Source organism: Salvia miltiorrhiza, chromosome 2, assembly GCF_028751815.1.
Source record: "Salvia miltiorrhiza cultivar Shanhuang (shh) chromosome 2, IMPLAD_Smil_shh, whole genome shotgun sequence".
In the NCBI taxonomy this organism is placed as follows: Eukaryota; Viridiplantae; Streptophyta; class Magnoliopsida; order Lamiales; family Lamiaceae; genus Salvia; species Salvia miltiorrhiza.
In genome coordinates this window covers 28634323-28691005 of record NC_080388.1, presented here as the reverse complement: position 1 = coordinate 28691005, position 56683 = coordinate 28634323, and the positions used below count along the sequence as shown (strand labels likewise).

The 56683-nt window shown below is 36.6% G+C and overlaps 5 protein-coding genes and 1 long non-coding RNA gene across 8 annotated transcripts in view; 3 read left to right on the top strand and 3 right to left on the bottom strand.

Annotated features, from left to right (window-relative positions):
* LOC131011155 (elongation factor 2-like) overlaps nt 1-608 on the top strand; it is a 3498-nt gene extending 2890 nt beyond the window's left edge. The window contains exon 4 of the mRNA XM_057938951.1: nt 1-608. This exon is cut by the window's left edge and continues 1980 nt beyond it. Coding sequence (XP_057794934.1) covers nt 1-461 — 461 coding nt within the window. The 3' untranslated portion in view covers nt 462-608.
* A 4561-nt stretch (nt 609-5169) lies between these two features.
* Nucleotides 5170-8212, bottom strand: LOC131011154 (uncharacterized). Its single transcript, XR_009096769.1, has 3 exons — nt 7847-8212; nt 7573-7644; nt 5170-5971 (listed from the first exon to the last, which is right to left on the bottom strand). It is a non-coding gene; the product is annotated as an uncharacterized LOC131011154 (long non-coding RNA).
* A 603-nt stretch (nt 8213-8815) lies between these two features.
* On the bottom strand, nt 8816-14079 carry LOC131008239 (uncharacterized). The gene is made up of 4 exons (XM_057935131.1): nt 13714-14079; nt 13441-13512; nt 11763-11838; nt 8816-9983 (listed from the first exon to the last, which is right to left on the bottom strand). The coding sequence occupies exon 4, from the start codon at nt 9980-9982 to the stop codon at nt 8816-8818; it is 1167 nt and encodes a 388-aa protein (XP_057791114.1). The 5' UTR covers nt 9983; nt 11763-11838; nt 13441-13512; nt 13714-14079.
* A 4305-nt stretch (nt 14080-18384) lies between these two features.
* Nucleotides 18385-18825, top strand: LOC131011153 (elongation factor 2-like). Its single transcript, XM_057938950.1, has one exon. It carries the CDS (start codon nt 18385-18387, stop codon nt 18823-18825), a length of 441 nt encoding a protein of 146 aa, XP_057794933.1.
* A 5708-nt stretch (nt 18826-24533) lies between these two features.
* Nucleotides 24534-27093, bottom strand: LOC131011152 (uncharacterized). 3 transcript variants are annotated; one of them, XM_057938949.1, is made up of 5 exons: nt 26322-27093; nt 25889-25978; nt 25254-25351; nt 25052-25074; nt 24534-24947 (listed from the first exon to the last, which is right to left on the bottom strand). In XM_057938949.1, exons 1-5 carry the CDS (start codon nt 26334-26336, stop codon nt 24829-24831), a joined length of 345 nt encoding a protein of 114 aa, XP_057794932.1. In that variant the 5' UTR covers nt 26337-27093; the 3' UTR covers nt 24534-24828. The 3 variants fall into 3 exon arrangements, 2 of the variants coding, with proteins under 2 accessions (XP_057794932.1, XP_057794931.1); XM_057938948.1 differs by having other exon boundaries at nt 24534-25074; nt 26322-27090; XR_009096768.1 differs by lacking the exon at nt 25254-25351 and having other exon boundaries at nt 24534-25074; nt 26322-27090.
* A 2203-nt stretch (nt 27094-29296) lies between these two features.
* On the top strand, nt 29297-31896 carry LOC131007824 (myosin-2-like). Its single transcript, XM_057934739.1, has 6 exons — nt 29297-30048; nt 30573-30663; nt 30784-30882; nt 30965-31068; nt 31167-31370; nt 31460-31896. Exons 1-6 carry the CDS (start codon nt 29698-29700, stop codon nt 31733-31735), a joined length of 1125 nt encoding a protein of 374 aa, XP_057790722.1. The 5' UTR covers nt 29297-29697; the 3' UTR covers nt 31736-31896.
* The last annotated feature ends 24787 nt before the right edge of the window (nt 31897-56683 follow it).

Sequence of the window (56683 nt, the reverse complement as noted above, 5' to 3'; positions counted from 1 at the left end):
ATGTGGTTCTCCATGCTGATGCTATTCACAGAGGAGGTGGGCAGGTTATTCCCACTGCTAGGAGGGTCATCTATGCCTCCCAGATCACAGCCAAGCCTCGCCTTTTGGAACCCGTGTATCTTGTGGAGATCCAGGCACCGGAGCAAGCTCTTGGTGGAATTTACAGTGTGCTGAATCAGAAGCGTGGTCATGTGTTTGAGGAAATGCAGAGGCCGGGCACCCCTCTCTACAACATCAAGGCTTACCTTCCTGTTATTGAATCCTTTGGTTTCTCAAGTACTTTGAGAGCTGCCACCTCTGGTCAAGCGTTCCCACAGGCCGTGTTTGATCATTGGGAGATGATGGCTTCCGATCCTCTTGAAGCGGGAACCCAGGCTTCTACCCTCGTTGCTGATATTCGCAAGAGAAAGGGTTTGAAGGAGCAGATGACACCTCTCTCTGAGTTTGAGGACAGGCTGTGAGTTATTTTATTGTTCAGTTTTATGTTTATTGGAACTTTGTGGGCACTTCCCTGTTACCAAAACTAGTGTGTAACCCGTCGAAATTCGAAGGGTACTTACTTTAATTATATTTATAATTATAATAAATAAAATAATATTTATATTAAAGTAATGAATTTGCTATGCAAATGATGATTTTACTATTTGTTCTCATCACAAAAATGTATAGTAACTTATGTTCAATATGCACACATATTTATATTTACAAATATAACTTATGACAATAATTGATTATCCGTCTCATCAGAGACTCGAATATTAAAGAATAAACATCCATATACAAAATTAAGAGATAATTATGTATATAAAAAAATCATGTAAACATGTTAATAAAATGTTTGTACCAGTCAAAAATGTATGTTACTCATACCCAAATAATTTGAATAACAAAATAATTAAAGTATGAAAAAAAATTCCACGAAGGCATGTTGATAAATGTTCTTACCCGTCTAAAATGTATATACTCATACTCGTCCCAATTTTGATTACTTACACAAACTCATTTAATTTTATAAATATAAGTTGTTACAAATTTATATATTTATTCCCGTTTATAATTTAGATACTCATATTAATCTTAAGTTCAATAAAATATATTTTTGTACTCATTCATGTCTCAATCTCTTATAGTAATATCCACCACTTAAATTATATACTCCCTTCGTCCCCCAAATAATTTCCTATCTTTCTTTTTTGGATCGTCCCCCCAAATAACTTCATATCCATTTTGGGACATTACTCCAACACTAATAATACCCTAATTATTCTTATTTTTCATCTTTTCACCAATTTTAATACTAATTATAAGACTATCTTTATCAACAACTCATCTTAACCCAACCTTTTAATAAAGGGTTAAGCTGCAGATAGGCCCCTCAAGTGAAGGCCATTAGAGCATTTCAGTCCTCTTACTAACTGTGTGTGCAGATTGGCCCTCGAACTCAAAAAAATGGTGCAGATCGCCCCCTCTGACTTAACACCGTTATGGGCCGTTAGTCAGAGGGGGCGATCTGCACCGTTTTTTTGGAGTTCAGGGGCTAATCTACACATTTTCCCTTTTTGGAGTTCGGGGGCTAATCTGCACACACCGTTCATTAAAAAAAATCACATCTCATATTCTCCAACCAACTTTTCCGGCGTCAATCGCCGTCAGATGAGGAAAATCACGAAATCAAGTTCCCAAGCCCCAAATCGGGAATTCCAAATCGGCGTCATTGCTCCCGAAAATCACATAATTGAAATGGAAACTCGAATTCTCCCTCGAACGTCACCGCCCCCAATTGCAGAATCACCCCCAACGAATCGAACTTCGCCTCGCCGTAGGCGGTGATCGTGACCCCAATCGAGATCGAGATCATGTTGGCCATGGTCTCTGATTTGAAGGCGTCCTTCAACAGCACGCCGATAGTGTAGATGGCGACGGGCATCGTCGGCCTTTTTCCCCGGATTTCGCCGGATTTGAGAGAAAGAGGCGACTCCTTATCGAGAAAAGCTAGGCGACTCCTCATCGAGAAAAGCCAGGTGGCGGGTTCACCGGATATTGCGGCGGCGATTTTCGACGGAATGGGAGAATTAAGGCTCGTCCTTGACGCTAAGTGTGTGTAGTCGAGCGAGCTCCGAGGTTTAGGGCCCAAGAGAGAAAGAAAGGGGCGACGCCCTCCGCCGGCCTCGCCGGAGCTTGAATCAGCGACAACGACGATCAAATTTTGAGCGAGAGAGATGAATTAATTAAAAAGTTAAAAGGTGCAGATTAGCCCCTGAACTCTGAAAAAACGGTGCAGATCGCCCCCTTTACTAACGGTCCATAACGGTGTTAAGTCAGAGGGGCCGATCTGCACCGTTTTTTTGAGTTCGGGGGCCAATTTGCACACACAGTTAGTAAGGGGCCTGAAACGCTCTAAGGGCCTCCACTTGAGGGGCCTATCTGCACCTTAACCCTTTAATAATAAAATTATTTTATATTATGTTTTATCAATAATCTACTTCAACCTAAAATATATTTTATTATACTATTATTTATTGTTATATATATATTTTATAATTAACATGTCATGATAATAAGCGAGAGAATTGATTGTTTAAGGTTGGTCTGTGCACTATGCACATGACATGTTATTCATTTTATTTTTTTCTGTCTTTTTATTTTTACAATTTTTTTGTCTTTTAGTTGCAACTTTTGACAACCGATTGTAAATAATTGCAGTTTAACAATTTTTCACCACTTCTAATACACTCAACAATTTTGTCTTAAAATCCGTGTCTCTCCCTCTTAGGGCCCGTTTGATTTTCAGTATTGGATTAATCAGGATATAAATTATCCTGATAATTTAGTGTGGATTAGTCATGATTTCTAATCTCAGATGGGTGTTTGATATCATTGGTAATTAATCCCAAAAAGTGTTTGGTATCCATTGAAATAGGTTGGATTAACATATCAAATACCTAAATTAGTAGCCTATGGAGGGGTGGAATAATTAGTGTGGGTTAATCCCATGGGGGAGGTGGGATAATTAGTGTGGGTTAATCCCACAAAATAAGCTAGGGTCTTGGGATAAACCTGGAGTTGACCATATTAGTAACACATAATATCAAACACTACATAAATCCATATTAATTTAACTTATCCTGCTTTTAAACTCATATCAAACAGGCCCTTAGGAAGTTATTTGGGGGGACAAATGGAGTATTAATAACCTCAACATTTATTACGACAGTATTGAAAATGTACTACAATATTATACAAAACAATATCGACTAAACAATATTATTATATATAATTAATACATCGCATATAATATGTATTAATAACATGCAATTATCTAAAATATTTTTATATCCATGTTCAATCTCAACAGTAATATCTGGTATTTAAGTAATATCTTAATAATCTAAACATTTACTACCACCAAAATCAAAAAGGTATTACAGTGTTATATTAATACGAAGTAGTTTATGTAATTTGATGTGTATATTAAGTAATATTTAAATAATTCTAAACATTTACTATCACCAAAATCAAAAAGAGGTACCACCAAAAATTATTTATTTTGAAAACCTTATTTATTTGTCAAACTTAATAAATAGTATAAATCAAAATACATGTGATATTCTAAATTATTTATGATTTACGATTAGAATAAAAAGGCTAGAGTTCAACTACTCAAAATCCATCTAGATTATATATATAAATACATGTACCCGTCATAAATCACTTAAAAGTGATTTTTCTATTAATTCTAATCTCAAACATGTGTATTATACTCACTATTTACTTGAGTCTATTTGAGTTTATAAAAATATATTGTTGCACTAATTGATTATATGTCACAGTAACAAATGACATTACAAAGTAAATATTAATATAAATAAATTAAGATTAAAAAGGCACAAAAAAATATATGTAGTCATATTGATTAATGTTTGAAGTAATTTACAATTTATAAACTCGTAACAATCTCAAATATAATTAAAAAAAAAAGATTTTACAACTCGTTCTCGTCCTGAACACGTATAATATAATGCTTTTCTAATTTAGATTCAAAGTTAAGATTGTGAATATTATTGAAACATAAAAATTGTAACATATGTTTAAAGAAAATTATAATATTAAAAACTATATACTTTTTGAATAGTTATATTGATTTTATTTCACCAAGTCTTATAATTCCATGAAGCAAATATTTCATGTATATATAATATTTTCGATCCCTCTTGGGAGCGAATTGGAGTTTGAGGAGATATAAGGTGGATCTTGGTGAATGGAGAGATAAGGTGTTTCTTGGAGTGGGGAACTAATTACTAACATCTAACATGACTTTGCCCGATCAAAAAAAAATATATATATATATTGTGTAAAAAATGAGTGAGATGAAAGAAAAGTGTATTATTTTAACACTTCTAGTTTGTATAAATTTCTTAGTTTAAATCTATTAATTACGTATTATATGTCAAATTAAAGCTCTTGCCACGATATTTAATTTGATATGTATATTGAATATTTTTCTATTAACTAAAAAATATTTTTGTAGGAAAAAAGCAAGATAAAAATGATAATAAAAAAAGTAAAAAGAAATAAAGAAATTTCTATGTTTAGTTTGAGATTTCCATATTAAAGAGATTTCCATGTTTAAATTTATGTTAAAGGCTCTAGAATTGTAGAGCTTTGAAATAAAACTCTTTCATAGTGCCACGTAGGACCTAGAATTAAGAGAAGCCAAGAATCCCAAACCGTATTATATAATGATGATTTTGGCGTTAGTTGTCCTTTGCCTGCTTATGGATTTTGTTGAGCTTGTGATACTAGTATTTTCTTATGTTTTTTAGAGATAGCTTGATTTAATTCAATGTTATGGTTTATGTTTAAATTAGTTTGGTTTTCGTTGCACTCACTTATTTTGTGTAGTTTTAAGTTCGTCTTGGCGATCCATAGCTGTCACACCCCAATTCTTGAAGGAATAAACTATAATCGAGATGCGACTAAAATCATAGAAATAAACAAGGAAAGAACCTTGTGGGATTCAAATAATAGGATAAAAAGTCGGGGAACGCCCTTTGAGTGAAGAAAGACAAAAATCAAGTGATATTAGTCAATCAACAACATTCTAAGCCTTAGGATCACAAGTTCGGTTTCATGCTTCCGATAACCAACGTTAATAATATAGAGCTAGAAGTTGAGAGTTTAAGCTCGATAAGAAAACATAATTCAGAATTTAACATAAAAGTCTTAAGTTGGAGAAATAAAAGACAAATAAGAGCTAGTGCAACAGCGGAAGACAAAATACGGAGTTGAACCCTAGCCTCAGCTCTGCCCCGTCAGCACCGACCAATCAACCTGAAAACATTTGAAAGAAATTTTGGGCTAAGTACTAATGTACTTAGTGGGCTAGCATTTTTATAAATATTTCATAATCATAAGAGCAGTTTATCCAATTATACTTTACATGACTTAGAAGGTTTTAAAACAAAAATAACTTCTAAGCATGTTAAAACATTTTATTATATTGCGCGCAATTGTCACACTCCCTTTCCGTTACTCGCTGTGATCCCGGACCTTTTAGCCACCGACGGATCCATTACTCCTGCTTTACTTGGACTGAGGGCGTAACCCAGCCAAGCTCCCATTTGGGACCCAATGCTCCGGAACACATCCCGTCGAGCACCCTTATAACGCCTCATACATGATTAGTGCCCGATGGAGATCAACCCACCGAGTCAGCTAATAGGTGTACACAATTCTCAAACAACGTGTTAGGTCATAAGAGAACCTCGATCGATTAACTTATGCGAGCCTTAAACAGAGCAGAGTGCACAAAAATATTTATTGGATAAACAGTTTTCATTTCATTGAAATATTTAAGCTCAATAGCTAAATCATACATTTGGAAAATAAGCCCACCTGAATAGGCAAAGCCTGTCGTTTATTCTTAACTCTGAATTGGTATAGCAGTGCTAGTCCTCACGATCCACAAAGCCTACAAGAAATCTATAATCTTAATAGGTCTCCTGAATCTAATCTTAAGTCATAGTGAAGTGCTTAATATTCTATGATTCATTTAGCCGGGTTTTCAAAATTTAATGAATAAATAATTGAAAATATTTCTCTTGAGTTAAGAACACCAACAATATTCTTACTCATCTTTCTTTAATAATTGAAATTATAATAAAACCAATTAAATCATAAATATTCTTATTGCAAAATATAATGCAAATCATGTCATGCTTTACATATAATAAGTAATTACTTAAAATATGCACATAATAATAATATAATATTATTATGAAAATTATCCTTTAAATAAATTAATCAAACTAATAATAGTTCAATTAATTAAAAATAAGAAAGCCCAATTTAATTAATTGAAGGCAAATTAAAATCCTTAAATAAAATAAGGCCCAACAAATTTATTAATTAATAGCCCAACTGAAACAAAAATAAATAAAATCTCGGCCCAAATATTCATAAAAATCGGCCCATGACTCGAGCCCACTCTAATTAAAATCGGCCCACAACTCGAGCCCACTCTAATTAAAATCGGCCCACTACCAAGCCCATCACTCAAACCCAACCCCAAAGCCCAACCCTCACCAAGCCCTACACCCCCACCCTCTTCTTCTCCCCCATAAATCGCACAACACTCACACACACATGAAGCAGCTGCGCAGCGGCAACCTCTCTCCCTCTCTCGGCTCCCTCAAATTTCCGCCGCCACGGCTCCTCCTCCGGCGACTGGCCGCCGCCCGCCGAATCACCACATCATCTTCCTCTCTCCTTTACTTTGGTTCCACCAGACCCCCTTCTCCCTCATCCTCACTTCACGCCAAACCCCCTTCTCCCTCATCCTCACTCATCAAACTGACTCGCCACCGTGGAGACTCGCCGGAGACGCAGCAGCGACGAGCCACCGCTACCAGCTTTCTCTCTGACAGTAGCCGAGCACAGCGGCACCTCCTTCCTCTCGAATCCGGCGACCACAGGACATCCATGGCCGCCGCCTGAACTCCCTCCGCTGAACTCCGGCTGCCACGACCAGTAGCTGGTCGCCGCCCATTCTCCTCTCCTCTGGTCAGACAACAACAGCCCCACGGTAACTGCTGCTGCTCTCGACCACCTCCATCTATCCTTGATAACGGCGAAGCGCCGCTGCCCCCCTTCAAGTCCTCCGGCAGTCGCAGCGAGCGAGCTGCGATACATCTCTCTCCGCCCTTGGCCGAGCAGCAACGGCGAGTCACCGTCGTGCCCAGCCTCTCTCCAAAATCTCGACTCACTCCCGACTCTCTTTCTCTATGTGAGAACAGAGTACCACAGACAACCCTCAATTTCCGGCAACCGCAACGAAGTCACGGCCGTGGCCCTTCCCGACTCGACACAGCAAGCAAAAACAAGCTTAATACTTTTCTTTCTTCCGTTTATTAACAGACTTGAAAACTATTTAGTACTTGCTTATGCACATACATGAATGTATATATATATATAAATATATGCATATATCTGTGAGATGATGAATATGGATTTGTTTCTCTGCTTTAGGCTCAATTAGCACAGGAAGTAAACTAATTGAGTTAGAATTATAACCTTTTGATGAGGTTTCGGCTGGTGTTTGTTGTTGTATTTGTTGTTGTTTACTAAGCTTCTGTGAATGGAGTTCTGTGAATGGAGTTGTACAAGAATTTCAGATGTTGCTTTATTCAAAAATTTGCAAGAGAGACAAGAAAAAAAAAAAAAAATGAAAGAATTTCAAAGTTCCAAACTTACATGGGCAGTGGCGTTTTTTTTTTAGAGAGAGAGAGCTTGGAAGTTGCTGAAGGTTGTAAGAATTAAATTATGAAATTATGATTGCAGTTCTTACCTCTGCACTTGTTCCTTGGTATGTAGGAGAAATGGTGAGTGGAAGGGAATGAGTATTATGGCTAAAGTTTATTTTGGTGGGGGGCAAAGTATGGTGTGAAGTGTGAGTGGGGAGAGTGGAAAGTGTGAGTGGGTAGTGATGTTAACGTTGGTGGTGGAAGTAATGAATTGGTGAGTAGTGTAGCACCATTGATGAGTAGTGGATTGAGGATGAGATATGGGAGGATTTTATTAGTCTGCATAAATACATGTATGCTAAAAATAATCATGATATAGGGTGGCTATTAGGAACATAAATAATATATCGGGACTGTAATAATACTTCAGGGTTCGAAAAAAAATAGCTCGTGAAAGATTGCTAAATTAAATAAATATGCAATGCATATAAATTCAATAACTAAATTTACGAATATTTTTGTAAATCATTTTTGTTGGAATTAAAAAAATAAATTCATTTTCTTTTATCCGGCGTGAATCAACTTAATATCTAACTTTAAAAAAAAAAAATTCTAAATTTAATATAAATAGGCGGGGTGTTACATTCCTCCCTCCTTATAAAAATTTCGTCCTCGAAATTGCATATCTGGGTCATCTAGTTTGGATACTAGACTTTCATTCCACTCAACTCTTGTGCGGCACTAAATCATATACGTACTTAATTCCCTAACAGCGCGACATCGTTTAGCAAACTAGAAAATTTTCCTCAAACTCTGGTACGTCGTTATGTCGTGGAAACTTGTCTCGTCCTCTCCTGAAGATTGAAGAGGGATCTTTCTCTTGTTAAAAGTATCGTGGCGCTGACTTGAGTAAGTCAACCAATTCGAGGATTGCGTCAATTTCTATCATAAGAATAACATGTAAGTATGTCAAAATGTTTCGGCGCCTATATCGAGCTCTGAATTCGCGGTGACGTCCTTAGTAGCAGTCTTTCATCGTCAGTTGTACTAACTTCTAACGTTGTTACGGACGATTATAGCGTAAATTCTAATTTCTTACAAGCAACATATGAAATGGAAGAATAGGATACTCCAATATTGAATAGAGCTATAATCGACATGTCGAAAATATTAATCGTACCTGCCAGGTTCCCGTGATCTCCTGCTGCTCGGTGTTGGTTAAGGGCATAGGCCCTAGCGTATCGTGGTTGGTTCTGATTTCCTCTAGGACCTTGGTTTTGTCGTTGTTGGTTTCCAGGATTTTGTTGTTGGGGTGCTCCTCCTCCCTTCTTTGGGCATGTCGAGACATAATGCCCGGCCTCTCCGCAGTTATAGCAGACGTTCATTCCTTTCAGACATTCTCCCGGATGGAGTTTTTGACATTTTGGGCAAGGAGTTTGAACTATTGCTTGAGGTTGTGGGTTCTGATGTTGATTCTGATTTTGATTTGCCGTCCATGGTTTCTTCCCATTTCCAATGTTTCCACCAGTCCCTTCATTCCATTTTCTCTTTCCCTTACTACCATCTTGAGATGGTACAAATCCAAACTGTTCGGGGGATTTTCCTTTCTCCCTTGGCAACAATGACTCAATAGTGAGGGCTCTGCTCAATGTCTGCGCGTAGGTGAGACCCCCTTGACTTGCTAGGGAAATCGCTATCTCGTGACGCAGTCCGTTTCTGAACTTCTCTGCGCGTTTCTCATCGCTGTCCACCAACGTCGGAGCATATCTTGATAGCTGATTGAAGGCTCTATCATACTCGGTCACAGTTCCCGTTTTCTGTCTCAAATTCCAAAACTCGTTCTGTTTCTTTTGTCGGTAACATCCTGGTATATACTTCTCATACAATTCAGCCTTGAATTCTTCCCATGTGAAATTCTCCCACTGTTCGTCAGTCATAGTCCGCCTCACTGACTCCCACCAAAAGTCAGCTTCGTCCACCAACTGATAAGTTGCGCATGCCACTTTATCCTCATCGTCACAACGGATGTAGTTGAAGATCCGTTCTATTGCCCTAACCCATTTCTCGGCATCCGCAGGTTCGCCCAATCCATCAAACGTTGGGGGTTTTTCCTTGCGAAACTTTTCCTCGGCTGTGCGATTTGGTGCTACTTGTGGAATAGGCTCTTCGGGTACAAATCCCCTACCGCGCCCACGGCCACGTCCGCGCCCTCTACCACGTCCTCTTGGTGCACCTTCCATTCTGATTGACGGACGAGAATCAGCAGACAAAGAGACTCATTCGGCATACATACATACATACATACATATATAGATATACACGAGATATATCGCTTCTATAGTGTAACCATGTGAAAGACTAGTTCTACGTGGAAACTAATCTAAACTTAAGTGGAATAACTTAAGTGAAACCTTAATCTCATGACATTTCTTCTACGTTGTAACATATCTATGTTAAACGTTGCTATCTTATCATTCCTTACTTAAATCGATCAAGCGGAGCTTTCACGACTAACATTTCTAAAGTATCCTTGGGTAGTACTCAAACGATTTGTAAGAGACTCATCATTCATATCGTACAGGCAGTGGACCTAACACGATAACATAAAACTTTTCATTCATTTAATCATTTGTTTCTTTTGAAACCTTTAAACATATGGACAATAAATGCCCCTTTCATAAAAATTTTCTTAATCCGGAAAGATTAATGAAATCTAACTCGACCATAAATTCATTGATTCGTTAAGGGCTCGGGTAGTCCCAAACACGACATACATACATACATTGGTTATATGAGTTAAAGGCTCAAAATAACAATATGAAAGCGATAAGCAATTCATATAACATCATACATTGAAAGCGCGCACTTCTTAAAAACTTTGAAAGCATTTAAAATCATTGAAATTTTTAAGTCGTACCTTTTGTTGCGGCAGTGTGACGGCGAGCTGAGGGTCAACAAATTTTCTTAGAAGTCTAGAGATACTATTCTAGACTCGTCATTGAAAAGCTTATGGTTATCAGAAACATGAAAGGAAACTCATGCTCTGATACCATTCTGTCACACCCCAATTCTTGAAGGAATAAACTATAATCGAGATGCGACTAAAATCATAGAAATAAACAAGGAAAGAACCTTGTGGGATTCAAATAATAGGATAAAAAGTCGGGGAACGCCCTTTGAGTGAAGAAAGACAAAAATCAAGTGATATTAGTCAATCAACAACATTCTAAGCCTTAGGATCACAAGTTCGGTTTCATGCTTCCGATAACCAACGTTAATAATATAGAGCTAGAAGTTGAGAGTTTAAGCTCGATAAGAAAACATAATTCAGAATTTAACATAAAAGTCTTAAGTTGGAGAAATAAAAGACAAATAAGAGCTAGTGCAACAGCGGAAGACAAAATACGGAGTTGAACCCTAGCCTCAGCTCTGCCCCGTCAGCACCGACCAATCAACCTGAAAACATTTGAAAGAAATTTTGGGCTAAGTACTAATGTACTTAGTGGGCTAGCATTTTTATAAATATTTCATAATCATAAGAGCAGTTTATCCAATTATACTTTACATGACTTAGAAGGTTTTAAAACAAAAATAACTTCTAAGCATGTTAAAACATTTTATTATATTGCGCGCAATTGTCACACTCCCTTTCCGTTACTCGCTGTGATCCCGGACCTTTTAGCCACCGACGGATCCATTACTCCTGCTTTACTTGGACTGAGGGCGTAACCCAGCCAAGCTCCCATTTGGGACCCAATGCTCCGGAACACATCCCGTCGAGCACCCTTATAACGCCTCATACATGATTAGTGCCCGATGGAGATCAACCCACCGAGTCAGCTAATAGGTGTACACAATTCTCAAACAACGTGTTAGGTCATAAGAGAACCTCGATCGATTAACTTATGCGAGCCTTAAACAGAGCAGAGTGCACAAAAATATTTATTGGATAAACAGTTTTCATTTCATTGAAATATTTAAGCTCAATAGCTAAATCATACATTTGGAAAATAAGCCCACCTGAATAGGCAAAGCCTGTCGTTTATTCTTAACTCTGAATTGGTATAGCAGTGCTAGTCCTCACGATCCACAAAGCCTACAAGAAATCTATAATCTTAATAGGTCTCCTGAATCTAATCTTAAGTCATAGTGAAGTGCTTAATATTCTATGATTCATTTAGCCGGGTTTTCAAAATTTAATGAATAAATAATTGAAAATATTTCTCTTGAGTTAAGAACACCAACAATATTCTTACTCATCTTTCTTTAATAATTGAAATTATAATAAAACCAATTAAATCATAAATATTCTTATTGCAAAATATAATGCAAATCATGTCATGCTTTACATATAATAAGTAATTACTTAAAATATGCACATAATAATAATATAATATTATTATGAAAATTATCCTTTAAATAAATTAATCAAACTAATAATAGTTCAATTAATTAAAAATAAGAAAGCCCAATTTAATTAATTGAAGGCAAATTAAAATCCTTAAATAAAATAAGGCCCAACAAATTTATTAATTAATAGCCCAACTGAAACAAAAATAAATAAAATCTCGGCCCAAATATTCATAAAAATCGGCCCATGACTCGAGCCCACTCTAATTAAAATCGGCCCACAACTCGAGCCCACTCTAATTAAAATCGGCCCACTACCAAGCCCATCACTCAAACCCAACCCCAAAGCCCAACCCTCACCAAGCCCTACACCCCCACCCTCTTCTTCTCCCCCATAAATCGCACAACACTCACACACACATGAAGCAGCTGCGCAGCGGCAACCTCTCTCCCTCTCTCGGCTCCCTCAAATTTCCGCCGCCACGGCTCCTCCTCCGGCGACTGGCCGCCGCCCGCCGAATCACCACATCATCTTCCTCTCTCCTTTACTTTGGTTCCACCAGACCCCCTTCTCCCTCATCCTCACTTCACGCCAAACCCCCTTCTCCCTCATCCTCACTCATCAAACTGACTCGCCACCGTGGAGACTCGCCGGAGACGCAGCAGCGACGAGCCACCGCTACCAGCTTTCTCTCTGACAGTAGCCGAGCACAGCGGCACCTCCTTCCTCTCGAATCCGGCGACCACAGGACATCCATGGCCGCCGCCTGAACTCCCTCCGCTGAACTCCGGCTGCCACGACCAGTAGCTGGTCGCCGCCCATTCTCCTCTCCTCTGGTCAGACAACAACAGCCCCACGGTAACTGCTGCTGCTCTCGACCACCTCCATCTATCCTTGATAACGGCGAAGCGCCGCTGCCCCCCCTTCAAGTCCTCCGGCAGTCGCAGCGAGCGAGCTGCGATACATCTCTCTCCGCCCTTGGCCGAGCAGCAACGGCGAGTCACCGTCGTGCCCAGCCTCTCTCCAAAATCTCGACTCACTCCCGACTCTCTTTCTCTATGTGAGAACAGAGTACCACAGACAACCCTCAATTTCCGGCAACCGCAACGAAGTCACGGCCGTGGCCCTTCCCGACTCGACACAGCAAGCAAAAACAAGCTTAATACTTTTCTTTCTTCCGTTTATTAACAGACTTGAAAACTATTTAGTACTTGCTTATGCACATACATGAATGTATATATATATATAAATATATGCATATATCTGTGAGATGATGAATATGGATTTGTTTCTCTGCTTTAGGCTCAATTAGCACATGAAGTAAACTAATTGAGTTAGAATTATAACCTTTTGATGAGGTTTCGGCTGGTGTTTGTTGTTGTATTTGTTGTTGTTTACTAAGCTTCTGTGAATGGAGTTCTGTGAATGGAGTTGTACAAGAATTTCAGATGTTGCTTTATTCAAAAATTTGCAAGAGAGACAAGAAAAAAAAAAAAAAATGAAAGAATTTCAAAGTTCCAAACTTACATGGGCAGTGGCGTTTTTTTTTAGAGAGAGAGAGCTTGGAAGTTGCTGAAGGTTGTAAGAATTAAATTATGAAATTATGATTGCAGTTCTTACCTCTGCACTTGTTCCTTGGTATGTAGGAGAAATGGTGAGTGGAAGGGAATGAGTATTATGGCTAAAGTTTATTTTGGTGGGGGGCAAAGTATGGTGTGAAGTGTGAGTGGGGAGAGTGGAAAGTGTGAGTGGGTAGTGATGTTAACGTTGGTGGTGGAAGTAATGAATTGGTGAGTAGTGTAGCACCATTGATGAGTAGTGGATTGAGGATGAGATATGGGAGGATTTTATTAGTCTGCATAAATACATGTATGCTAAAAATAATCATGATATAGGGTGGCTATTAGGAACATAAATAATATATCGGGACTGTAATAATACTTCAGGGTTCGAAAAAAAATAGCTCGTGAAAGATTGCTAAATTAAATAAATATGCAATGCATATAAATTCAATAACTAAATTTACGAATATTTTTGTAAATCATTTTTGTTGGAATTAAAAAAATAAATTCATTTTCTTTTATCCGGCGTGAATCAACTTAATATCTAACTTTAAAAAAAAAAAATTCTAAATTTAATATAAATAGGCGGGGTGTTACAATAGCCATTGTGCTTTTTGATTATGCAGGTTCGGATAGTTTTTCCTATCAATTCTTCCATTTACTATGTTAATGTGAATCTATGTGCTTTAAATTTGGAGAGATGTCTGTCTTTGAAAAATATGTATAAAGTGCATATTTTGTATCAAAATATGTTTGGTTAACTGAGTTTTATAATGGCCCCACCCCACCGAAGGAAATTACCAGATGTTTGATTTACTTTTCAAGTTTATCCTTCCCACGGATATCAAACAATTTTCCCAAGACCATTTTATAAACACAAATACTCTTACAACTAGTTTTTAGAATGACACTATTTTATTCGGAAAATGACATTTATATTTTCGAATGACACTACTTCAACATATAAATGACACTTGAAGATCTTCAAGTGCATTTGTATGTTAAGTAGTGTCATTTAGAAACGAATTGCACGGTGCAAACGGTTGTACGCGAGAGTGCCTCATTTATAAATAAACAAGCAACTTTTATTCATTATTATTATTTTCCATTTCGGATTTTTTTTAACATGAAGACGGGATACTTAAGTAGCTGCACCATTTGCGGCTGACGGTTATAAATTGTAAATTGTAAATTAAGAAAATTTAATTCTCAAATTCGTATTTTTTTTATATTAGCAGTGAGGAAGACCTTTTATATTGCTGGTATATCATTGTGAAATTCATATAGTCTCTTCTCTTTTCTGATTCTAAACCAATAAAGCTTGGAACGAACAATTACATCTGAGTTGACTAGTTTGCCAAAATATTGAGCATAATTCAGAATCATGGCAAGAAAGAGTGCATGCATACAATGTCGGAAAAAGAAAGTGAATCTAAACATATGCCAACGAATTTCATGTAGATGTATGTGTGCCTCTAAGACTGCCAATTACACCAACTTTCACACCATGTGCGTATATAACAATTAAGGCTGCGTTTACTTTGATGGATAAATTTATCCATGGAAAAAAATAGATAACACAAATTTGGTGATATTATCCATCCTTGAAGTGAAAATAAGGAAGAAAAATTGTGAGCATCTCTTTTTGTATCAAATGTTGGAAAAGGAAGGAGATATTTAAAGGTATAAATTTGTGTTATCCATTTTTTTCCATGGATAAATTTATCCATCAAAATAAACGCAGATTATTAGAAGAGACCGATCGTGGTATAGCAACAGAGATGAGGCCTTTTGGTCTCTTTATTTTTTGGATAAAAAGTAGGACAAATGTCCTTATACTATTGGTTTTTTTTTCCCCTCTTTTAAAAAGAGGATTTATGATAGTTCCTCATTTTTCTCTTGATGATTCGAACTTCTGGTCAATTGGTTGTGTATGTTTAATTTAGATATTAAGATAAAATCTTAATATCTTTTATACTCCCATCGTCTTTGAAACATATTCTTAAGGAGAGAGGCGACGCAAATTTTAATAAAAGATTAGTTGCCTATTTGATGAGTGCAGTGCTGGAAATTAATTTTGTGTATTTTTTATACTTAATTTACTTGTGGTGATTATTTTTATTTGATTTCTTATAGAATTAAATATAGTATAATTATTCTATATTCTTTTATAGATAATCGTAGTATTTTTATTGTCCCAAAACAAATTTCTGGTGAGTGGGAAATGACATGCTAAAACTATGTACTACATGTGAGACCTTTAGAGTTGAAAAAATATCAAAATTCACAAATAGTTTGTAGATTTACAGGCAATTAAATATCTAGACTAATAGAAAATTTGAAAGAAAAAATATCTAGATATTTCGGTGGGAATTCTAAATATATAATTAGATAAAAAAAGGTTTTGTCAAGATCTTGGTCATTCATTTGATACGTCTACAACTATAAAATAATTTCATCTTCGACCATTTTTATTAGAGTTATTTTATACTCCCTCCGTCTCACTATAAGTGGTTCGAAACTTTTCGGCACATGAATTAAGGAGAAGGTATAAATTGGTTAAAAATGGTAGGGCATACACTTTTTTAAGGGTTAAATTTTTCTATTTATTGAAATAGGCCACTTATAGTGGGACGGTTCAAAATAGAATACATGCCACTTTTAGTGGGACAAAGGGACTATAATATCAATAGAATTTATTTTTTAAATATAATATTCTATTTTTTATAATTATTTTAAAGGGTTAATTGCATATAAATTATTGAACTTTCAACAAATTCTCATTTTGCACATGAACTTTAAAATCTTTATTAAAATTACTCAACTATTAATTTCTTCTCATTTTGCATAGTTGTCCATTTTTGGGTCAAACTTTGGGCCTGAAATGATGTCGTTTTCATTCAACTATAAATTACAACATCAGATCTATTTTTCCATATGGTCATATTTAAGTTACGCAAGCATATTCATGCCAAGTGAGTATATTTATGCCATGTCATGATGATGAAAAATGGGCAAATATACAAAATGAGAAAAAATTGATTGTTGAGTAATTTTAATAAAGATTTTAAAGTTCGTATGCAAACTGAGAATTTATTGAAAGTTTAGTAATTTATATGCAATTAACCTATTTTAAAATAGGGTTAATAGCCGAAAAATACACGAACTATCACCAGATTTGCATTTTGCACATGACCTTCAAAAATAGCTCCAGAATACACAACCTTTCGATTTAATTGCAATTTGCACATGCGTTGACCATCACTTAAACTCTAGATGACGTGTCTCCCGGAATTTGCAGACGTGGACGCACCGACGATGAACTAAAACGACGCCGTTTTGTCAAAGCTTTTTTAAATAAAAAAAATAAAAAAAACATCAAATCTGGCTATCCCTCTCCCCCGACCCCTCTCTCCTCTGCTCCAGCGAGCAGCAAGCCACCGCCGCCGCCGCCGCCGCCACTACGCCTGACGCCGTCGAACTCATGTCTCTCACAGCTCTCTCTCTCGGCCATATCCGCGACGGGAGCAGCACCGTTCAACCGCTGCCTCCCCCCTTTCAGATCTGGAGCCATTACCGATTTAGAAAGAAAGAAAATGGCAAAGCCTTGGAAATCAATTCTTCGAACCGTGAAACCCTATTCAGAAACCAGAGAATCAATCCTCCTCCCACCAAACCGATGCGGCGAGTCCAAGTCGTCTGACTCGAAGAGCTGCTCGATTCAGGAGAGCAGCAGCGGCGGCGGCGAGAGGAAGACGATGAGCAACAGCTTGAGTTCCGCTTCGAGGAAATATAGAGGCGTGCGCTAGCGGAAGTGGGCGGCGGAGATTCGCGATCTGGTGAAGCAAAAACGTGTAGAAATCGATGGTGGATTGTGGGTAGCGGAGATCCGCGATCTGGTGAAGCAAAAACGTGTAGAAATCGATGGTGGATTGTGGGTAGCGGAGATCCGCGCACGATCCGGTGAAGCAGAAGGCGTGGAGGGCTGGATTGTGGGCGGCGGCGGCGGCGTCCTCGGGCGCCGTTGTAGAAATCGATGGTGGATTCTTGCTGCTGGGGTTTCTCTGAGGGAGGGTGGGGCGATGGCGGATTCTTGCTGTTGGGGTTTCTCAGAGGGAGGGCAGGGCGATGGCGGAGGCGGTGGGGGTGGCGCCGGATTCAGCGAGAAAGAAGAAGAGCTGGGGTTGGTGACGGTGGCTTGGGGGTGGAGAGGTGCCGGATTCTTCATAAGTTTATTTATTTATTTATTTATTTATTTTTGAGGAAATTCTTAAAATATCAAAAGAGAGAAAAACTTAATTTCTATTCAAAACGACGTCGTTTTGAACACGTGGCTTGCCACCGTGTAAAAAATCCACGCATAATGCCATGTAATTTGAAATAATTTCCACGTCATCACCGGTCAAACATAAAAGTCACCGGAACTTTCGCCGTGTGCAAATTGCGATTAAATCAAAAGGTGGTGTATTCTGGAGCTATTTTTGAAGGTCATGTGCAATTTGCAAATACGGAGAAAGTTCGTGTATTTTTTGGCTATTAACCCTTTAAAATATAGAGCTTTTGAGGATCATCTAAATAGTTTCACTGACCATTATCTAATATGCCCTTGTTTCTTGCAATGATGGCAATTCTATAGTATTATGTATGTTACCAAACATGATATGAAAAGTGTTGTTGACACAATCGTATTGTGGTGAGCAAATCACCTAACAAGCACAACCGTCTATACATGGAAGCCATAATGATGGAGAAGGGACTCACTGAGGCCATTGATGATGGACGCATTGGTCCCACGAATGATCCCAAGGTTCGATATATGACCTTGGCAAAGGAATTTGGGTGGGACAAACAACTTGCTAAGAAAATTTGGTGCTTTGGTCTTGAAAGTATTGGTCCCAACATGGTTATGGATATGTGTAGGGGAGTCCAGTATTTGAACGAAATCAAGGACTCTGTTGTTGTCGGTTTTCAATTAGCGTTTAAGACAGAGGCATTGGCTGAAGAAAACATGTGTTGCATTTGCTTCAAGGTGTGTGATGTGGTTCTTCATGCTGATGCTAATCACAGAGGTGGTGGATACGTTATTCCCGTCGCTAGGATGGTCATCTATGCCTTCCAGATTACAACTAAGCCTTGCATTTTGGAACCCGTGTACCTTGTGGAGATCTAGGCACTAGAGCAAGCTCTTGGTGGAATTTATAGTGTGTTGACTCAGTGTTTGAGGAAATGCAGAGGTTGGGCACCCCTCTCTACAACATCAAGGATTATCTTCCCGTTATTGAATCCTTTGGTTTCTCAAGTACTCTAAGAGCTGCCACCTCCGGTCAAGCATTCCCACAGTGCGTGTTTGATCGTTATGAGATGATGACTTCTGATCCTCTTGAAGCGGGGACCCAGACTTCTACCCTTGTTGCTGATATTCACTCTCTGAGTTCGAAGACACGTTGTGAGTGCGATAATTATTATGTTTGTATCGGATATCTAGTTTGTATTGGACATCCTTGTTTCTGAAATTCTTTTTTTGTTGCTCAGTTCAGATTTTAATTTTTCTATTTTTCATTCTTATGTGTCTGCATTTGGAACTGTCTACTAGGGTAAGAACCTTGGCTGGTATCAAACTAGTCTACTTGCTTTAGTGCTTTGCCATAGTTTTATATTATAGTTCCAGAAATGTATATTTCCTCATTTAAATCTAGTTATTAGATTTTTATTATGTGATTGATTAGACATGAGACATTCTTGGCCATATCGGCGGCAAATATTCCTAGTTTAACACTAAGTTCAGGTTTGTGAGGGGTGGGTCAAAGCCCTACAACAAATTATATACCCAGAGGTATGATGATTGAAGAAGGTGACTGGAACTTTGTCTGGTGAATTGTTCATGAAGTTGTTCTCTTATCCTAGTTATGATTTTTGTATACTTAGTTCTCCGAAATTATATCTTCTCTTAGCTCATGTCCATATTATAGTGAAAGTCTTTTTGTGACTTGAGGTTTTATTATTTATCTTATTGTTCATCGGTCCCTTTATTTTAGGTCCCTTTTAGGTGTGATGATGAATAGTGTGTAGATATTTTTCTGATGAGAGGGGTTGTGTCCGGTGGTTTCAATATTCTATTAGGATTTTAGTGAGTCTTAGCGATTCTATAAGGTCCGTTGGGGTATTTGTAATAGGGGTATGGTTTGTACATTATGTCTGCCATGTTCATATTCTTTCTCCTCTAACTTCATTATAGCCCCTACTCTACAAGACTGTCGTGAGGTGTTGTCCTCTGGAGTAAGAAAATCAGTTGTTCGGATCTGTCTTTTAGACCTTAGTAAGATTCAGTTTTTGCATATGTACCTCGTTATCATATTTTTGTGAAAAATGAGTCTACGACTAGTCCCCCTACTCTATAGGACTACCATAAGGTGTTGTCCTTTGGAATATGAAATGTCTTTGAGGTTTGTCTTTGATCTTTGCTTATTAATTATTTGTAAGAAACAATTTTCATGTATGTCTTTTTGTCATGCCTTGTGAAAATTGAGTTGCGACTTGTCTCCCCTACTCTAGAGGACTACTGTAAAGTGTTGTCCTATGTAAAGTGTTTCTTAAAGATATAAGAAATATCTTTAAGGTTTGTCTTTCTGCGAAATAGAAAAGTACCCTTAAGCAAGAATGAAGGTAAGGGCATCGGTCGGAGGAAGGCCCGAAGAAAGGATAGAGACTCACTGGATAATGCAAAAGTTGCAGAGAAAGCTTGAAGGGGCTATAATGGCGGAAGAAGTGAGTCAAATCACGATGAAGAAAGGGAATTTAAATAGGTTGAGAGTGAAAATAACTGATCGGGTAGTTTTTACCTAGGAATGAGGGCTATGTGCGGTACAAGGTTGATCGAAAGGTGAGGATTTAACCAAGGGGCAATGATCAGAATCAACAGCCGACATTTTTACTGACGCAAAAAGTCGCTTCTTGGAACTTGGGAAATTATTATTTGAAATTTGAAAAAGACAGATAAAAAGTTGTTAATAATTATTACCATTTCATTTGGTTTCTTCCATCTTGCACCTAGGTGAAATTCGATCGACATGTGTCCTTTGATTTTAATTGCATTTAGTTTTCTTGTTTTATTTGATCGACATGTGATTGTGTATTTTCTTCTTTTTTTTATTTAATGCAATTTTCGTAATATCTTCCATCCGGGCCCACACTTGGCAAAGCTTCCAAGCTTCCCTTGGAAGCAGTGGCGGAGCCAGGAATTAATTTGGGAGGGGGCTGAGCTTACACGGGGGTTCGGGGGCGGTAGCCCCCGAGAATTTTTTTTTTTGGACATTCCGTATATTTAAGGTATTATTTTATTAAAAGACGAGCATAATAGTAATAATAAAAAACAATATTTTCATAGATTATAATTTAAATATATAACAAATTAGTTTCAATACATTACAAATTTTTTTGGGACATTCTGTATTTTAAAGCATTTTTTATTAAAAGACGAGCATAATAGTAATTATAAAGAACACCATTTTCATATACTATATAGTTTCAATATATTACAAATTAATTTCAATACGTTACAAACTTTTTTTTTGTCATTTCGTACATTTTAGGTATTTTTTATTAATAGACAAACATAATAGCAATAATAACGAACAATATTTTCATAAATTATATATTTTCAATAAATTACAAGCTAGAATCAATAATAATAAAAGACAAGCATAGTAATAATAGCAAACAAATTTTTTTTGGGCATTCCATCCATTTTAGGCATTTTCTATTAAAAGACAAGCATAATAGTGATAATAATGTACTCCCCCCGTCCCGGCTTTTGGTATCCAGTTGAGAACGGCACGGGTTTTAATAAAGTGATTGATGTGTTGTGAGTGGAATAAGGGTCCCGCATTTTATGTGAGAGTTAAAATAATTAAAGTGGAGTAAGGGCCCCACCTACTTTTACCAAAAATAGAAATGGATACCAAAATGTGGGACGACTAAAAAAGGAAAGTTAGATACTAAAAGATGGGACGGAGGGAGTATAATATTTTTATAGATTATATAGTTTTAAATAACACTATTATCCTTAAATTAATTATAAATGGAAGAATATAACAAGCTAATCAACTTTTGTAAAACAAATTTCTTTTATAATATAAACATATATCTATATATATTTTAAAAAAAAAGAAAAACTCAAAATTTGGGAGGGAGCTTCAGCCCCCCCGGGCTACGCCCCTGCTTGGAAGCTTTGTTTCATTTTTAATTTTTTTTTAAAGGAAGCTTTGTTTCATTTCACTCCGTAAAGTTTTCATAATTTTTACAGTCATTTTTTTCGCGGTTTTTCATCTCCACTCCCGGCGATTCCAGTTCTAGGGTTTTGTTTCGCATTCTTCCTCTTCGTGTCCGGTGTTGCGATTGTAGTTGAAAGAATTTGTTTTTGCGGTTTTCGTCTTCGGTTCCGCGTTTGAGGGGTAGGATTTGGAAGTTCTTTCGCCTCCCGCCGTTGCCTCCGGCGATTTCGCCGACTCCCTGAACGACGACGACGATGATGGTGATGAAGACGATGACGAGGATGAAGAGAAGAAGTCGAAGGAGATGAAGAGGTAGTTTAATTTTTTGGTTTAGTTAGATATTTATGCGTTTATGAGTTGCTAATTGTTTATAGTTGATATATTTTTTTTGCTTCGATTTGATTTAATTGGGCAAATTAATGGCGAAACAAGCTAGATCTGTGGTTTTTCGACTGATTACCTAGTGCTCAAGCGCCTGTTTGAGCTCATATTTGTTAGTATTTCAACTTTGTAGCTCAGTTTTTGTGTACTCGTGTAGATTTCCTTCTCCTTAGTATTGGAATATATTTTCCAGCAATATCTTAAGTATATGGTCTTATTCCCTAATTTGTATATTGTGTAGTGATCTGCATATTTCTCTACATTACTGTTTTAAAGTTTATAGGTATTCAGAGCTTTCCAGTTACTGCACTTTTGAAAGTTTGAAGAATTTACAAGTTACAACCAATCTAAGGAATGTTTTTTAAGCAAATGCAATATGCTTCTCTGATTAATTATGCTATGTATTTCCATACATGTTGGATGTTTTAGTATCTTGGTTCTCTCTCTCCATCATAACTTTTGTACTGTCCATCTTCTAGCTGATTTGCATTATAGAAGTATGCTACTTTGCTTTAGTCTTTATCTCATTGCTTGAATGTTGGTGGTATATCTTAGTTAAAATAAAATAAAGAATGAATTGTTTCAAGTCTGATATTTGCATTATTAGTTGTCTTGGGCCTTTATCTATGCTTCTTACTTGTTATCTTCTTGCTTTAATCTGTTCCAAGTTAAATATCAGACGCCTCCTTTTTTAGGTATCCTCATTGCCTTATTTTTCTAGAGCTTCTGCAGAATGCAAGCTTCAGAAACGCAACGGCACATCCCTTAAACAAGGTTTACATTATAAACTAACAAATTTTCCTATTCTATTTTATTTTTGTTGAAATTTATGCTTGTTTATGATTTCTTTGCTCATTAGCTTTCTGTGACGCTGTGTGTGTGTGTGTGTGTGTGTGTGAGAGAGAGAGAGAGGGGGGGGGGGGATTTTACATCTACTACTTTCTTCTAGTGTGATAAATTTGTGTTCTTGATGAAATGATGCAATCAATATGATATGATTGACTTAAATTCTTGCTGAGAATTTGGTTTAGTGAAGCTTGCCCTTAATTTGAACCCTTAGAAGTTAGATACTCTTGATAGTGTTATTTATATAGAAAAATATGATTTTTAGGTGGTGACTATATAAGTTGAATTGCATGAAACTATATATAGTTCATTTATTTGGTGTCTGTTTGGGGGAAATTACTGCCTATGTTGTGGTATACTTTATTCTTGAATTGCATTCTTCTATACTGTTGTTCTTGCCTTGAGGCTTTTGAATCCGAGCTAAGGAAGGCGGCTTCATATTTTTGGCTTCTGTATGAGGCCTTTTTCAATATGATGTTTGAAAAAGAAGAATGATATTTGATTCTTTGTTTCTATTGTGTAAGCTATTTTTTTACATGTGTGTTGATGTATCCTTGATTCAACAGAGGTGAACCTTTGGCTGTTGATTCATAATACTTCATGCCACACAATGTTGAAGGATTGTTTTCTTGCTGCACTTGATGCTTGCACCTTAAACCATCTCGTGCCACTCTGTGCGACACAAGAAGCAGTTTCCCGAGGGCCAGTGATCATCCTAGCGAAGCAGAGGCTGAAAAGAGACCTATTTATGATGCTTTTGCTGAGTCCTGTAATTTCGACCAAATTCTATTGGCCGAATCTGTGAAGCAGGAGCGGAAGAGCTCTGAATGCGCCTGCCCTGCTCTTGATGATGCAATGAAGTGCAACTCATCCTCTCATGGCTTGCCGCCTGCACCTATTGGCACATCTGTATCTTTCTAAGTGCTAGAGAAACGCCTTGGACCGTAAAGATTGTTGCTAGACAGAGCAAGAGAGATCAAGTTCTTGCAGCTTTTGATGGAATGAGGAATGATGTTTGAGACAGAGATTCTTGGCTGCTGAAGCACTAAATCCATTGAAACAGAGATTCTTGCGAGGATCAAGGTTCCTCTCTATTTTGAGGAATGGTATTTGAGACGGAGATTCTTGGCTGTTGAAGCACTGAATCCATTGAAACGAAGATTATCACTTATCACCAATGGTTGTATATATTATCTTAGGATTGTGATAGATTGTGCATTTATCACTTATCATGTGCAGTTATCACTAATGAAATTGGTTTTGTTTTAAGAAGAAAATTTACATCTGCTGCCTACTTCAGATTTTAAAGGCTCCTTGCTTGAATTGAACACAATAAATGAGTAAAAGAAATAGAAAATAGGCTGTGAAAACAAATATACAGAAAGAGATGCACATATTCATATAAACACCAAAGAATCAGATTCAAAAGGGAAGAAAACTGGATATATAATACAACAATTACAAACAAAGTTTTTTGCATTTGAAAAACAAAAAAACAAACTCAAACACTCCAAGAAACAAGTTTTAACTAAAATAACTAATATGCCAAAACGACAGGCAATAAGTTATTGCTCGATCCAAGTCCGCAAACTCCCATGACGTAGTTTGAACATCCCCAAATTTGGGTCAATGCTGTGAAGTGGCTGTCAGCATTTGACTCAGGTAATTTGTAGGTGCTAAAAAGCCTTTGTTTGCGCAAAGAGAACTGTTGGATTTCGGAAGAGTATTGCTTTTTCACAGCTGATTTTAATGTAGAACATCCAATTTAGATGGAATCCCCAAGCGAGAAAGCTGACTGCACATCCACTCCGACTTTAGGTATCTTAAAAGCAATGCCTAAAGGTTGCCAAAAATCTAGAACATTAATGGAATCTGAAGTGCAGAATACTCCATCACTACCTTCTGCTTCTGCTGAACTAATCCTGCATAAAATGTATAATTTAGTAGCCTCCATGAATCTGCCCTGAAGGAACTCAACGTCGAGCAGAAAACGAACTCAAAAATCAAAATTAAAAGTAGTAAAGAGTCATGTGTTGACAGACACACACACACATAATGATAAAATAAATAGTTTTCATGAAGGGGTCCACAAGGTTTATACCACCATTGTTGGTTTTCAACAGCCATAGCAGTAGACAAAGTTAATCTTCCATGCATTGTGTTGTTCGACAGAGGAGCAAGGGTTCTTACACGAGATCTCTGTACAAAACATATGTTCAGGAAGCACGCATGTTCTTTACAACAATAGATAACGATAAAAATGCATTGGTATACAAAGCAATGATAATAGAAATGTTTGAAATCTGAATCAACAAGATGCAGTATAGTAAAAAGAAGGGACTAATAATGATCAAAATATGATAAGTTGGAACTGATTTCTTGTTGTCTATTGCCCTCTTAAAGTCTGAAACTCATCAAGAGAATCCACACCAAACAAGTCTACAAGATCTGGAAACGAAGCAATATAACAGAATGGGCTGGTCATTATCAGCACCGCAGATGCAATTATTATTGCAAAAACTAAAACTGTTACCTGGTCAAAAAAATTTAGATAAGTTAGATTTTTAGATTGCAAAGGTTCCAAAACGATTACCAATCATTGGAGAATTTTAACGGATAGTGGAAAGAAGAAAGTAGAAAATAATTAGTAATACTTTAATGGATAAACTAGAAATCATACTACATATCATCAATGACATACAAACGTGATAGTTAAGAAGAAGGGTTGCGACTCACGAGATTTCCGGAACCAACAGTGCAGAAGCCATTAACGATGTCGACAAGCACCAATCCGATCTTCACATCAGCGGAGAGAAGAAGAGTTTCCTAATTACGTGTGAAGGTTGGGGTTTCATTGCTTGAGATAGCAAAATAATATATGCATACACAAATGCCTTGAAATGAAACTAGGAAATAAAATATAAGTGCTTTCAATATTGATAACAATGGATAAATTGAAATTGTCTATTCCATGTTGGTAATAATTTATTGTGTTCTCATAATAGCCAATGCCTTCAAAAAACCTTAGCAGACTACTATCATAAATCACTAAACTTAGGGTGATCACTAAAAGAAATCACTCTGTTCAAGTTTGATGACAAATGCAGATGGAATTCCCTAAAGAATATCACATGCAGCACAGGAGAAAGCAAAGCAAAGTCCAAGCTACCTCTATCAGCAGCATATTCTAGAGTCAAACCGTTAGCCACAGCCGAGGGCAGAATCGCCGGCAACGTGCTGGCCTCTCATCATCCTCTCCACCATCACTATCAGCAGGATCATCCTTACTGAACGTTTTCTCTTGGGTGGCACCTCAACATTTCCCACCACCATCCTCGACAATCAATAATTGAGTTATAACTAGAATACTAGGTAATCAGTAAAAAAAACCATAGATCTAGCTCGATTCGCCATTAATTTGCCTAATTAAACCGAATCGAAGCAAAAAAAACATACTATAACATTTTGCAACTAAAAAACCTATAAATATCTAACTACACCAAGTGAAGGAAAAATAAAATTGAATGAAAAAGGGAAACACGGAACGGAGAAACGACTCACAAAACGCGAAGAACATCGGAGCCAACGCCGGAAGGGGAAACGACAATGGAAGGGGAACCCACAGAACTGAAAAGGCCGAAACGCCGGGAGAGAAAACAACATGCGCCAACAACGCCAGACCCAACTCTAACCCTTCAAACGTCGGGAAGATGTCTCCGGCAAGGATCCCAAAGCAGTCGCTGACGAACTTGGTGAAGATTGATGAAAAATGACGAACACAGTCTCCTTCAAGCTTTCCACCAAAAAAATGACGACCTCAATTTTTCGCACAATATTTGTCGAGTTCAAACTAAAATGAGACTCACCTCCTAAATTCAAAAATTTTTGAATGCTAAGCTTCCCTTGGAAGCTTTACCAATAGTGGGCCAGCTATTAAAAAAAATGAAATACCTAATCACATGCCCGACTGGCATGTGGGACCTACTAAAGGGAACCAGGGTTGAGTTAAACAAAGCAAATAATAAAATTAAAATGAATTAAAATGAAAGGACACGTGTCGATCATCTGGCACCTAAGTGCAATGCACCTAGGTGCAAGATGGAAGAAACCATTTCATTTCTATCAATTAACATTCCGTTTTTTCTAGACCACCAAAATGATATTGCTAAATGCTAACCACTTCAATTCGTTTCTTGGACCTCGTGATTGTTAACTTCGAATTATAGCTAATTTTTACCCTACATATTTATTATTTTTTTATATTTTATACTTATTTAATCTATACAATAAATATATTAATAAAATAGTATTTAATTTTATACAAGCAAAATATTAGTTAATGGAGTACATGATATGAAGAATATATACATAAGAGCTACTCACTTTGTCCCTCAAACATCTTTCTAAGAAAGAGTTACACGAGTTTTAATAAAAGTTAGTTGAGTATTTGATGAGTTAAAAATGAGTCTCATAAAAAGTGAACATTATAAGGACAATAGTTAGAGAAATTATTTTCACAGATAGATTAAGAAGATGTTTTGGGGACAGACCAAAATAGAAAAAAGATATTTGAGGGACGGATGAAGTATTTGACAGTGGTATTTATGAATAACTAATTTTATGCAAACATTGGTGGATGTGAATTAGTTTTGAGAAAATAATTTAATTTTCTTATGTGAACAAGAGAGTTTTAATGTTATAAGTATAAATATTACTCCCTTCGTCCACGAAAAATGGGACACAGTTACTATTTTTGACGTTTACGAAAAATGAGGCATTTTTCCTTTTAGTATATATGGGTTCACATGTTTTCTTTATCTTTTATCCTTATAAATATATGTAATACATTTAATTTAATTTTAATCACTAATTAATTTCATATAATGATGAGACTCTTTCTTTTTCACTAATCTATTTTTTTTAATATTTTAATATTTTATTTTGGATCAATTCGACTATTTAATTTTGATTATTCTGCTCACACTAAGGAAAATGCTATTGGAAAATTAATAACACGATCGACAAGATTCCATGTTTTCCGCGAGACGAGGGGAAACAAAGAGGCAAATCAGTGAATTTTAATTTAACAAATCAAAACGTCAAAAAAGAAAAAGTTAAATGATTTCGTTATCTAACTAACTTTTAGAGGGCAATGCGCCACCATACAAACACCCAATGGAGAAAATATCATAATGAATCGCCAATAGGATAAAATCGAGTACGACCGGGGCAGGAATACCACTGGATTTCCTTTTCTTTTGAAATAATTGTTATTTAAATTCAAACTTTTGAATTTTGTTGTAAATTACCTTTCATTTTTAAAATTTTCAGTATCAAACTTCAATTTTTAGTAAAATCATCTCTTCTAATTTTTACATAAGTTTTGAGCTAAGATCGATGTCAAAACTTAAATAGAGTAAACACTTTTATTTTAAATTTATTGTTTAGATTGTCTTCACATATTATCAATTTTATTATCAAACGTTCAACGATTAAATAAATTGAATCGAATTTTGATGGGGCGGAGTTAGAACTTCCTAAAGATTTAAATTGCAATTCCAAATACTCCATGATGAAGTATATAATTACAAGAAAAAAGTCCAAGCAATATGCTTAAAAATTTAATCCATTTAAATTTCGACATCATATAAATATCTAAATCTCATTTCAAGCCTCCAATCAAATAATTTAAGCTGAAGCACTAAATTTAAATAGTTTAGAAGTTAAAATGAGGTCTACTTTATTTGTACCTACGTTGCAATAATATTAGTATTACATAGATAAATAATTCCATACTTATATAAATAATTATTAATTATAAAATAATTGGAAACAAGAAGAAGTTCAGACATGAATTCACTTGTCCTCTGAGTAGTATAAAAATATCACAGCAAAACATATTATACGATAAAACATTTTAGTATTAATTAATTGACTGGACTACATTAAATCAAAAAAAATGTATTTAATATTATATTACGTGTCATTAGTATCAAGTGTCAATATGCACGCACATTAACAATTTTGTGGATACCTTTTGTTTGTCATTAGAAACCACAAAGTAAAGGAAAGTAGCCATCAAGAAAAATTATGGTCCAAAAAATATAGACAAAAAAGAAAAGAAAAAACATAATTAAGATTTTAAAAAATAACGTTCCACTTGTTATCCGAATGAACCCCTCCAACTAACGAATGTTGTTTATAACTAATTTTCACTTTTTTAAAAAATTTCAACGGCTATATTTCATCTTCACCCCTCCCAAATAGTTTCCGAGAAATCTTCAAAACCCCATCACTTTCCAGATTCCAAATCCCATATATACACGACACCCCTCAAAATCTCTTCTAAAACTCTGCAGAAATCTCAATACCTAATTGGTAGCCTGCTTCTGCTCTCGAATATCACTTTGATTCTGCGGAAATTTGTTGTGAGTCTTCGTTCTACCTCAGAAGACGTTGAATTGCGACAATTTCGTGCATGTAGAGGTTCAGAGAAGAACTGAATTACGTGATTTCTGCGGCGGCTGTTTGTTTGGAGTGGAAATATGTTGGCTGTAGCGCCAAATTGTATTACTCGTAGCTCGTTGGAGGAAATGCTGGAGGCTCTTCAGCGAAGAGACGAGAGCGAGGCGCAGACGCCGCGGGATGTGCCTCCTGCGCTGCCGCGACGTGCCGTCCCTCGCTCTCGCCTCCCGTCGGCCAAGAGGCGGCTACCTGTGGCTGTGAGCTCTGAAGCTGGTGGAAGCGGGGAGAGCTCCGCATTTTGTATGAAGAATGGGAAAATGAGAGGAAATGGTTTTCGCGATGAAAAAGATAGAGAAATGGAATCCGGCGAATGGTGTTACGGGGCAGCAGCATCAGATGAAAAGAGGGTTAAGGAGTCTGCTCATGATAAGGTGAGGTTTTTCATATGTTGTTGCTGATTTTCATTTCTCTTTCCTATTGTGTGAAAAACTGCGAGCTTTAATTATAGATATGTTTATGAATGGACAGTTATATCTTTGGAAAATTAAGTTTGTTTCATATTTGTTTGTTTGTTAAGTTTTGAAACATTTTCCTTTAGAATGAAGCAACAATATAACATATACAAGATTTGTCTATAGTGTTTTATATCTATGGGATCTTTTCTCTTTTCTTTGGATATGATTTTGATGTGCCATTTTCTATCTTTCTCTCATCCCTTTGTGTTTGGTTAGGAATGTTGATGCTATGGTGTTAAATTGTCAATGTTCAATAAGTAAACTACCCTTAGTATTGGGAGCACTCAAATGCAAAAAATATTGCATTTGCTCGTCAAGATCCGTTAAGAATGCCAATTGTTATTTGCAATTTGGTGTCCTTCTAGAGACATAGATAAGGGGTTACAAGCATGACTGATCAGTTTATCTGATATGTGCTGTTTTGGTATGTGGTGGAACAGGTTCTGCAATGTACTACAGAGGTTCAGAAGGGTTTGGATGATCGTCAACACCTTCAGCAACTCAATGAAGTAGCACTCACATTCCAATCATGTAAGGCCTTGCAGAAACAATGTCGTTAACTGAATATTGTTTACCACCGTCCTCCACCTGCTCCAACTTATCAAATCATGTTCTTACTTCTCTTTTATGTTCACAACCGTCTGTCAATAGATGTTCGTGGTGAAATTGCAAGAAAGGAGTATAGCGCCTTACTCACGAAGAAAAATCAGGTGAAGCTAGAGGAGGCGGCAATTGTGCAATTACAGTCAGGTAAAGTTCTTCTTTAAGTTCCTTAAAAAATAGCTGATGAATCACGAGCAGTTATCCTAATCCAACTAATTTGCTTGTGCAGTAATTCGAGGATGGTTGGCTAGAAGGCATTTTAGTCACCTCCAGAAATTGATGCAGCCAACTCATGGCAAAATGGAATCGGGCATCAGCAATTCTAAAGTCAAGGTACTGTGTTGCAAAAGCCATGATTGAATTGTTTCTATAATGAGTAAAACTTGAATACAGGGGACTCTTCTCTAATGATGCTCTTCTTGGTTGTTCAGAATCTGCCTCCAGATATGTTGCCTTTGATTGTTGGAGTGCTCGAAAAGAGGGTGTTAATGGCAGAAGAAAGTCTTGAACTCAAGGAAAAAGAAAATGCAACCTTTAGAGAGCAATTGCAACAATATGAGGCGCGTCTGAAACAATCTGAAGCAAAGATGAAATCCGCAGAGGAGATGTGGCAAAAGCAGATTGCATCTCTGCAAGTAAGTTAATTTGTTCCATTAATTTGGAAATTTTCCAATAAACAGCAACTTTCTGCAGGCTTAGCTGATCACTTCCTTGCCTTGTGCAGGTGGATGTGGAGAAGAGAGTCGAGCGAGATGGAGAAGATTTAAAACATGGCAACAATATTAATGGCGTGGCGAGAAGGAAGGTAAGCTTTGAGGATGAAAAGGTAGGAGGAGGTTGGCATATGCAGAGGTTGAAACGCATGATGAAGGCATGGATGAAAGAGAATAAGGTCCGATTGAGAAGTTCAAAGACAAAAATTCACTCAATGGGGCATGCTGAAGCTGCTCATCATACTCATGCAAGGACGTGGTGGGGAAAGAAAAGCAAGAGATCATAGAATCATAAGATCGATCGTGAGGATGAACACAATTAAAGACTGAATCTTGATCGATCCACAACTTTGTAATTGCCGATATTTGGTCCCAGAATTGTTTTAATGTTCCTCTCAATCTGTAATTATTATTATCAAAGTATATTTATTTATATCTTTCCTTCAAATTTAATGTGACGTGATACTTGAGTACTTTAATAAAAATATATCATTTAAATTTAATGGTTAAAATAGATTTAATTTTAATATGATTGCATAATTACGTTACTAAGAGAAATAAAACATAAAGCAAAAGAAATCATTTGATTTTGGTGCAAAAATTTTCTTTTTTGTCTGTCCCATCGATAAAAAAGTTGTGGGTTTCATCACTTTCAATCATTTTTATCATTTAATCATTGTGTCGAATAATAATGAGTCATTATTAGTGGTACGGAAGAAATAGTATATAGCCAAATATTATTACTGACACTTTTGTGTTTATTCCATCACGAGGGAAAACAAACGAATTAATACAACCTTCAAAAACTTTGAAAGTTCTGGAATTTCTATGATATTAAACGGAAGGGGGCGGGGGGGGGGGGGGGGGGGTTGATGATGACACTATTTATGGTGTCTGTTTTGGTATGGTTGATTGGTTGATGATTTAGCATGAATTTGTTTTAACAAATTTCATGTGAGATTCTAAGCATGCCACGCCAGCACGCATTGTCCAACACACAATTACATTCAGATTTGTATTGTAACATTTTTTTTTGTGTGTAGTCATTCTCTACCAACCATCTCCAAAAGAATATTCCTAACAAGATGGATGCCGAGGAAATTGTCCGATTAGTAAAAGATCTGAAATCTATTTCTATTTTATTTTATAATTTAACGATATTAAATAAAAAAAATTAAAGACCGCATCACAGGGGACTCGAATCCAAAACTTTTAGCCTTAGGCATTAACCCCTTACCGCTGGATCAACACACGCACACAGATCTAAAATGTATTTACTTTATTATGATTTGGACAAAAAAAAAACCAAAAAACAGCATGTCCATTCCCAAAAAACAAATCCGTCGCCCTCTGAAATTAAGAAAAATAACACATCCCCAATTTTAAAAACCCTAGAATTGAGAATATGATTTCACCCCAATCTAAGATTCACTTGAATCTTCAGCTTGATGAATACTTACAGTGTCGTTTGGCCATTCTAAGCATATCCAAGGGTGCCTCTATCGTAGAGTGTCCTTCACTTTATTGTAGAGTTGAAATGTAGAGTTTTTGGATTTTCATCTACAACAATCAACTTTACATTTCCCTCTACAATGGAATATTCTATTTTTATGCTTTTTATTATGGGCAAAGGTGCACATTGCCCCCTGAACTACACCCCCATAGCTTTTAGCCCCCCATACTTGGTCAAAGCGCGTTGACCTCCCTGAACTCCCGAAAGAAGAGTGCAAATAACACCCTGCGTTAAACGGCTGTTAAACGCCGTTTAACTTTTTTTTTTAAATTTCTTGTGGGTCCCAAATCTAAAAAAGCTCCATCACTCCAACAATGGCGATCAACATCACGGCGAACACCATGCATCATAACCGGCTGGATCGACGACAACAAGTAAGTCCACCGCCTGCCCGGCCTCATTGTCGGCCTCGACGTCAGTGTGATTGAACCTAAAATTTTAATCATATTTAGATTTCCGGTTAAACAGTGAGGATCAGTGCGATTGAACCTAAAAATAACACAACGCGAGAACAGATAACAACAATTTCACAAGTAATTTGGTCATAAAAATCAATTTACTTATATTCCGATTTAAATTCTGACCAGATACAAATGAAGCACAGAAAAATCAATCTTACTAGATTCCGATTAACAATACCAGTAAGAAACACAATTTGGTTATTAAGCTTGATGCTGAAGAAACGCAGCAGTGGATAAATTCAAAACAGCATAGATATGATTTTCACAATTTCCACGCACTGATTAATCACCACGTCTAGAATAGCAGCAAGCTTCAATCGTACTCAAGACTTCTGATTAGAGCATCCGCAATGGGGTTCCTTGATAGCCTATTTGATAGCCTACTTGATAGTGGTTGTGTTATTGAGTATAGGTAGTGCTGCATTGGGGTTCCTTGATAGCCTACTTGATAACATTAGTTTTGATTTTATGTTTTTCATTTAAATTTTATTGCATAATTTAAATAACATATTTTTGTAATAACATTAGTTAAATACGCCATTAAACATAAAATTTAAAAACACCTAAAACATAAAAAAAATTACATAAAAATTAAAAACACCTAAAACATCATATTACCCCATCGTTAAAATCACATAATTAAAATCCTAGTCTAGACCACGACGCCTGAGCACGTCGGCGACCATGGACGTGTGCAATGCCCTTTTTGCGTCCGTCATGTGCGTCGTATCCGCGTTCAGGAGCTGCATATCGAGCTCCCTCTCCCTGATATCGTTCCTCCGCTGGTACTGGGCGGTGAATGCCCTCATCTGCTGGTTGGACCTGTCCAACATCTCCACTATTTTCGGTGGAGGCTCTGAGCTCGTATGCGACACTGCTGCCTTCCCTTTCCCCTTTGCAGCCTTCGCCGCTGCCTTCGCCGCCTTGTTGCCAATGGGCCGGGCAGAAGAGATCTCCTCGCCCGACGCCGAGGTGGTGAAGCCGCCCTTTTCCATAGTCTTTGTCCTCTTGGAGGCATGCACGTCTCCAACGAGGTACATTGACTTGAACTTGGGATTGTTCCGGAGAACTTTCCACGCGTTCCAGAAATTGAAGGAGGCCCTGTGTGGGCTTCGAGCCCTGAAGAGGATTTGGGCCTTATCACGAAGCATATCATCCGAATGATCGGAGGGCCAATTGTTGCGCGTCTCCACCCAAATAGCTTCCCAGAGACGTACATCCGCGCTCACCCGAGACCATGGCCTTGAAGTTGCTTGATCTTAAGGTCGACGCCGAGGATGGGGTTCACACGTGCGCGGATCCGGCCCCAATACGCCTCTCCCTTCTGATCCGTCCCACGGATGGCGTCGTTGGTCTCCTCCGCCCAAATTTGGACGATGAGATCCGTATGCTCGGGAAGGTAAGTATAACGGATCCTTCCTTCCTTGTCGTGCTTGATTTTGGTGGCCATTTCCTTCCTCCGGCCGCCCTTCTTTGGTTGGGAGGCACTCTGCTGTGCACTGACCGGTTCCTCCTCGGGCGGGATCTCCTCCAAGTTGATTCCTCCCATATCGGGATGATAATCGGAGGAGAGACCGGGGCACCAGTTTGGATCGTAGAAAAGGTTGTTTGGATCCATGACGGAAGAAAAATCTTGTAGAGAAATGGAGGAGAAGAAGATTGGAGAAGAAGAGGTGTGAAGAAAAATGGAGAAGTTGGGGTTTTTTAAAGAGGAGAAGAAGAAAAACAAAAAAAAAAAAAAATTGGAAACGGTCGGTCAAGCACACATATCGAGGCAAATCAGTCAAAATTCGAATTTAAATTCGAATTTATCTATTTTTTTTAATTAGGGCGCGTGCATTGCACGCGCCTTCCCTCTCCCCCCCTTCGAGCATACTCGAAGACTCGAGTATTGCTCGAGGATGTCCCCCCCGCAATGCACCTACTCGAAGGCAACGCCTTACTCGAGTAGCCTATCGAGTAAGGCGTTGTCGGTGCTCTTATAGTTCTTAACAAATCACTAAATGAGAAGATAAACGATTCTTAACAGAACAATATCAATCTCAAATTTTCGCACCCACAAAAGACGCAATTCACAAACTGATAGCCCAGAGCAAAGCAAAGAAGAAGGGGAGAAACCAGAAGAAAATAGTGTCACGGGTGTACTTAGACTTCCACCGCGACACCTGTTTTCCCTTTTCTCTGATTTTCCTCCGATTTACCTTTGGCAATAGTTCTTCCTTGTTCTGGGTACACCCCTGTTAAGAGCAGGGGAGGAGATATCAAGAGTCGCAAACCAGCTATGATTATGTAGGGTTGCTGCGATTATAGTTCTTCGGCGGTAGGGTGCTGACTCTTAATTTGGTATGAGATTTTCACGGCGAGAGATAGTTGATGTAGAGAGTATGATTGTACTCGCCTCCCACCGTTCGTCAGAGGGTAGAGGGGGGGACCCACAAGAAATTTAAAAAAAATTAAAGTTAAACGGCGTTTAACAGCCGTTTAACACGGGGTGTTATTTGCACCCTTCTTTCGGGAATTCAGGGAGGTCAATGCGCTTTGACCGAGTATGGGGGTCTAAGACTAAGTTTATCAGCAACCACCCAACCATCCAACCATCTTCAATATTTAATTAATTTCTCTCTCTTCCACATCACCAATATTCATCCCAACCCAACCACTTCTATTTTTGTTGGTTTATCAATGACCACCCAACCATCCAACCACAACATTATATATAATTATTTTGTTATTATTTTTAATCGTAATAATTTTAATAATATTAAATATAAATTAAAATATTACAAAAAAAAAATTAAAATGAAAAAAACAATAACAAACTAATAAAAATTTAAATTACGACAAACTAAAAATAGAAATTACAACAACCCAAACTCGAAATAGAAAAAAACAATACATACTAGCATTTAATTATCATTGCCAAACTTTTGCCATATGTGCTCGATCAAGTCATGTAATAGAGAGTTGTGAGCTTCTCTATTGCGAAGTTGGGATCTAGTTGTCATATAGCTCGCTAGGCTTGCAATTCTATTTGTAGAGTATACGAAATCATTAGTTTCTTGCCCATCTTCACTTGGTCGAGTATTCTGTCTTAGTCGATCTTCGATGAATTCTGTAGGATCATGATAGTTAAGGTAAGTGCTTCTTTCATCTTCCACTATCATATTATGCATGATGATGCAAGCAATCATTATTTTTCCCATAATATCACGATCCCAAATAAGACATGGCCGCTTGATAAAAGCAAAACGCGCTTGTAAAACTCCAAATGCTCGCTCAACATCTTTTCGGGCAGCTTCTTGATGTTGGGCAAACAACTGGTGCTTTCGAAGTTGTGGAGCAGGAATAGATTTGATAAATGCCGCCCATTGAGGATATATACCATCAGTGAGATAATATCCCATATTTCTTTCGCAGCCATTAACGATATAATTGACCTTAGGTGCTCGACCTTCCAAGATATCATCAAAAATAGGCGATCGATCAAGTACATTGATATCATTTCTTGAACCTGGGGTTCCAAAAAATGCATGCCAGATCCATAGGTCTTGTGATGCAACTGCTTCCAAAATAATTGTTGGCGTACCGCTTCGTCCTGCATATTGCCCTGCCCATGCAGTAGGGCAATTTTCCATTCCCAATGCATACAATCAATACTGCCCATCATGCCTGGGAACCCTCGCCGTTCTCCGATATGAAGAAGAGCTGCCATATCTTCTTCAGTTGGCTTTCGGAGGTACTCAGCTCCGAAATTGGAAATGACACCTTCAACAAATTTGATGACTGATTTACGAATGACTTGGGCGCTCATTCGTAAGTATTCGTCATGCAAATCGGCTGAAGTGCCATATGCCAACACCCTCATGGCTGCAGTACATTTTTGAATTGGAGACATACCAAGACGGCCAGCTGCATCAGGGTGTTGTTGAAAATATCTATCGGTGGCGACGAGCTTGTTCATTATACGTTCGAACAAAGGCTTTCGCATGCGAAACCTTGTTCGAAAATATTCTGGGGGATAGATTGGATCTTCTGAAAAGTACTGCTCGAACACACCTTCATGACCTATCTCACGTCTTCTTTCAATATACCGCCTCCTTGCTCTAACGGCATGATTGGTAGGTTGTACAGATAGACTTGCGGCCTGGATTACCACATTCTCAATTATGCGATCAAGTTGGCGATTATGTTCGGCAACACTTTGTTCCCATGCTTCATCATCGCTAGAATTTGAAGCACCAATATTAGAACTGGAGGCCATTTTTTGAAGAGGAATTTTTTCTATCTAGAGTATAGAAGAGATAATTGTTCTGAGATTTGAAAGAATACATGGATAAATATATAAGCAATAGCATGATAAGTGTCACATGAGTGGTGTCATCGAAAGTAAATGCTTTTGGAATTATTGTGACAAAAATTCAAAGGTCACATGGGTGGTGCCACCGAAAGTAAATGCTTTTGTAACTATTGGGACAAAAATTCAAAGGTCACATGGGTGGTGCCACCGAAAGTAAAGGCTTTTGGAACTATTGTGACAAAAATTCAAAGGTCACATGGGTGGTGTCACCGAAAGTAAAGGCTTTTGGAAATGTCATTGAAATTACACAAACTGAAATGTCATTGAAATTACATAAAATGAAATTACATTGAAATTGCACAAACTGAAATGTCATTGAAATTACATAAAATGAAATTACATTGAAATTGCACAAACTGAAATTACAGAAAATGAAATTACACTGAAATTACATAAATCAACCATACAACAATAATTTAAAAAACACAACAATTAAAAACAAGCATCATAAGTTCGATTACATTCCATAAAGTTCTGCCATTAGCCGACGTTTGAGAGCTTCCTCTTCTGGAGATAACTGGGTTTTTTTCATCAACGTATTCAACGTAGATGTTTTCATTTCTTTTTCACGTGTAATCCTCATTTCACGTAGTTCAGCAGTGAAAGCATCTGAAACAATCGAAGTTTGTGATTCTGTTTGCTTTCCTTTTCTTTTTGCCTTACCTTTAGCTTTATCCCTACCAATAGGACGCTGAAATTTCGAAGCATCACTACCTGGAGTTTCTGGAGTGGAGTCGGTAGGAGGATCCGCATCTTCATCCGTCCTGGATTTTTTTGAGCTGCTGCGACTTTCGTCAACACTATCTTCGTCGTCTGGGTGAGAACGCCGTACGTAGCCAGTACTTTCCAATTTCAGTTCTCAGTTCGGATAGCTGCTCATAACTTTTTCAAACACCTCATGGTGAGTAAACTTAGTTTTACCATAAATTGTTTGAGCTGCTTTCTCGATATCCTCTTTGGACTGACCGCTCGTTCGTCGCTCATATGCTTTCTTGTATGCAGCAACCCACAAAGTTACATTTTTGTTGAGGCGTTTGAAACGTTGCCTCAATGATTCCAAGGTCCTTGGACCTCCAGTTTCTGGATTATCTGCTCGACTTTGCTCATACATATCTGCAACACTTTTCCAAAATGACTTACTATTTCGGTTTCTGCCAACTATTGGATTGTTACTGACAAAGCACCAAGCAGACATTAGTATCTTCTATATCAGTCCAACTTTGCGCATTGTTGGAAGGGTTTCCAGAGAAATTTTCAGAGGTTTGGTGATATTCAGAAATATTAGAATCAGTTGGATTATGCGAGAATTCTGAATTCATAGCATAATCAAACTCTGGAAATTCATTGGAGCTTGGAATATCAGCAAGATTTGGGTAATAGTCTTGGGAGGGGTTGAAATTTTGAGAGTTGAAGAAGGAATTATTGCCTGGATCCATTGAAAAATAGAGAAACAAATAATAGAAGTTATAAGTAAAAAGGATAAATGAGAGAATTTGAAGGTGTATTGAAATATAGCAAGAGTGGTCTCTATTTATAGAGAATGAAAAAATATAAATTTTGGTATATTTTTTATTTTTTTTTAATATTTTATATAAAAGATATACTTGTTTTTATTAATTATCCTAATAAAATCTACTCACCCAATTAAATGATGACAAGTGTTACAATTTCATTGGTTGATACTTGAGGAGAGAGAGAGAGACCATGCATGGTCTCTTTTTTCACTTGGTCGACCGTGGCCTCCTTCAATTTTAGTAATTTTTTTTTTATTTAGCTTTACACATGTGGCAGAGACCAGGTCTCCCACATTTCCACCGATAAACTCAGTCTAAAAGCTATAGGGGGTGTAGTTCAGGGGGCAATGTGCACCTTTGCCCTTTTATTATTGTAGTGGGCAAAATCCGTCAACTCGGCTCAAGCCTAATTAACAATCCAAGGTGACTCAATGAGTCAGCCAGCCCGATCCATCCAGTCTAATAAGCTTCGGACCAACTTGGGTCGACAACAATGATAGCCCAATTACTTAAGAAAACTTGTTCGCCCAGCCCGCTAAGTCAAATTAGACTTATTTTAAGACCTATCTAGACTAACCTGGGTTGAATACTTCACTTCAAGACCAACCTATCGGAACTGTCAGGCTGAATAATTCACACTTACCCTGGCCCATCAAGCTAGTCCGCCAATTTGGCACGACCCTAAAAGGCCCAGTTAGTCAAACAGATTGGTCCATCTAGCCCGGAAAGCTAGGGATCAATCGATTTGAATCCACAACCAAGCTAGATATATCGCATGCGGCCCAAGAGTTATTGTCAACCTTGATTGACGAAGTTACAAGCCCCACCTAGGGGTGGCACGGTACGGTATACCTTATTAAATCGACCATACCTTATACCTTACCTTTACCTCCGGTATGGAGAAAATTCATACCTTTACCTTACCTTTACCTACAGTATACCTTAGTTCCGTATACCTTAAGTACGGTATGGAGAATATACAAAACCTTTACCTTAAGTACGGTATGGAGAATATACAAAACCTTTACCGTACCTTTATTTCGGTATACCTTACCGAATTTCGGTATACCGTACTTTCACGGTATACCGCACTTTAACGGTATACCAAAATAATCGGTATTATCAAAATCGAAAAAATTCAATTGGTATACCGTACTTTATATTCGCATACTTGTATGCATTCATGTAATATATAGTAAATTCTATAAATGTTATAAGTTACATATAATTTATATGTTAGAAGTAATATTTTTTGTAATATAATACTAATATTATAACTATGCTATTATATATGTAACTATTATAAGTTAGATGTATAATTTATTGTAAAACAATAATTTTGGTTATATATTATAACTGTACTATAATATCAAAATAAATAATTTTATTTTATTGTATAACTTATACTATATACTATATTTTATTTGTTTTTGTATCATTTGATGATATTTATAAATTTATAAGTTATATAGTATATACTATATATATACTATATAGATGTTATAAGTTATATGAGATTTATAAGTTAGATGTAATCTAAGTTATAATATAATATCAATATTAATTATAGCTATGCTATTATATACATAGATGTTACATGTCAGATGTATAATTTATTGTAGAACAATAATCTTAGTTATATAATATATAATATTATATTATAACTGTGTTATGATATCAATATAAATAATTCAGTTATATTAAATTATATAACTTACATACTATATTATATTTTATTCATTTTTATATCATTTGATGATATTTATATTCGCATACTTGTATGCATTAATGTAATATATAGTAAATTATATAGATGTTATAAGTTACTTATAATTTGTATGTTAGACGTAATATTATTTATAATATAATACTAATATTATAACTATGCTATTATATATGTAACTATTATAAGTTAGATGTATAATCTATTGTAAAACAATAATTTTAGTTATATATTATAACTATACTATAATATCAAAATAAACAATTTTATTTTATTGTATGACTTATGTATATACTATATTTTATTTATTTTTGTATCATTTGATGATATTTGTAAATTCATGTACCATTGTATATATTCACATAATATAGATTATATACATCATTTTATAAAATTTATAAATATTTTTAAAAATATAAACATAAAAATAAATATTATATATTTTAAAACTATAGATTTTGATACGATATATACCGCGATTTTCGGTATACCAATATATACGAACAACTGCGGTATATCAGAATAAGGTATTATACCTTATTACCGGTATATACCGAATATTAAGGTATACCAGAATAAGGTATGATATCGCATCACCGTTATATGCAGTAATACGGTATCATATCGTATTTCGGTATATACCTTTAATACGGTATTTATTGATTTTTTCGGTATATACCGCGGTATCGGTATACACCGGTATACCCCGGTATTTGGAAAATTCATACCTTTACCTTACCGTAAATCTTCGGTACGGTATCATACCTTACCAAAAAAACCGGTATACCTTAAATTCGGTATTTTGCGGTATTTTACGGTACGGTATGGTCGGTATACCGAGTTTTCGGTATATTTTTCCAGCCCTAGACCCACCTGTCCAAATCGCAACAACCTGAGAGGTAAGGATTTTGACGAGATCAGACTGTAGAAACCCTAGCGGCTGGATGTCCTCTATATAAACATTCAGACTAGGTCATAAAGAGGACACGAAATCCAACTGACTCTCTATCTCTTGAATACTCTATACTTCTGCCACCACGCTCATTACTCTTCCAAGTCGGAAATAGCCAACCTGGTCTATCCCCGCCTCCAACCGTCCATTATCACAACCCGCTGTCACCGTTTCCACCCTCCGACGCTGCCGATAGTTTAGAATAACCATGCATTTCAACCTGTCTTTATCTCTCATTTCATTTCATTTATCATTCCGCTTTGCCATTCCGTTAAGGACTTGAGCGTCGGAGGCTCTACGGTCGACACCCCTTCCCAGTGCTCAACTTAGGGGTCTTACGTGCTCTTGTGTTGAGAGGTTGCTAGTGCCCAATCTATCCGGACGTGCAGACGTCATCCTCGATTGTAGATTTTAGCCTCTACAATTATTAAATTATTTTGTCAATTTAGATCAGAGTATATATTTATAAATAATTATATTTATATTCAATCATATTTAATTTATGTTGTTGTGATTTTATGTTATTGTGCTTTTATATTATATTTTATGTTATTGTATTTTTAAATTTTATGTATAATATATTTTAAATAGTGTATATATTTATGCTAATTTAAAAATATAAATAATATAAAGACTAATAAATTAAATTTTACAAATTAAATCAAGCAAAGATAAGCATTTTTCTAAAGATAAAAGAAAGAACAAATATAATGAAAAAAAATAAAATAACGGATGAACAGTGCCCGCTACATGAAGCAGGACACTATTCATTAATTTCAATTTAGCGTAGCATACAGGGTATTGTTGGAGAAACTCTTACCGTTAAAATAGCGTCTGACGGCATTGATGTGTGTATTTTAGCTACCTAGTTTAGTGTGCGTTTTGTCGTGGTTTCATGTGATATTACATGTTTTGCTATGTTTTGGCGCATGAATGAGAAGAATTGGAGATGGAGCTGCTAATTGGAAGAAAGTGGAGAAAGACGAATTTGCGATGGGATTTGACGTGAAGATGGAAGAAAATAGAGATTGGGTTTTTAATTTACTTGTTATATTTTTATGAAGCTCAAAACTCTTAGTTTTATTTTATTTTGGGTATTATTTAGGTGAAAAGGGCCGAAGCCCATTGGTGATGATTATGCGGCACTTTAGAAGGGATTTAATTCCCTTAGTTTTGTTAGGGCCGCATGCATGGCCTCATATATATATTAGTTTAGGTTTAACTTTAGATACATTCACTTTTACAAACTTAACAGCCGCAACTTTTGATTCTGAATAGCATAGTTGACTTTTAGTTTTTCATGCAAACCTTTTCTCTTCATGCAAATTCTCGATTCCTACGTCTTTAGCACTTTAATTCCATAGTTTTCATTAGTTTTAATTCTTGCTTTTAATTTATTGAATTGCGGCTGGATTGGTTCGAAGGAGGCAGACGATTTCTTCTTCAATTGGTTCAAGTTTGATTTAATTTCTTGCAATTTATTTTCTCAGCTTTATTCGCATATTTCAGTATGTTTATTTTTATTTATTTGATTGTTTTTATTTTAAGCATGAGTAGCTAAATCTTTAATTCGGCGATAATAATGAAACTCTAATTTAATGATCTGTGAGACCTAATTGGTTTAAAATTGATTCCTATTGATTCCGATTAATTCCTAGGTTCCAAGATAATTCTGATTTTATTTAAGCCTGATCAACTTAAGTTTAATTGGATTACAGTCAATTAGTTCCTGTCAATCCGTAATTGTTGGAATTGGACTAATTAGTGATATAACTACCGTGTTCGTAGGGGGAATTAATTGGTATATTAATTATTACTAGCGTCTCTAGGATAATTGATATAAATTGGGTTCCTTCATCTTAATGCTATTAGAATATTAAATCTAGGTCTGGCGTCTCCAGCTAGGTTATATTTTAATAAGGGAAATAAGCAGGTCTGGCGTCTCCAGCTGTTTATCGACACAGTAAGTAGGAATTGGGGTACGTCCGTTGCGTTTCACGGTATCCTATAACTGGTTGGTTGATAGAGATTAATTAATTATTATGTCGAGGATCAGAGTTGAATTAGAGTGGATTTATTTGAGCTGAATTACCCTTTTCATATATTTACTTCAAGTGTATTTTATTTGATTTAATTCTGCATTCTTAGTTTAATTAACTCCTCTTAAATTTAAGGCGTGGTGGCATCACCGATTTTATAGATTTAGGGATTTGAATGATTTTTAACTGCTCTCTGTGGGATCGACCCTGCTTACCAATATACTAATTTATTTTGGTAATTCCGCAGGAATTATTTGGTGGTTGGCGACGTCCACGAGGCATTCTAAGAATGCCTTTGGAAATGCTCTTAATTACTCCCTTCATCCCTAAAAATTATAGTCCAAAGGAGATGACCCTGAGTTTTAAGAAAAAAAATATGTAATTGTGTTTTGAGTGGAAATTGGGTCCCACATTTTTTTGTAAATAGTGAATGAGAAAGTTTTTAGAGTTATTTTCAAATAAGAAAATATCAAAATTTTCAAGGTCGTGCCTGTGAGTAAAGTATCTGCATACAATTAGTCTATAGCTGAGGGGTCAGTTAGCAAATATGTAAGAGTTAAGGGAGTTCAGTTTTAGGTTGATAAAATTAGTTAAAACACTCTGGCCGAATTCGCGGCTCTCGCCAGAGAAACGGCTTCCGCTCTGGCGCACTTGATTCCTCTGGCGCACTTGAGTCCTCTGGACTTGATTCCTCTGGCGTTGTTTTCTCTGCCTTGATTTCGCTGGCTTTGACTTTTCTCCCCTCTGACTTAGAAGCCAGCGCACAGCTCAACCGTTTCAGCTGCTATTTCTTTTCTTTAAATACCTAGGTTAGTTGTTGAGTTGTTGCTTAAGAATTTCCATTACTGTAAACTAGTTGAGAGTGAGGATACATAGCAATCTTGATAGATTTGTAGGCTATACACTTCTTCTAGTGTTGAGAGTTCTCAATTGTAATTGTAAAGTTCTTGAGTGTTCATAGTGAAATAGAGTGGATCGTTTCTTCTCCGTGGATGTAGGATTGAAAAATCCGAACCACGTAAATCGCTTTCGTGTTCTTTTCTTTTATGTTCTTGCTGCATTGATTGTCTTCCAAGCAATTCCACAACAAGTGGCGCCGTCTGTGGGAAACGGAAGATCGACGCACACCAACTGTTTGAGATTTGAATCGGAGATAATCTGAATCGGATGAGTTCTTGATCGGTGGAGGAATCGCCATTCTTTTCACTACTACGACGTGCTGAATCTCAAGACTGGAGATCTACCAAATGTCGATTGCTAAATTTGACACCGAGAAATTCACAGGGAAGAATGATTTCTCCCTGTGGAGAATGAAGATGAGGGCCGTTCTCATTCAACAGGGCCTTGATGATGTTCTTACCACAGAGAAGACACCTAAAGAAGGAGATGGGAAGGTGAAGTTCGCTGAAATGCAAAAGAAGGCTCATAGCACTATCATCTTGCATCTGGGAGATAAAGTGCTGAGAGAGGTGTCAAAAGAAGACACTGCAGCTGCAGTATGGGCTAAACTGGAGAGCCTCTACATGACTAAGTCTCTGGCAAATCGGCTCTTCTTGAAGAAGAGGCTGTATTCCTTTAGAGTTTCAGAGGAGAAGAATCTATCTGATCAACTGGATGAATTCAATAAAGCCGTTGATGATTTGGCTGATATTGATGTAAAGCTAGAAGATGAACACAAGGCAATCCAGCTCCTTAGTGCCCTGCCCAAATCTTATGACAACATGAGGGATGCCATGTTGTATGGGAGGGAGACTGCTATCTCCCTTGATGAAGTCATGAATGCCTTGAAATCTAGGGAGCTGCAAAAGGCATCTGATGGCAGGCAAGAAACCGCAAGTGAAAGCCTCAATGTCAAAGCTAAGTACAACAAAGGAAAATCCAAGAAGCCATTCAAAGATAAGAAGGCTGGATCTGGCAAGAAGGAGGATGATGATAAGGAAAACAAGAAATGTCACTACTGCAAGAAGCCAGGGCATATCAAGAAAGATTGCTACAGCTGGAAAAGGAAACAAGCTCAAAAGGGCTCATCGGATGCAGCAGACATTGCTGAAGAATTTCAAGAAGCTGAAGCTTTAAACATTATATCCTCTAAAACTAAAAATAAGTGGATTTTAGACTCAGGTTGTTTTTTTCATATATGCCCTAACCAATCTTGGTTTTCTGAATTACAGATGAAGGAGATGGGATCAGTAGTCCTGGGAAATGATCAAGTATGCTCAGTAAAAGGCATTGGATCAATCAAGTTAAAGCTCCATGACAATTCTGTAAGGTTTCTAACTGAAGTGAGATATATTCCTAGTCTAAAAAGAAACTTAATCTCTCTTGGATCATTACAGTTGAAAGGTTATGAGTTTAAATCATGTGAAGAGTATTTACATGTTTTAAAAGGAGAAAAAATTGTTATGAAAGGCATTAGGAGACAGACTTTATATCATCTATTAGCTGATACTATTATTGGTGAATCTGAAATTGCTTCCACTCCTGATATTGAACTTTGGCATGATAGATTAGGCCATGTTAGTGAAAAAGGATTAGTTGAACTCAGAAAACAGGGCATATTAAGTGTTTCTAATGATGCTACCTTAAGTAACTGTGAAGCATGTGCACTAAGTAAGAGTAAGAAACTTCCATATCCTGAAGGTAAACATGTCTCTTCTATGCCACTTCAATATGTACACTGTGATTTGTGGGGGCCATCTAAGACCACCACAATAGGTGGAGGTTCTTATTTCATGTCTTTAATAGATGATTTCTCTAGGAAAGTCTGGGTTTATATTCTAAAACAAAAATCTGATGCATTTAACAAGTTTGTTGAGTGGTGTAGTGCTGTTGAAAATGAAAAGGGGTGTAAACTGAAATGTCTAAGGACTGATAATGGCTTAGAGTTTACCTCTGAGAAGTTCCAAGAGTTCTGTAAAGAAAAAGGTATAAAAAGACACAAGTATGTACCTGGTAATCCCCAACAGAATGGGGTAGTAGAGAGAATGAACCGAACACTCCTGGAGAGAGTCAGATGTATGCTGAACAGTTCAGGGATGCCACCTAAATTCTGGGGAGAAGCAGTAACTACTGCTGCTTACCTTATCAACAGATGTCCATCTGCAGCTATAGAGTTCAAAACTCCTGAGGAAAGGTGGAGTGGCAGGGTTGCTGACTATTCACATCTAAGAAAGTTTGGATGCTTAGCTTATGTGCATATTAGGCAAGATAAGCTGGAGCCCCGGGCTTTAAGATGTGTCATGTTGGGTTATCCAACAGGTGTAAAAGGATATAGACTCTGGTGTATAGAGTCTGGTAAAGGGAAAACTATCGTCAGCAGAGATGTGGTGTTCAAGGAGAATGTCATGCCATTAAAAGCTCCATCCACCACCAGCATTAAGAGTACAGAAGTTGTAGTAAATATGGAAAGAAATAAGACCAGTACAGCTACTGATACTGAGATACCAAGAGCACCAGAAGCAGATGTAAAGCAGGAAGATGGTGATCAACATGTGGCAGAATCTGATGACCTTAGTGAGTACCATTTAGCTCGAGATAGAGTTAGAAGAGTAATCAAGCCTCCAGCCAGATATTCTGAGGCAGACCAAGTGAGCTTTGCATTCACAGTAGCTGAAGAAATAAGCTATAAAGAACCAAGGAATTATAAAGAAGCTGTTCAGAGTCCAGAAAGCAAACACTGGATCAAAGCTATGGAGGAAGAAATAGAATCATTGCTGAAAAATAAGACTTGGATCCTGGTGGACAGACCTAAGAACCAGAAATGTGTAACATGTAGATGGTTATACAAGAAAAAGGTGGAGGTTCACAAAGGCATTGAGGTAATCAGGTATAAAGCCAGGTTAGTTGCTAGAGGTTTCTCTCAGCAAGAAGGTATAGATTTTAATGAAATCTTTTCTCCTGTTGTTAAACACTGTTCTATTAGACTTATACTTGCTCTAACTGCACACCTAGATTTAGAATTGCAACAGATGGATGTTAAAACAGCTTTTCTAAATGGTGAGTTAGAGGAAACGATATACATGAATCAACCAAAGGGATTTGAAGTAGCTGGCTGTGAAGGTCAGGTATGTCTCTTGAAAAAGTCTTTGTATGGACTAAAGCAAAGTCCAAGACAGTGGAATAAAAGGTTTGATGAATTCATGATAAGTATAGGTTTCAAGAGAACATTGCATGATAGATGTGTATACTTGAAAGAAGTTGCTAAGTCTGTGGTTGTTTACTTACTCTTGTATGTTGATGATATGCTTATTGCTAGTAGTTCTAGTACTGAAATTGATAAATTAAAGCAATCATTGAGTGCTGAATTTGATATGAAAGATCTAGGGGCTGCTAGAAGAATTCTTGGTATGGATATCAAGAGAGATAGGGAAAATATGAAACTTATGCTTGTTCAATCTGATTACTTAAAGAAAGTATTGTTAAAATTCAATATGAATGAAGCAAAAGTTCCTCAGGTTCCTATAGCTCAACATGTTAAGCTGTCTAGTAGTCAATGTCCTGTTACTAGTAAAGAGCTTAAAGACATGAGTGTTATTCCTTATGCAAATGTGGTAGGAAGCATCATGCATTCTATGCTTTGTACTCGGCCTGATTTGGCTTATGTTGTTAGTCTTGTAAGTAGATTTATGGCAAATCCAGGAAAACCACATTGGCTTGCATTAAAAGGAGTTTTAAGATACCTTAAAGCTACTATGAATAAAGGAATTGTATTTCAAGGTGGAGTTACTGATTTAAATCAAGCTCTAGTTGGCTTTACTGATTCTGATTATGCAGGAAGTATAGATACAAGGAAGTCCCAATCTGGATATGTATTCACACTTTATGGAACAGCAGTGAGCTGGAAATCTACTTTACAATCTGTGGTAGCTCTTTCCACTACAGAAGCTGAATTCATGGCTGTTACAGAAGCAGTGAAAGAAGGTATATGGCTGAGAGGTATGCTATCTGAGTTAGGCATTAATCAACAGGTAGTCTCTATTCTTTGTGATAATCAAAGTGCCATTCACCTTGTTAAACATCAATCTTTTCATGAGAGGTCTAAACATATAGATGTTAGATTTCATTTTGTTAGGGATTTAGTTGAAAAATGTGAAGTTGTGATAGAGAAAGTGTCAACTGATGATAATGCTTCAGATATGCTTACCAAATCTTTACCAACTGTTATGTTCCAAAAGTGTTGTTCTTTGATTGGTATGAGCTCTCTTGAGGAGAGCAAGTTGTTTGTCTAATCTATGCAGGTACATGCAGGTAGCTCGGTGTATTCTAATTGTATTAGATAAGGTGGAGAATTGTGAGTAAAGTATCTGCATACAATTAGTCTATAGCTGAGGGGTCAGTTAGCAAATATGTAAGAGTTAAGGGAGTTCAGTTTTAGGTTGATAAAATTAGTTAAAACACTCTGGCCGAATTCGCGGCTCTCGCCAGAGAAACGGCTTCCGCTCTGGCGCACTTGATTCCTCTGGCGCACTTGAGTCCTCTGGACTTGATTCCTCTGGACTTGATTCCTCTGGCGTTGTTTTCTCTGCCTTGATTTCGCTGGCTTTGACTTTTCTCCCCTCTGACTTAGAAGCCAGCGCACAGCTCAACCGTTTCAGCTGCTATTTCTTTTCTTTAAATACCTAGGTTAGTTGTTGAGTTGTTGCTTAAGAATTTCCATTACTGTAAACTAGTTGAGAGTGAGGATACATAGCAATCTTGATAGATTTGTAGGCTATACACTTCTTCTAGTGTTGAGAGTTCTCAATTGTAATTGTAAAGTTCTTGAGTGTTCATAGTGAAATAGAGTGGATCGTTTCTTCTCCGTGGATGTAGGATTGAAAAATCCGAACCACGTAAATCGCTTTCGTGTTCTTTTCTTTTATGTTCTTGCTGCGTTGATTGTCTTCCAAGCAATTCCACAACAGTGCCGATATGATAATAAGACCATAATTTTCAGAAATGGATGAAGTATGTTTCTGTGTATTGTAGTTGGAATTAGAGTTGATATTGATTTTTTTTTTCTTTGTTGTAGTTGGAATTAGAATTGATATTGATTTTTTTTTTCTTTGGTGTGCTATAAGCTATGCACACAACTTGCTAGATACAATGCCTCATTGAAGGATTACAATTTTGAATAGACACTGTAATAGTTGTTGATTTTATGGATGCCGATTAGGTGTTCGACAGTATGGCTCAAAAAGTTTGGGTGTAGAATCCGCTTAAAAAAGATTAAAACAACTAATTCAGCAAGCAATCATATGTTTGAGGTGGTCTCCTGTACATCCGAGTGTAAATGACACTAATACTAACACTAACACTATCTTGGAATGACACTAACATTATTTTGTTTTACAAATAACACTATCATGTTACATAAATAACACTATCTCAAAATGACATTAATATTATATTGAAATGACACTAACACTAAATGAAACTATCATTATATCAAAATGACACTAATACACTGGGTGTACAGGAGATTTTGTGTATATGTTTTCACCTAAAAGAAACTAACCAAAGATGAAAGATTTCCAATTATAAAAAGAGAAACAACAAATCAAATTTGGAAGGGAAACATGTTCAAGTAACAAGATACGAGAACACTTGAATAGTTGAACTTAATCACTTTATATATGGAACATTAAGAAGTACGGTGTTTGTGAGGATTGCATCATCGTATCACCATCATCTTCTTCTTCTGTAATCCAAAAGAAGGGACATAAACAATAATTACATTATTTTCAAAGTAAATAAATTCATATTTATTTTATCCATTTTAATAAATCTAATAGATTTCAAGGTGTCATCTTTCTAACATATGTGTGCTTTTCAAAAAGTTTTAATGGTTGAAACAACATCATTTGAGTCACATTAATCTAAAAAGAATATAAAATACATTGTGACAATCCAGTGAGTCAGGTCAAATTTTCGGAGCTAGAATATGAATATGTGATATATTTTTAATAATTCATGATATAATTAATAATGTAAAAATAATTTAAAATTTAAAATAATATTTATCCTATTAAATTTATAAATTATTTGAAATAAGCTTAGTCAAGACTCTCTGAGTCCAAACCGTGAATCCCAAAAATTTAATCTCACAATTTTCTACATGGAGTCAATTGTTGGCCTTATGATAAAAAATAAGTTGAATGAGACATTTTGGTAACCTAAATTATGGTTTTTAACGCAAAAGCTTATTGATTGACGTGCGTGTAGCAATTTCGGCCTTTTAACTTGCCAATGAAACACAATAGAGCCCAAAAATGAGGAAACCCACTGTTGAGTATGTATTTATATTTGAACATTTTTTTGGGCCAATATGCAACACAACTAACATCAAATTTTATATTGTACGTAGGTCAAACATGAGACCCTCACTCAGCTTAAATCAACTCATAAATTAATTTGAACATACTTAATAAATTAAGTTTGAATTTGATTGGGTAGTAAATAAGTCAAACTCATTTTATTTTAAGAGTAAAATTTTGAAGTAGCCAAAATGAAGCATAAAACACAATTTATGGCCACACATTGAAAAAACACAAATTTTGGCCATTTTTATTGATTTGGACGTTTTTAACATTAATGAGGCGGACCAGGTAGGATCAGGCACGCGGGTCGCGTGCCGGGTCGGGTTAGGCACTTATGGCACTATTAGTGCCATAAGTGCCAAGATTTTACTTTGGTTTTATTTTGGATTTCCGTTGGATTAGTGTCATAAGTGCCAACGATTAGTGCTATAAGTGCCAACGGAAATCCAAAATAAAATCAAGTAAAATAATCATTTTGGGCACTTATGGCACTAATAGTGCCATAAGTGCCATACGTGCAGCACAAATACATAAACAACATCATTTAAACCCTAAATGGAACATCTAAACCTCAAATGGATAATCTAAACCCTAAATGGAATATCTAAACCCTAGGGGGAAGTGTGCACTTATGGCACTAATAGTGCCATAAGTGCCATACGTGCAGCACACAGATCAGATCAGATCTGCCATGGCTGAAATCGAAGGAGGCGGAGATCAGATCTGCCGATGGAGGAGGCGGCGCAACGATCAGATCAGATCCACCGCCGCCGCCTCATCCTCTACTCCGACGAATTCTGCCCAGGCGACGCGCTGGAGAGAGAGAGGGAGATGAGAAAGAGAGAGGAGAGAGCGGCAGCCGCTGGAGAGAGAGGGAGGATCTCCTCCACCACCGCCGCGAGAGCTCCGACGAATTCTCCAAGCTCGGCGCCGCTGCCGCGCAGCCGCTGGAGAGAGAGAGAGAGAGAGAGGGAGATGAGAAAGAGAGAGGAGCCGCTGGAGCAGAGAGAGGGAGATAAGAAATAGAGAGGAGCCGCTGGAGAGAGAGAGGGGGAGATGAGAAAGAGAGAGGAGAGAGAGAGAAGGGTAGAATAGTCATGACATACAAAAAATTGCCAAAATTTATGTTTTTTCAAATGGTGATAAAATTTGATGTTGTATGTTGAATAGGGCCATTCGACCCTATTGTTTCTTATTTTAAAGTACTCCACTGATTTCGATTATGATCGCTCCACATAAACGAAAGCAATATATATATATATATATATATATATATATATATATATATATATATATATATATATATATATAGGGTTAGGTTCAATGAAGAAGGTCTAAATGTAAGAAAGAATAAAGAAGTAATCTAATCCGTTGATCTTATCTAATCTAACGGACATGATTTATTCACGCCATGTTCAACGGATTTTTTCGTTGAACATTCGTGAATATATACAATATTTTTGGGGGTTCTGGGTTTCGAACCCCCATATGTTCAACGAAAAAATCCGTTGAACATGGCGTGAATAAATCATGTCCGTTAGATTAGATAAGATCAACGGATTAGATTACTTCTTTCTTCTTTCTTACATTTAGGCCTTCTTCATTGAACTTTAGCCTATATATATATATATATCTGCATGTTCAGCCCACAAATAAAATAGTATAATGCCCTAACTTTATTATTATAGTATAATTTAATTAAGCGAACGTAACTCGGTAGACGTGCTACACATGTTTGTAGATAGTGCATGCCTGCAACTTGGAACTTTCGAATCCAATAAATGTTGTTCCATAAATTATGAATAAAATTTTTGGTGCATACACTATAATTTCTTGTGGTTCAGGCTCCAGGTATGTGTTTTCTTGGACTCCTTTTTGTTAGTGGGCCTTTCTTATTAATTATATATATCATAGTACTATAATTTTTCAAAAAATATGTATCTGCATGGTTTTGACCTTTCTTGGATCCAATCTGTCTTAACTATGCCTCACTTTCAATTTTATGCTCTTTTTACAGAAAGGAACACAGGAAATAGTTTGAATGAATTAAAATCGATTCTCTTTTGGTTCGAATCTGTTTATGTGCATCCGGTAATAGGCGGCTACTGCAAATTTATACCAAGAGCATCTCCAATGCATTGGTGCTTAGGGGGTCTATTAGAAGGTGGTTCCCATCTAAGACACACCCCTCTCTAATGCATTGTGTCTTAGATGGGTGCATAGATCCTCATTTCCACAAAATTCACATTTCTACACTTTTATTTTTAAAATTCATATTTTATTAAAATTAAAATTCTACATTACAATAATTTAAAGACATAATTTAAATACAATAAAAAAATAAAAATTACAATAATTTTCTAGGGCTCAATCGGACCAAAACGAGACCAAATGTGCTCCTTCAAGTCCAAAGTGAGGCGAGCATGCATCTCCACGTCTCGCATGGATGCTTGTCGTGCAAAAAATGCACGAAAATCCGGCGGAGCACCGGCACGAGGTTGAGATACGGCGCTACTTGAAGCTTCGTCGGCGTCTTCTTGCGAGCCGCTTCCTGCATCACTTTGAACCTTTTCCCCTTCGGATCCGTCGGATGTGTAGGACTCTTCACGAATACAGGCCAATTGGGATAGATGCCGTCAGTCAAGTAGTACCCACTTGTGTAGTAGGCGTTGTTGACTTGACTTTCAAACGGTTAAATTTTTAAAAAAACCAAATTTCGATTTTTTTTTTAATTGGGTGCGTCCTCCGGACACGCCACACATTTATGCCCTTCGCCCCGGGTCGCCGTTACGACACGGCCTTGCATCAGGCCGGCCCTCCAGTGCAGCGCCCCTCCCTTCGCCCCGGATCGACACTCCACTTGACACGCCGAGTAGAGATGCTCTAATACGCGCATTTATTTATTTATTTTAAAATTTTAATTTATATAAAAATATCAAAAATGTCATTACCTATAAGCTAGATTAAATTACGATTTTATAAAAAAGAGAATGAAAAAATCTAAGATAACCCTTGAAAGCACGTAAAAGCAGACTAAGGATCGAGCCTCGTTAAAACCTTGTTAAGGAAAACCCAGAGAGAAAAACCTTAACAAGGAAAAAGAGTGCTCGTCTAGAAAAAAGCCACCAACAAGAGAAAAGAAAACACAGCAACAAAGGGAGGAAGATCATCAGGAGCTCCGGCCTAACCATCGCCCTGAAGAAATTATGTTAGATTAATTAGTAACAAAAATATTATGTTAATTTAAATATTAGTATTTGAATTAAAATAAGGGAAAATGTGCAGATTGGCCCCCGAAGTAGTAGCCCCTATAACGTATAACCCCTCTTACTACTGTGTGTGCAACTAAACCCCTAAACTCCGAGAAAATGGTGCAAATTCCCCCCTCTGACCTAACGCCGTTAAGTGTCCGTTAACGTTTGGGTTTAATTGCACCCTTTACTTCAGGAGTGGATCTGCACCTTTATTTATTTATTTATTTATTTTTATAATTTCAGCAACCCACCTCCGGCATCAACTTAACCACCCCCGTACTCATCGATTCTGACTTGCACCTTGTCAGCTCGCACGCGCCCAATCTCTTGGTTGTCGACTGCCCACCGCTTACATGCAACAACGCCACCAGCTTCTTCACCGCCCCGCACAACATCTCCTCCAACACCTTAACCTTTTAGGCTTATTTTATGATATTAATTGTGTATATATTTATCTATATAATATATATTTAAATTTTATTTATTTATTTTTGAATAATTATTAAAACTCTAGATAATAATTATGATTTTATTTTTGGTTAATTTAATATTTGTAAATTTATTTTAAAAGAGAAAAAAGAAAGGATCCGGGTCAGGACTCGAGACCCTGTGAATCTAATGGATCTGGACCTGAATCTCGTTTTTTTGGACCTAATGGATTTGGATTGGATCCTGACCTAAGTAAAAAATACGGATATGGATTTGGACCAAGCAGGAATCGATCCAGGTCCACATCTGGAGTTGGTGATGTTGTTGCATGTCGGCGGTAAGCAGTCGACGATCAAGAGATTGAGCGCATGCGAGCTGACAAAGTGTAAGTTGGAGCCGATGAGTACGGGGGGCGGTTAAGTTGATGCCGGAGGTGAGTTACTAAAATTATAAAAAAAAAAAAATTAAGGTGCAGATCCACCCCTGAAGTAGAGGGTGCAATTAAACCCAAACGTTAACGGACACTTAACGGCGTTAGGTCAGAGGGGGGAATTTGCACCCTTTTCTCGGAGTTCAGGGGTTTAGTTGCACACACAGTGAGTAAGAGGGGTTATACGCTATAGGGGCTACTACTTCGGGGGCCAATCTGCACATTTTTCCTTAAAATAATACTATAATAATAATATTATCAACTTCATGAGTATAATATTAAATTTAATGAGTACTCCATAATAATAATAATAATAATAATAATAATAATAATAATAATAATAATAATAATAATAATAATAATAAAATTTATAGATTATAAAGCAAATAATTTAAGTCAATCTCATTTTGAGCAAATAACACTAGACGATCAATATAACAAAATTAGTAGCTGTCGTTTAATATAACAATTGTGTGCTATTAAAAGTTCAAATTGTATTATTAATATTAAAAGTTCATATTTAAGTAGCCCCAAAACTAATTAAAATAAGAAAAAATACGAATAATATAAAAAGGAAAATATAACAACAAATATGTTTATATAAGTAAATAAATAATTTGTACACACAATTGAATAAATATATATAATATTTTAAATTCTAATTTAAAGACATAACTAATTTTTTATTTATAAATTCATATTAAAATTAATACAAATTTCCTTCTCCTTAATTTCATTAAAAACTACTATAATTTAAAAGTATTTGGCATCTACATATTTTCACCAACAAACGAAAATAAAATGAAAAAGAGTATGATGTTCAACATTATAGATAAATGAGAGAGAACACAAATTAATTTTGACATTTTAAACAATCATAACTTATTCATTTTAAATTCATTTTTTAAAATTTCTACATCAAAAAAAAAAGAAAAAAAAAGATCTCATAATCTTTAATTTAATATCCATATTGAATATTATTCATGAATCAAAGTTAATAATTTTTTGGAAACAATTGAAATAAAATAAAAATGAGAGGAAAACGAAAATTTAGAGATCTTTTTTTTTATTTGATATGTGATACAAAAATTTAGAGATAAAAACCTCAGAGTATTTGAATATTACTCCATATATAGATTTGTGTAGTTGGTATATTTTACCCTAGTAGCATGGCTAAATTTCTTTATTGAGGTATGTATGGGTTAAAATTTGGCAAAAATTTGTGTTTTCGAATGTACCGTGCATTATTCTTAATTAAATATAGT

Excerpts from the sequence above, each read along its gene's own strand:
- LOC131007824 (XM_057934739.1), top strand. The coding sequence starts at position 29,698 with ATGTTGGCTGTAGCGCCAAATTGTATTACTCGTAGCTCGTTGGAGGAA. Across the intron at positions 30,883-30,964 it reads AATTGTGCAATTACAGTCAG|TAATTCGAGGATGGTTGGCT; the intron begins GTAAAGTTCTTC and ends TTGCTTGTGCAG. Across the intron at positions 31,069-31,166 it reads TCAGCAATTCTAAAGTCAAG|AATCTGCCTCCAGATATGTT; the intron begins GTACTGTGTTGC and ends TTGGTTGTTCAG.
- LOC131011153 (XM_057938950.1), top strand. The coding sequence starts at position 18,385 with ATGGAAGCCATAATGATGGAGAAGGGACTCACTGAGGCCATTGATGAT.
- LOC131011152 (XM_057938948.1), bottom strand. Across the intron at positions 25,352-25,888 it reads CTGTTGGTTCCGGAAATCTC|AGATCTCGTGTAAGAACCCT; the intron begins GTGAGTCGCAAC and ends TGTTTTGTACAG. Across the intron at positions 25,075-25,253 it reads GTTGAAAACCAACAATGGTG|GATTAGTTCAGCAGAAGCAG; the intron begins GTATAAACCTTG and ends CATTTTATGCAG.
- LOC131008239 (XM_057935131.1), bottom strand. The coding sequence starts at position 9,982 with ATGGAAGGTGCACCAAGAGGACGTGGTAGAGGGCGCGGACGTGGCCGT.